This window comes from Pseudophryne corroboree, chromosome 6 (genome assembly GCF_028390025.1).
Source record: "Pseudophryne corroboree isolate aPseCor3 chromosome 6, aPseCor3.hap2, whole genome shotgun sequence".
NCBI classification, from domain to species: domain Eukaryota; kingdom Metazoa; phylum Chordata; class Amphibia; order Anura; family Myobatrachidae; genus Pseudophryne; species Pseudophryne corroboree.
Genome location: NC_086449.1, coordinates 44,295,068 through 44,359,909, shown reverse-complemented (window position 1 = coordinate 44,359,909; position 64,842 = coordinate 44,295,068). Strand labels below are relative to the sequence as shown.

General features: G+C 46.0%; 1 protein-coding gene across 1 annotated transcript; it reads right to left on the bottom strand.

Moving 5' to 3' along the window:
* Nucleotides 1-25,479: 25,479 nt before the first annotated feature.
* On the bottom strand, nt 25,480-43,091 carry VGF (VGF nerve growth factor inducible). Its single transcript, XM_063930937.1, has 2 exons — nt 42,983-43,091; nt 25,480-29,249 (listed from the first exon to the last, which is right to left on the bottom strand). The coding sequence occupies exon 2, from the start codon at nt 29,245-29,247 to the stop codon at nt 27,181-27,183; it is 2,067 nt and encodes a 688-aa protein (XP_063787007.1). The 5' UTR covers nt 29,248-29,249; nt 42,983-43,091; the 3' UTR covers nt 25,480-27,180.
* Nucleotides 43,092-64,842: the final 21,751 nt, after the last annotated feature.

Here is a 64,842-nt window from a genome sequence, read left to right as displayed (position 1 = left end):
GGGGTGCCTGTGCGCACCAGGCACCCCCCGTGCGCACGCCTATGACCCTCCTCAGTATCTGATGTGTCAGGATCAGTATCACTCTGCATGATTTGGGCCACAGTACGCTTTTGTGGGCAAATGGCGAGAGCTTGGGGTGCAGGCACGGGAGCTGAATCTCTATTTATCATGTCCTCCATAGACTGCCGCAAGAATTAACAGCTTAATTTAAATATTTGAAATCATCCCTTTAATGGAAGCCAACCATGGGGGTTCAGCCCCACTGGACCGGGAGTGAACACTATCCTGAGTACAGGGTAGTGAGTCCCCAGGGAATGAGAGCCATTCAGCTGTACAAGAAATACAGTCCCTGGATATGATTGTAAAGAGACACCTACACACACACACAATAGGTGAAAACACAGTATATGTAGGCAGGGTCTTAGAGAGACACAGAATTCAGAGCTAGCCACACAGCACCCCTTTAGCAGTAGTAAAACTAAGTTGGGTCATGATAACTAAGCACCGTAGTGCTTATAATATTAACACTGCTCCCCCCCCTCCCCCTAAGACCCCCTGGTACTGCTGAGGAGACTTGGGGTCCTGTAGGAGGAGCTGCGCGTCCCTGTGTAATGCTGCTTGTCTGAGTTGCAGAGGTAATTGGCGCCGGAGAGCCGCTGGATCCGCTCAGTGGTAAGCCCCGCCCCTTGTAATGGCGCGCTGATTCCCGCCTTATTTTATACTGGCCCTGAGGTAATTTTTATCTAACTAAGTGTAGAAACGCTTGTTAGCAGTGTTTGGCCAGTGTGGGTATCTTGGGTGGTGTAGCGCGCCCCTCATAGCGAGACCCGCCGCAGCATGTGTCCTTCTGAGCCTCCCTGGAGCGCAGCCTGCACTCAGAGCTGCACTCCCACCCCGTTGCCGCCATTCCCGCCTGTGACCCACTAACCGGGATGCCGACACTGTACTCACCACTCTTCTATCTTCTGGCTCTGTTAGGGGATGGCGGCGTGCTGCGGAAGGGTACGCTGCGCGTGGTGTGGCTGGCGAATAACTCCCTCAGGAGCTCAGTGTCGTGTCAGCAGAGAAACGGGACCATTAACTCTCAGGAAGTTGGGCCGTTCTCCCCCCTAAATCCCACGAAGCAGTTAGGCTGTTGACAATCAGACCTGCCTGAAAATAGCAAACATTGAAAATAAAAGTAGAAAACTCTTCAGGAGCTCTCCAAAGCGTGACCGGCTCCTCTGGGCACATTTTCTAAACTGAGTCTGGTAAGAGGGGCATAGAGGGAGGAGCCAGCCCACACTGTTGATTTCTTAACGTGCCCATGGCTCCTAGTGGACCCGTCTATACCCCGTGGTACTAATGTGGACCCCAGTATCCTCTAGGATGTAAGAGAAAAAAGCTTACTTGATTTGAAGCACTTCAATCTCCAGTGGTCGCCTAAAATATACCCGCTACAGTGGGATACGCAGATTGTTCTAAGTGACATGATTAGAATATCAACAACATGTTCCTGGTGGTCTAGCAGTGACTTACCTGGCACAGCCAGTCTTATGGCTCCAGTGGTGTCTTCCAGATCTGGTGGTCAGCTGGTGGTGACTTCCAACTCAAACTGTAGCACTTCTGGGGGTATCACTAACCCCATATCCTGACCTTTAGTGCTAACCCTTAATCTGCTCCTTCCATAACTGAACCCAACTCTCCTCCTAGTGTCTAACGCCAACCTTCCCCTACCATAGTTTAACCCTTACACTCACCAAGTGCCTCATTTGCCCCCCCCCCGTGGACTAATCCTAAACCTTCCACTAGTACCAAAATCTAACCTGCCCCTCCCATAGCCTAATCCTTACTCTCCCCATTAAGTGTCAAACCCTAAACTTAACCTCCCGTAACCTAACCCTTACCCTCGCCTAGTGCCTAATCTGCCCCTCCCGTGGACTAACCGCACCTCCTGTAGCCTAACTCTAACTCCCCCTAGTTCTTAACTGTAATGCCCCCTCCCATAGCCTCACACTTACCGCCTCTCTAGTGCCTAACCCTAACCTTACCCTCCTGTAGCCTAACCCTTACCCTCGCCTAGTGCCTAACCTTACCCTCCCATAGCCTAACCCTTACCCTCGCCTAGTGCCTAACCTTACCCTCCCATAGCCTAACCCTTACCCTTGCCTAGTGCCTAACCTTACCCTCCGGGGGTCATTTCGAGTTGTTCGCTCGTTGCCGATTTTCGCTATGCTGCGATTTGTTGCAAAATGCGCATGCGCAAAGCACACAGGGCGCATGCGCTTAGTTATTTAACTAAAAACATAGCAGTTTTGCTGTTATTCTTGCAGCGCTTTTCAGTCGCACTGCTGATCGGTGAGTGATTGACAGGAAAGGGGCGTTTCTGGGAGGTAACTGAGCGTTTTCCGGGAGTGTGCTAAAAAACGCAGGCGTGCCAGGTAAAAACGCAGGCGTGGCTGGAGAAACGGGGGAGTGGCTGGACGAACGCAGGGCGTGTTTGTGACATCAGACCAGGAACTAAATGGACTGAGCTGATCGCAATCTGTGAGTAGGTCTGGAGCTACTCAGAACTGCAAAGAATTATTTAGTAGTAGTTCTGCTAATCTTTCGTTCGCTATTCTGCTAAGCGAAGATACACTCCCAGAGGGCGGCGGCCTAGCGTGCGCAATGCTGCTAAAAGCAGCTAGCGAGCGAACAACTCGGAATGAGGGCCACAGTCACTTGCTTCCAAATCTGAAGCAGGCCCTATGAGTGCGTCCCAGTAGCAAGTGCCCTTCCCTGCTGTTCAATATGTTTGCTTCCTACTAATGTATCTACTACTACTGTACTATGGTCCTCATTTTACTACTGCGCCCCTTTAGCAGTAGTAAAACTAAGTTGGGTCATGATAACTAAGCACTGTAGTGCTTATAATATTAACACTGCTCCCCCCCCCCCTCCCCCTAAGACCCCCTGGTACTGCTGAGGAGACTTGGGGTCCTGTAGGAGAAGCTGTGCGTCCCTGTGTAATGCTGCTTGTCTGAGTTGCAGAGGTAACTGGCGCCGGAGAGCCGCTGGATCCGCTCAGTGGTAAGCCCCGCCCCTTGTAATGGCGCGCTGATTCCCGCCTTATTTTATACTGGCCCTGAGGTAATTTTTATCTAACTAAGTGTAGAAACGCTTGTTAGCAGTGTTTGGCCAGTGTGGGTATCTTGGGTGGCGTAGCGCGTCCCTCACAGCGCGACCCGCCGCAGCATGTGTCCTTCTGAGCCTCCCTGCACTCAGCTGCACTCCTACCCTGTTGCCGCCATTCCCACCTGTGACCCGCTAACCGGGATGCCGACACTGTACTCACCCCTCTTCAGTCTTCAAGCTCTGTTAGGGGATGGCGGCGTGCTGCGGGAGGGTACGCTGCTCCGTGGTGTGGCTTGCGAATGGCTCCCTCAGGAGCTCAGTGTCCTGACAGCAGAGAAACGGAACCATTAACTCTCAGGAAGTTAGGCCGTTCTCCCCCCTAAGTCCCACGAAGCAGGCAGGCTGTTGCCTAAAATAACAAACATTGAAAATAAAAGTAGAAAACTCTTCAGGAGCTCTCCAAAGCGTGACCGGCTCCTCTGGGCACATTTTCTAAACTGAGTCTGGTAAGGGGGGCATAGAGGGAGGAGCCAGCCCACACTGTTGATTTCTTAACGTGCCCATGGCTCCTAGTGGACCCGTCTATACTCCGTGGTACTAATGTGGACCCCAGTATCCTCTAGGATGTAAGAGAAAAAAGCTTACTTGATTTGAAGCACTTCAATCTCCAGTGGTCGCCTAAAATATACCCGCTACAGTGGGATACGCAGATTGTTCCTGGTGGTCTAGCAGTGACTTACCTGGCACAGCCAGTCTTGTGGCTCCAGTGGTGTCTAAAGGTGGGTACACACTAATAGATATATCTGCAGATCAATTGATCTGCAGATATATCTGTGGATGGATCGAGCAGTGTGCTGTGCATACACACTGCCCGATCCGTCGGAGACTGACGTCATGAACTGGGCGGCCGCGTACACACGCCCGCCCATTCTAGCTGTCAATCACCACCGGCCGCCGCAGCTTGTGTACAGGCGGTCGGCCGACCGCCGTACACACACAGCAACACGCCAATACTGTATATCGGTAGATATATTGGCCATCGGCTGTGCTGCGAGGCCGACGCGATATGTCTGTGAACGACGTAGTTCACAGACGTATCGGCCGTACACACTGGCCGACGGTCCCGCGATATATCGGCCGTTCAAGAGAACGGCCGATATATCGACCAGTGTGTACGGGCCTTTAGAGATCTGTTGGTCAGCTGGTGGTGACTTCCAACTCAAACTGTAGCACTTCTGGGGGTATCACTAACCCCATATCCTGACCTTTAGTGCTAATCCTTAATCTGCTCCTTCCATAACTTAACCCAGCTCTCCTCTAAGTGTCTAACTCTTACCTTCCCCTCCCATAGTTTAACCCTTACACTCACCAAGTGTCTAATTTGTCCCCCGTGGACTGAACCTAAACCTTCCGCTAGTGCCTAAATCTAACCTGCCCCTCCCATAGCCTAACCCTTACCCTCCCCATTTAGTGTCTAACCCTAAACTTAACCTCCCATAGCCTAACCCTTACCCTCGCCTAGTGCCTAACCCTACCCTTCCATAGCCTAGCACTTACCCCCATCTAGTGCCTAATCTGCCCCTCCCGTGCACTAACCGCACCTCCTGTAGCCTAACTCTAACTTCCCCTAGTTCTTAACTGTAATGCCCCCTCCCATAGCCTAACACTTACCGCCTCTCTAGTGCCTAACCCTAACCTTACCCTCCCGTAGCCTAACCCTTACCCTCGCCTAGTGCCTAACCTTACCCTCCCATAGCCTAACCCTTACCCTCGCCTAATGCCTAACCTTACCCTCCCATAGCTTAACCCTTACCCTCGCCTAGTGCCTAACCCTTACCCTCCCGTAGCTTAACCCTTACCCTCGCCTACTGCCTAACCTTACCCTCCCATAGCCTAACCCTTACCCTCGTCTAGTGCCTAATCTGCCCCTCCCATGGACTAACCCTCTGCATAGTGCCTAACCTGCCCCTCCCGTGGACTAACTCTAACTCTCCCCCTAGTGCCTAACTAACCTACCCTTCCCGTAACCTAACCCTAATTCTCCCGCTAGTTCCTAACCTTAATGCCCCCTCCCACAGCCTAACCCTCTCCCTATTGGCTATCGCTAACCCTCCATTGCCGCAGCCTAACCCTAACCATCTCATCCCTACAGAATGTTGTCACGTTCAATTTTAAATGTCAAAACTGTGGTGTCAACTTTGCAGATGTGGACATGATGGGCCGGATTTGGAAGCAAAGTAAAAAAGCAAGCAAAACCATGCTGCACTGCATATGGGGCAGATGTAACGTGCAGAGAGAGTTAGATTTGGGTGGGGTGTGTCCAAACTGAAATCTAAATTGCAGTGTAAAAAAAAAAAGATACTGTCTGACAGTTGTGGGCTACATACAAACGTAGCTAGTATTTACCCTGCACAGAAACAATATAAATGTATTTCCTCCCCTTGCATGGCAACATGGTTTGTTACCGACACAGTTATTTGCGTCCATATCTGAAGCAGGCCCTATGAGTGCGTCCCAATGGCAAGTGCCCTTCCCTGCTGTTCAATATGTTTGCTTCCTACTAATGCATCTACTACTACTGTACTTATATTTCTTACGATTTACGAAATATTAAATTACACAATTTGGAATCTATAGTATCAACATGGATAACTACTCTGTGCACATTATAGCAGGGGCGTAGCCAGACCTTTGTGGGCCCCATGCAGTGGCCACTGGCGTGCGCAGCACATTTTATTAGGGGGTGCACCGTCGGAGGGGTGTGTCTAGCATCGCCTTTTGGGCGTGTCTGGCACCATCTATTGATGGTCAACGCATATAAAATATCCTCCTTTGTAGTAATCCTAATAAAGCAGATACATTGTCAGATGTTGTGGTGTGCACCAAACAAACACCCCTGATGGCACTCACTGCAATGACAGTGCTCCTCCTCAGCCTGGTCTGGCTCCCCCTCTCTTTCCCCTGCAAGCTGCAGCAGCTTACTTACAAGTCAGTCACTCACTGACACTGACAGTCGCAGACTAGTACTGCTGCTGCTGGAAAAACGAGTGACGTGTCAAGAGACGCAGGAGGGACACAGGAGAGGCGCGCGCTGTGCCCTCCGTGTCCCTCCTTACAGCAGCGGGGAGTGGGGGGGAGCATATTTGGCACTTGGGGGGGCATATGTGGCACTGAGGGGGCATATGTGACACTGAGGGGGCATATGTGGCACACTCGGGGGTATATGTGTACCTGGCACTTGGGGGGGGGGGCATATCTGGCATTGAGGGCATGTGTGTACCTGGCACTGTGGGGGAATATCTGGCGCTGGGGGCATATGTGGCACTGGGAACACAGCCCTAGCAACAAGCATTACCCCCTAGCAACAGGCATGACACCATAGCAACGAGCATGACACCCAGTGCATGAAACCCCTGGCAACGAGCATGACACCCTGAGCATGAAAATCCCTGGCACCGTGCATGGAACCAAGAGCATGAAACCCCTGGCAACGAGCAGGTAATTTAAAAGTAATTAGAAGCCTTACTGTAGGACTTAATGTGTAATGGGCATTGCAGTGTGTGGCATAATGTCTCACGACATTGCGGTGTGTGGCATAATGTGTCACAGGCATTACGGTGTGTGGCATACTATATCACGGGCATTGTGGTATGTGGTATAATGTCTCAGGGGCATTGCAGTGTGTGGCATAATGTATAACGGACATTGCAGTGTGTGTCATAATGTGTCACAGACATTGTATGTGCTATAATGTATCAGGGGCATTGCAGTGTGTGGCATAATGTATAACGGACATTGCGATTCCTGTCATAATGTGTCACAGGCATTACGGTGTGTGCATTTTGTGTCATGTGCATTATTGTGTGTGGCATAATGTCTAAGGGCCATTGCAGTATGTGTCATAATGTATAATGGGCATTACTATAAGGAGGAAAAATGACAAATGATGTAAGGGGCATGAATTAGGATTATTTTTCTTTCCTGTGGTGGCCAACGTCTGGGCGTGCAGGGTGTAAAACTGGGGTTTAAGGTGGCCTTTTCCTGCAATGCCATGCCCCTTTTGTGAAGCCACACCCATTTCAACAAAGCCACTCCCCCTTTTTGCCGCGCGCGCAAGTTCATCCCTTTACTAGTGCCAATTATGGGGATGGAGAGGGGGGGGGGCGCTGGAAATTTTTTTGGCTTGGGGGGAGAAAAACTTCTAGTTACGCCACTGGCCCCACAGCAACATTTTGAAGGGGCCCCTGTCCAAATGCTTCTAAAGAATCACCTCTCCGCAGGAATTGTTAATTTAGGCCCTAAAAATATCGCCCTAGTTCATTTTCTGAACCATAGTAGAGCCTTAGTTAATGTTCTGCGCAATAGTAGTGCCTTACTTTATTTTATGAACCATCACAGTGCACCTAGATCATATTATGTAGGGCTGCCAGTACACATTATGCCACACAGTACCCCCAATTCACATTATGACATGCAGTGTCCCTAGTTTATATTATGCCACATTACAGTGCCCCACTACATATTATGTAATATTATAATGCATTCCACTTCATTTCATACCACATTACAAATAGCAGATCCAGGGGCATAACTAGATACAATCTAAGCACCAATATTAAAGTGCGTGAGGGCCCCTATGTATCACCCAATGCTGAAAAATGCATATGAAGTATGTAACTGTGACAGGGAAGGAGGGCCCCTCTCAGCTCTGGGCCCCATAGCAGCTGCACTCCCTTCACCTATGGTAGCTACACCCTATATATAACACATGTAACTGTGACAGGGAAGGTGGCCCCTCTCAGCTCTGGGCCCCATAGCAGCTGCACTGCCTGCACCTATGGTAGCTACACCCTGTATATAATACATGTAACTGTGACAGGGAAGGTGGCCCCTCTCAGCTCTGGGCCCCATAGCAGCTGCACTCCCTGCACCTATGGTAGCTACACCCTGTATATAACACATGTAACTGTGACAGGGAAGGCGGCCCCTCTCAGCTCTGGGCCCCATAGCAGCTGCACTCCCTTCACCTATGGTAGCTACACCCTGTATATAATACATGTAACTGTGACAGGGAAGGTGGCCCCTCTCAGCTCTGGGCCCCATAGCAGCTGCACTGCCTGCACCTATGGTAGCTACGCCCTGTATATAACACATGTAACTGTGACAGGGAAGGTGGTCCCTCTCAGCTCTGGGCCCCATAGCAGCTGCACTGCCTGCACCTATGGTAGCTACACCCTGTATATAATACATGTAACTGTGACAGGGAAGGTGGCCCCTCTCAGCTCTGGGCCCCATAGCAGCTGCACTCCCTGCACCTATGGTAGCTACACCCTGTATATAACACATGTAACTGTGACAGGGAAGGTGGCACCTCTCAGCTCTGGGCCCCATAGCAGCTGCACTCCCTGCACCTATGATAGCTACACCCTCTGTATATAACACATGTAACTGTGACAGGGAAGGTGGCACCTCTCAGCTCTGGGTCCCATAGCAGCTGCACTCCCTGCACCTATGGTAGCTACACCCTGTATATAACACATGTAACTGTGACAGGGAAGGAGGGCCCCTCTCAGCTCTGGGCCCCATAGCAGCTGCACTCCCTGCGCCTATGGTAGCTACGCCCCTGCATTATAGTAAACACCATCAAGAACAAGAAATTATACAGATCCCTATTAGACTTTACTCAACAGGCTTCCATCAATTATTAATTAACAAACACACTGTGTTATGTAATAAATAGGAATTGTGAACTTTTATTGCAGATAATAACAGCGGCGACACAGTAGGGCGACGTTGTAGATGAGCGATGTGTAAGATCGGGCACAGTTTGTCATCCCTGTATAAGGCGCCGTGTCCCACGACGGCTTCTAATGCTTATTAAGTCATTCATATTTTCTTTTTTACATAAATGCAGAAATGAGCATTAAAATTATAGTGGAACTGTCTTTCTTTATATTTCTCTGTATGTGCTGTGGAACACAACACTGCTCACTTTGACAGAATAATGGCCGTTCCTCCCAGGAGGCAACACCTGACATTACAGAACTGATGACATTAGTGAAGGCATGTAGAGGTATGTATAGATCTTAAATCACATGCAGAGTTTCTATATAATTAGTTTTGTGTGTGTATGTTTAGAATAACATTACAGTACTTAAAGGGAGATGTACAGTATTAAACCTTACAAAAGGACAAGCGGAGAAGTTGTCTACATCAATAAATCACCTTATACTGTAGCTCTTCTTTATCAAGTACATCCTATAGAGTGACAGTTGGAAGCTGATCAATGCTATGAGAAATCTCTCCTCCTGTCCTCTTTACAAGGTTTATACAGCTCCCCCTTAGTCATAAAACAGGGAACGTTGTATTATTTTTCATGCATTTCCCCTGTCACACAGGAATAGTGCATAGACATAAATGATGGGCACACATGGGTTGGTCATTCTGGATAATTGTTCAGTTTGGCCACTCTGGTAGCCGACCACATTGTGCGAGATACGGACACTCTGCCTTTTGTGCCAACCTACTATTAACTGCAGCATGACTGATGCACCCAAGTGGATAGTGGTCATCTTCCAACCACGTTTATCACCACTGTTGTATACAACAATGGTTTACCGGACACACATAGACAGAGGTATGATGGCCACTACAGCCTGGGCCACCAGCCTGGGAATGAGTAGGCATAGTACAGTGCCTACCTGTAGGACAGATAGTCTATTCTCCGCACAGCAGAACATTTTAGAGTAGACATCCTACTGTACGTGTCCAATTTTCTTCTGGATAGTCACCAAATTTCACTGAAAACCTTTAATTTGCAATAATAATAATAATTGTTATAATTGAATTCCATTTTTTTTAAAATGTGAATTTTAACCATTTATTAATGGTTTTTAATATACTGTAAACAAAAAAAAACGTTCAGGAACATTGAATAAAGACTATACAGTGTAAGCCTGGTGGTACAAAGATGAGCTTGCTACGTCTGTGGTCTTGGGTTGGGTCCTCATGCAGGCCCTATCAGTTTGGTGTTTTTATGTTCTCTTCATGTTTGCGTGGCTTTCCCCTGGGTGCTCCAGTTTCCTCCCACAAAGCAAAAATATACCATAATTGCCTTTTGGGAAAAAAAAAATATTTTAAGGTATATATGCGTCCGTGTTCATGTTTGAGGGACTATGGTTTACAAGTGCCACTAGGCAAGGGATGAGGTGAATGGCTAAATATTCTCTGCAAAGGTCTGCGTAAAATGTGGGTGCTATATATATATATATATATATATATATATATATATAAAATTAGCAAAAAAGGATAGTTGCTACTGAAAAAAAAACATCTATTGTCCACTCGGATTATCATATTTAAATATTTTGAGGGTCAACTCAATAATCTTTTCAGCAAATCACCGATACCAAGGTGTCTAGTGATTGCACATGGGTATCCTTTGAAATTAGAGAAAAGGAGTTACTGTACCCTCAGAAACTGTGTTTTGCAACTTTCTTCTTTCAAAAACATTACCAGCTTCTTGTTGAAGTCTTGCATCCACAAAAGGTCTTTTGGAAGCCACCAATAGCACAATTCCTTTACACATTTAAATTCCATTATGAGAGCAGCACCTGTTAGGTTGCAAAAGTTTTTACAGGCGTAAGGGAAGTTTTGAGCAGAACAAAAGTATTTTGGATAAGGCACCCCTTATTGGAAACAATTTTGTGGGCTGGAATAAATCAAGTTGAGGGAGATCTCCTGCTATGTAAGAGAGCCTGCAGCCTCTTCTTCCCCATAAAAGAATATGCCAGCTACTTTTGGTATGAAGGCCTAGATGTAATGAAGTCCGAGTTGGTCGGAGGTGCGTGTTCCCGGCTGAAATCTGACTTTTTGTAAAGCGGCAATCGTTTACAAGGAAAACCCATACTTTGTAAATGATTGCCACTTTAAAAAAACATCCGAGTACGGCCGGGATGCCGCACCTCTGGCCAACTTGGACTTCATTACATTTGAGCAGAAGTCTCATCCAATACTTATAATGGAATGACTTTTGCAGTTTCCAGATGCACTTATTTTGGGAATATTATCTTTGTGCACTTCAACCAATGTAATAATAAGTTTAAGATACACAAAGGTGACGTGTAGTTAAGACGGTGTTGATGACCCTTTACTGTCATAAATTAGCTAAACTACGCAGCATTTTAGAAGAAAATCAGGAACATGTACTGTTTATGAATAAAGCGGTACTCCTAACGTGGATGGAGGTCATATTTTGTACAGATGTTTTACTCAGTCTACTTGCACATTTCCTGGAGCATTCTCAAACCCATGAAACCAGGTGCATGCTGATTTTTAAAGATGTGTTCAAAGACTCAATTGCACGTGCATCTTGAAATCATACATGCTAAATTTTAAATGTGGTTCCAGATGGGGAGGTCCAGGTGGGAAGTATAGTGGGGTGGGGTGCAGAAAGTACATCATTATGATCTGCCTCTTCTCTTCAGCAATGAGATGACCAATAATGAGCAGTGGTGGAATTGGCCTCAATGGAATGATTTGCAGCCAATCACGTCATGGGGATGTGGTCATATCTGTTGATATCCCTGGAGTGCAGGAGAACTCTATAAAATTTGGGATTCTCCAAGCCATTTTGGGAGAGTAGACAATTATGCTCGAAATGCACTTGGAGAACACCTGCACTTGAAGCTTATTTCTCTGGCTGGGTCCACAGGACTATCCACAGGATAACATTGGGATATTGTCGAGCGACAGCGAAAATGGCACCAACACAGTCACGAGCTTTCTGGCCTCCCAGGATGCATTGGGGCCTTCCCCATAAAGTCCCGCCCACTGACTCAGTCAAATCAGTTTTTTGCTCAGTGCAGCAGGAAGCCGCATGGTCGCATGGGCTGCTGTGGAAGCAGCCTCAAGCTTTTTGTTACTTATTTTTAAAGACTTACTATATTGTTTTTTTGAGCAACTTCTCTTAACAGCGTCTTAAACGCATACTAGAGACAGAGTCGCTCCAACAACTCCCCACCGGGTCGCAACAGCGCTTACCTTCGGGTATTAGTGCTGTCTCGACGGGCATCTGTGTCGGATGTTCTAGCAGGTCCAGCAGACATAACCAGGCTGTGGCCGGAGCATGGGGAGACGGTGAGTCTATGGATTTCCTCTTACTAGAGGGGTCAGGACACAGCTACACTGATTTGGTGGAGACTACAAACAGTGTGTTGATGCGCCGAACATCTAGAGTGCGACAGCGCTACGCTCTGGGGATCATAGGCGCCAGGACTAGGTAGAGGCCGCGATCCTGGGAGTTTAAGTCAACAAGGGGATTCAGATGCTCTCCTGGCCGCCCCTCCTCCGAGTTCATGGCCAGTTCCCGCGTGTTTCTCGTTTCATGAACTGAATGACCTCACTTCCGGCTCAGACGCTACCACGAGGGTACTCGGTCGCAGCTTAGACGCTGCGGTTGTGTAAACTGGAGATAAACCCGCCCAAACCGAGCCGCAGGCCTTAGCGTCTGCATACAGGTGGAAGTCGCTCAGCGTCCGTGTCCGTTGGTGAGCGTCCGTGTCCGTTATCAGTTATCAAGAGCGGCAGTGTACACCAGTAGCGTCTGAATCCACTCAGCGTCTTCCGAGCGTAATTGCTTGGATATGGAAGTGTGTTGAGTCTCCCTGTATCCCGCTCTCCGGAGGCAGGGTATACAATACTAAAAATTCCTTCTACTTGTTAGTATGAATTGTTAATTTTTAGTACCTATTGCATATGAGACCTGTATATTACTGTGTTTTCTGCATGCTATGTTGAAAAAAGAACCAGTTTAAAACAGAAGTACAATTTTCCTACTTATGTATAAGTTGTTATGGAGGTTGTATTCTCATATGGCAATGTCTAATGCTTTAACATGTGACTGACTGCTAGTATGTGTGCTGACTTTTCTGTGTAATGTCAGTCCTGTTCTGACCCTCAAATCAGGTGCACTGTGGTCAGATTGATCTTACCTCTATATACTGACATATAGGGTGATTTTCAGTCACAAATTGTGTAGTCAATAACAGATTATTATCATGTCTGTGAGCGGCAAAAGTGACGAGGAGAATTTATCAAGCACTCCTACAGCCCTAACATGCTTATCTTGTAAGTCAGGGGTAATTGATATGAATCAATTGGTCACTTATGAGGGTTTGTGTGCGAACTGTTTCGCTTTTCAGCGGAGTAAAAAACAGGAGTTGGTTCAACCACCAACAGAGCCACCATGGAATATGTTCGCAAAGACTCTATCTTCAATAGCGGACAGGTTAACTCCGGTAGCACCACCTCAAGGGTTAGGTTACAATATGAACCCACTGTTAGGGTCTCCTGCCCTGTGCTGCCACGTCGTCATGGCAACCGGGAGACAAGTGCTAGCGGAGTGGCCTGAGCGCAGCTGATACTCCGGTTCGGGTCTTTTGCTGTGCAGTGGTTACAGGCTTTGTGCACGGCAGGGGATCCGGTGCTGGTTTTTGTGCTCACAGTCTGTGAGGTCTGAGTGGGGCGTGGACAGCATCTGCTATATAAGGCCTCTTCTCAGGTTAAGCAGATGCTGCTGAATCTTTGTTGGTTAGTCAGTTCCTGAAAGTTAGCCAGTACTGTGTAGCTTTGTATTTGTTGTTGCTTACTGCAAATAGGCCTTGGGGTTTGGTACTACACTCTGCCAATCCAGACCTAGCAGTAAAACTGGAGTCAGTCGTTTAACTTGCTGAGGTTCTTTTGCTACTCTGTGAACTTAGCAAGTTTGCGGCTGTATTCTCAGACTTGCCTGCCTAAATCCTTTCTCACTGTGCAATGTGTTCAGGTGTCAGTTTAGTGGCAGTAAGCTGAACCTGTGCACTGCAAGTGAGGATTTGGATTGTGGAGACTCTCCTTGTGTCTATCATTCCATCTCTGACCAAGGAGTTTACTGCCACACCCGTTGGTGACCCTTTAGGGTTTTGTTGTTGCCCTTAGCAACAGCATTTCGGGTTCTCTACGTATTATAACACAACATCTTGCTTTTTCCATCTGAGCATTCCTAATACTAGGGAGACACCCAGTTTCTTAGCCTCTGGGCTTCTCTGTTCACTTTGTGTTTATTTTGTTACCCTATCACCTTCTGGTATGTAATGTCATATTCCCCAGTCTGTCTGTGAGTTCATTTGTTTTGCATCCCTATCCGTTCAGACACCAGTACATTCCTGCAGGCACTGGTGTGCATAACAGTTCAGATACCAGTACATTCCTGCAGGCACTGGTGTGCATAACAGTTCAGACACCAGTACATTCCTGCAGGCACTGGTGTGCATAACACCCATACATGCAGCTCCCTTCCTATGGTTTGGTTCCAGTAGCCTCTACAAGCAACCAAGGGGCAATTAAGACTAAAGCATATACGTCTGTGTGGCAGACTACACAAGATGACACATCGGATGATGATACAATAGAGTCGAATACTCCGTATGATGATCAGTCGCAGAGCTTTAGTTCAGAAGATGTAGCTGAACTTATTAATGCTGTGAAGGCTGTTCTCTCATTGGAAGAGCCAGCCAAGACAGTGTTAAAAGCTAAAGCACCTGTATTTAAACGAACAAAATCAGTGAAAGCTGAATTCCCAGCGTCAGATGAGCTGACGGAAATGATGGATGAGTCTTGGGCAGCGCCCAGTAAAAAGTATAAGATTCCTTAGAGATAGGGATTCTTATTATCCATTTCCTGCTGTGGATTTTTTTGCACCAGCCCGTCTCGTATAGAGTCGAAGGCCAATGCCCTGCAAGAAGCAGTCCAAAAATTACTGCAGTCAGGTGTGATTGTCCCAATACCTCCATCACAAATGGGACAGGGGTTTTACTCCAATCTATTTCTAAGCCAGAAACCAAATGGGTCATATCGACCAATTCTAAATCTGAAAATGTTGAACAAATACATATGGATCCCGAAGTTCCGCATGGAGATGTTACGCTCCATAATGTTGGCTATGGAACCGGGAGATTACATGGTATCTCTGGATGTACGGGATGCTTACCTACATGTGCCTATAGCACTGTCACATCAGTGTTACCTCAGGTTTGCCATCCTCCAGGAACATTTCCAGTTCCAAGCTCTGCCCTTCGGGCTAGCTACAGCACCCAGGGTGTTTACCAAGATCATGGTGGTTATGGCAGCTTGTCTGCGCAAACAGGGGATAAGAATATTCCCATACCTGGATGACCTGTTAATCTTAGCACAGTCGCAAGATTTACTGTTGAGCCATCTTCAACAGACGATAGTTTGTTTACAGAGACACGGGTGGCTCATAAATTGGGAAAAGTCGTCCCTGAATCCGTCACAGCGGATGGTTCATTTGGGGGCCATATTGGATTCAGACCTATAGAAAGTTCTCCTACCAGAGAAAAAGATAGTCAAGGTGCAGGTCATGGCTCAGGAAGCGTTGCACGCCCAGACAATGTCAGTCCATGCAGCAATGCGACTGTTGGGTCTGATGGTATCAACCTTCGACATGGTGGAATATGCGCAATTCCATTCCAGACCATTGCAGCACCTTATTCTGACCAAATGGAACGGAAATCATCAGACGATAAAAAAGCAGATGATAAAGTTTCCAGTAAGTGTAAAAAGGTCTCTAGCGTGGTGGCTACAGACAGACCATTTAAACAAGGGGAGACCCTTTTGGATAAAAGCGTGGCAAGTCCTGACAACAGATGCCAGCCTGCAGGGCTGGGGGGCGGTACTCGGAAGCCTATGGTTCCAGGGAAAATGGACCGCAAGGGAAAGTCGCCTGCCAATAAATCTGTTAGAAATAAGGGCCATTTACTTGGCTCTAGTTCAGGCAAAGGACAGTCTGCAAGGTAGGCCAGTCCAGATTCGTTCAGACAATGCGATGGCAGTAGCATACCTCAATCATCAGGGAGGTACTCACAGCAAGAGACTGATGGAGGAAGTAACTCCCATTCTAAGATGGGCAGAACTCCATCTCCCGGCATTGTCAGCAGTATTTGTCCCTGGTGTACTAAACTGGGAAGCGGATTTTCTCAGTCGGCACACCATTCAGGAAACCGAATGGGCACTACACCCAGAAGTGTTTCAGACACTGGTGAACAGATGGGGTCTACCAGAGATAAACCTTATGATGTCTCATCTAAACAACAAAGTTCCAAGGTACGGATCGAGAACGAAGGATCCCGGAGCGGTCCTTGTAGACGCACTGTCAGTAGAATGGAGGTTTCAGCTGGCGTATCTGTTCCCTCCAATATCTCTGTTACCCAGAGTAGTGAGAAAGATAAAACAAGCAGAAGGAGCAATGATTCTAATAGGTCCAGCTTGGCCAAGAAGGCATTGGTACACAGATCTGTTGAGAATGTCCGTGGAAGCACTGATACTGCTCCCTCAACGTCCAGATCTACTAATGCAGGGTCCTTGTTGTCACAGTCATCTGGATCGCCTGTCTTTGACGGCGTGGCTGTTGAAACCTCTATCTTAGAGGCTAAAGGTTTTTCAAAACAAGTAATCCAAACTATGCTTATAGCAAGAAAGCCTTCTTCGGCCCATGTGTATCATAGAATATGGCAAGCCTATATTTATTGGTGTACTGGAAAAAAATTCAATCCGAGATCTTTCAAAGTGTCAAGGATTTTGGAGTCCTGCAAGCAGGATTGGATAAAGGTTTGAAAGTTGCTTCCTTGACGGTTCAAGTATCAGCGTTAACTGTATGGTTTCAGCAAAAAATTGCTGATTTACAGGTTGTACGTACGTTTTTCCAAGGAGTAGTACATATTCAACCTCCATTTGTTCCTCCTGCAGCTCCCTGGGATTTGAATTTAGTTCTTAAATTTCTCCAGGGTCCTCTGTTTGAACCACTTCGGAGAGCAGATCTTAACTGGTTAACGGCTAAAGTTATTTTTTTACTGGCAATGGCGTCAGCCAGAAGAGTGTGATTTAGGAGCATTATCGTGTAAGTCTCCTTTCCTAAGTTTTTTTCCAGACAGAGTAGTTCTCAGAACGAGATCTAGTTATCTTCCAAAGGTGGTATCAAAGTTTCACCTGAATGAAGAGATTGTAGTCCCAGCTTTTCAGGTATCGGGACTTTCTGCGGGAGAAGCGTCGCTGGACGTGGTCTGGTCTTTAAGAATCTACATAGATCGTACTAGTGCCATCAGGAAAACAGATCCTCTCTTCATCCTCTACGGATTCCAGAGAAGAGGCTGGCCTGCTAGTAAACAGACGCTGGCGAGATGGCTCCGAATGGTAATATCAGAAGATTATTCTCATGCAGATCTCCCTATTCCGGCTAATGTCTCTGCACACTCTACACGTAAGGTAGGTCCTTCTTGGGCAGCACAACAGGGTGCTTCAGCAGAACAGATATGTAGGGCAGCCACATGGTCTTCCATAAACACATCCATTAGACATTATGCCTTGGATACTTTTGCCTCTCATGACGCAGACTTCGGGCGAAAGGTCCTCCTGTGCAATCAGGAGCGTCCCCACCACTAAAATGGCTTTGGGAATCCCAATGTTATCCTGTGGATAATCCTGTTGACCCAGCCAGAGAAATGAACGTTATGGTAAGAACTTACCATTGATAACGTGATTTCTCTTATGTCCACAGGTATCCCACCCTGACGCATCTGATTTGAGGATCTAGACAATCACTAAAACCTCTTCCTTCTTGTATGGAAGGGTGTGCATGTGTGTTCTTATCGCCTAAACAGGTCTCTACCTGATGTTCCTGCCTAAAATCGCTGTGGAAAGAACTGATTTGACTGAGTCAGTGGGCGGGACTATATGGGAAAGGCCCCAATGCATCCTGGGAGGCCAGAAAGCTTGTGACCGTGTTGGTGCCATTTTAGCTGTCGCTCGACAATATCCCAATGTTATCCTGTGGATACCTGTGGACATAAGAGAAATCACGTTATCAACGGTAAGTTCTTACCATAACGTATATTTTGTAGTTCGACAATGACTCTTCTGCACAGAATCCAATCTGCTCTGAGAACATTTAGGGACTGTTGAAAGGGTCTCAAATTGGTAGCAGTAGATGCGTGGCTAAAGAGAGAGCACTGGGCCATCTATTCCATTCAACTTAATGGGCAGATGCCAATGGCCCCAGGAGTATAAGGGCTCTAGGTTGATAGATGAGGATCCTCTTTTTCCAGGGGTACCAGATATTTTAAAATCGGCCCTAAGAAATCGGAGATATCCGAATTCAAAGCAGTGGTCCCTATCCAAGCCTGTTAATTGCTCTTCCCAGCCAGACATCTTAGGTTCTGTCTAACTTTGAGTTTTACTGAGGGTATACTCCAAATACTGGGACTCTCCCCTTTTGGTGGACACTGATAGCTTGTCTCTACTATGCTCAGTACCAGAGGTATCAGCCTTCCATCAGCTGGTCCCTGCTCCAGCTCCACTCGGTTTTATATTTTTGATAGTGCATTGCTCTGGCTCCTGAACCTCGATCCCTAAGAACCTCACAAAATGTGGGACTCCCTAGTTTTTTATCCCATTAAAAGCTAATAAATCCACCACCAGGAACCGGGAATATCCGCGTTCAAGCAAGCTGCCTTCCCACTGGAAGAACATATTAAACACCCCCTACCACCCAGGAAGTCATGTACCTAGGCCCCTTGATTCAACCCAAAGCCCTTATTTTTAGTGTTCTTCCTCCTGCCCCATCTCACTAAACCCCACTCCCCCTCATACATGCAGTAAAGGAGTAATTAGCAGAAATTACCGGTTCGGCATGCTGAGCGGAAGATAGAACACCCCCTACCACCCACGGGACATCACAGTCACCACCAGTAGCACCCCGCACTGCTGGACGATGGGTAGGCCTCATCTCCACTAGACTACCCCCCTTGTGTGACGTTCTTAGGGCACTAATATGTGCCATGCCCCCATTATTTTGTTATGCTAGTAGTAACCCAGCACACCAGGAACTACTGTGCTGACCCTAGCCTCTCTCAGCACTAAACCGGCGATGCGGCATGCATTCACCGCCTGTGACCACTGCTCAGACACTGCGGCCTGCAGGTGGGACAGCGAGACGGTGCACGAGAAGCAGGACGGTCCCGCTGAAACTGATTGTGACATATGGATATTGGGCCTGATTCAGTTATGGACGCAGTGTCGATATTAATGCAGCGGAGATTATTATTGGCTGACTGTGCAAGCATCGTGATCGCACTATGAAGGTGCCAATGTACTCTTGCAAGGATGCTCATACTAAGGAATCCATCGCAAGAATGCAGGCGTGTCGTGGCCGTTTGTGGGGTGTCAGTACATTTCTTGGCAGCAACATTAGCATATCTTTGTACCTTAAACTACATATGGAATCGCAGCTGCATTACCATCCGCAGCAGGATCAGACCCATTGTGCTGCACAATAAGATGGACAAGTGCCCCATCTCCACTAGACGGCGGGACAATGTTACCACCACAGTCATTAATCACCAGCACTGAGACAGCACTGATCCTTCTGTCTGCGTCACTGCGTCACCCTGCAGGGGGAGGAACAGACTCATAGCTCCCTTCTGTCTGCGTCACTGCGTCACCCTGCAGGGGGAGGAACAGACTCATAGCTCCCTTCTGTCTGCGTCACTGCGTCACCCTGCAGGGGAAGGAACAGACTCATAGCTCCCTTCTGTCTGCGTCACTGCGTCACCCTGCAGGGGGAGGAACAGACTCATAGCTCCCTTCTGTCTGCGTCACTGCGTCACCCTGCAGGGGGAGGAACAGACTCATAGCTCCCTTCTGTCTGCGTCACTGCGTCACCCTGCAGGGGAAGGAACAGACTCATAGCTCCCTTCTGTCTGCGTCACCCTGCAGGGGAGGAATAGACTCATAGCTCCATTCTGTCTGCGTCACCCTGCAGAGGGACGGGCAGGCTCATAGCTCCCTTCTGTGTCACTGCGTCACCATGCAGGGGGAGGAACAGACTCATAGCTCCCTTCTGTCTGCGTCACTGCGTCACCCTGCAGGGGGAGGAACAGACTCATAGCTCCCTTCTGTCTGTGTCACTGCGTCACCCTGCAGGGGGACGGACAGGCTCATAGCTCCCTTCTGTCTATGTCACCCTGCAGGGGGAGGGACAGGCTCATAGCTCCCTTCTGTCTGTGTCACTGTGTCACCCTGCAGGGGGAGGAACAGACTCATAGCTCCCTTCTGTCTGCGTCAGTGCGTCACCCTGCAGGGGGAGGAACAGACTCATAGCTCCCTTCTGTCTGCGTCACTGCGACACCCTGCAGGGGGAGGAACAGACTCATAGCTCCCTTCTGTCTGCGTCACTGCGTCATCCTGCAGGGGGCGGAACAGACTCATAGCTCCCTTCTGTCTGTGTAAACCTGCAGGGGGACGGGCAGGCTCATAGCTCCCTTCTGTCTGTGTCACTGCATCACCCTGCAGGGGGAGGAACAGACTCATAGCTCCCTTCTGTCTGCGTCACTGCGTCACCCTGCAGGGGGAGGAACAGACTCATAGCTCCCTTCTGTCTGCGTCACTGCGTCACCATGTAGGGGGGACGGGCAGGCTCATAGCTCCCTTCTGTCTGTGTCACTGCGTCACCCTGCAGGGGGAGGAACAGACTCATAGCTCCCTTCTGTCTGTGTCACTGCGTCACCCTGCAGGGGGAGGAACAGACTCATAGCTCCCTTCTGTCTGCGTCACTGCGTCACCCTGCAGGGGGCGGAACAGACTCATAGCTCCCTTCTGTCTGCGTCACTGCGTCACCCTGCAGGGGGAGGAACAGACTCATAGCTCCCTTCTGTCTGCGTCACCCTGCAGGGGAGGAACAGACTCATAGCTCCCTTCTGTCTGCGTCACTGCGTCACCCTGCAGAGGGACGGGCAGGCTCATAGCTCCCTTCTGTGTCACTGCGTCACCCTGCAGGGGGAGGAACAGACTCATAGCTCCCTTCTGTCTGCGTCACTGCGTCACCCTGCAGGGGGAGGGACAGACTCATAGCTCCATTCTGTCTGCGTCACTGCGTCACCCTGCAGGGGGACGGGCAGGCTCATAGCTCCCTTCTGTCTATGTCACCCTGCAGGGGGAGGGACAGGCTCATAGCTCCCTTCTGTCTGTGTCACTGCGTCACCCTGCAGGGGGAGGAACAGACTCATAGCTCCCTTCTGTCTGCATCACTGCGTCACCCTCAGGGGGAGGAACAGACTCATAGCTCCCTTCTGTCTGCGTCACTGCGTCACCCTGCAGGGGGAGGAACAGACTCATAGCTCCCTTCTGTCTGCGTCACTGCTTCACCCTGCAGGGGGAGGAACAGACTTATAGCTCCCTTCTGTCTGCGTCACCCTGCAGGGGAGGAACAGACTCATAGCTCCCTTCTGTCTGTGTCACCCTGCAGGGGGATGGGCAGGCTCCCTTCTGTCTATGTCACTGTCTATGTCATAGCTCCCTTCTGTCTGCGTCACTGCGTCACCCTGCAGGGGGAGGGACAGACTCATAGCTCCATTCTGTCTGCGTCACTGCGTCACCCTGCAGGGGGACGGGCAGGCTCATAGCTCCCTTCTGTCTATGTCACCCTGCAGGGGACAGGCTCATAGCTCCCTTCTGTCTGTGTCACTGCGTCACCCTGCAGGGGGAGGAACAGACTCATAGCTCCCTTCTGTCTGCATCACTGCGTCACCCTCAGGGGGAGGAACAGACTCATGGTCTGTTGTCATAGCTCCCTTCTGTCTGCGTCACTGCGTCACCCTGCAGGGGGAGGGACAGACTCATAGCTCCATTCTGTCTGCGTCACTGCGTCACCCTGCAGGGGGACGGGCAGGCTCATAGCTCCCTTCTGTCTATGTCACCCTGCAGGGGACAGGCTCATAGCTCCCTTCTGTCTGTGTCACTGCGTCACCCTGCAGGGGGAGGAACAGACTCATAGCTCCCTTCTGTCTGCATCACTGCGTCACCCTCAGGGGGAGGAACAGACTCATAGCTCCCTTCTGTCTGCGTCACTGCGTCACCCTGCAGGGGGAGGAACAGACTCATAGCTCCCTTCTGTCTGCGTCACTGCTTCACCCTGCAGGGGGAGGAACAGACTTATAGCTCCCTTCTGTCTGCGTCACCCTGCAGGGGAGGAACAGACTCATAGCTCCCTTCTGTCTGTGTCACCCTGCAGGGGGATGGGCAGGCTCCCTTCTGTCTATGTCACTGTCTATGTCATAGCTCCCTTCTGTCTGCGTCACTGCGTCACCCTGCAGGGGGAGGGACAGACTCATAGCTCCATTCTGTCTGCGTCACTGCGTCACCCTGCAGGGGGACGGGCAGGCTCATAGCTCCCTTCTGTCTATGTCACCCTGCAGGGGGAGGGACAGGCTCATAGCTCCCTTCTGTCTGTGTCACTGCGTCACCCTGCAGGGGGAGGAACAGACTCATAGCTCCCTTCTGTCTGCATCACTGCGTCACCCTCAGGGGGAGGAACAGACTCATAGCTCCCTTCTGTCTGCGTCACTGCGTCACCCTGCAGGGGGAGGAACAGACTCATAGCTCCCTTCTGTCTGCGTCACTGCTTCACCCTGCAGGGGGAGGAACAGACTTATAGCTCCCTTCTGTCTGCGTCACCCTGCAGGGGAGGAACAGACTCATAGCTCCCTTCTGTCTGTGTCACCCTGCAGGGGGATGGGCATAGCTCCCTTCTGTCTGTGTCACTGCGTCACCCTGTAGGAACAGACTCATAGCTCCCTTCTGTCAGCGTCACTGCGTCACCCTGCAGGGGGAGGAACAGACTCATAGCTCCCTTCTGTCTGCGTCACTGCGTCACCCTGCAGGGGGACGGGCAGGCTCATAGCTCCCTTCTGTCTGTGTCACTGCGTCACCCTGCAGGGGGAGGAACAGACTCATAGCTCCCTTCTGTCTGCGTCACTGCGTCACCCTGCAGGGGGAGGAACAGACTCATAGCTCCCTTCTGTCTGCGTCACTGCGTCACCCTGCAGGGGGACGGGCAGGCTCATAGCTCCCTTCTGTCTGTGTCACTGCGTCACCCTGCAGGGGGAGGAACAGACTCATAGCTCCCTTCTGTCTGCATCACTGCGTCACTCTGCAGGGGGAGGAACAGACTCATAGCTCCCTTCTGTCTGCGTCACTGTGTCACCCTGCAGGGGGACGGGCAGGCTCATAGCTCCCTTCTGTCTATGTCACCCTGCAGGGGGAGGGACAGGCTCATAGCTCCCTTCTGTCTGTGTCACTGTGTCACCCTGCAGGGGGAGGAACAGACTCATAGCTCCCTTCTGTCTGCGTCACTGCGTCACCCTGCAGGGGGAGGAACAGACTCATAGCTCCCTTCTGTCTGCGTCACTGCGTCACCCTGCAGGGGGAGGAACAGACTCATAGCTCCCTTCTGTCTGCGTCACTGCTTCACCCTGCAGGGTGAGGAACAGACTTATAGCTCCCTTCTGTCTGTGTCACCCTGCAGGGGGAGGGACAGGCTCATAGCTCCCTTCTGTCTGTGTCACTGCGTCACCCTGCAGGGGGAGGAACAGACTCATAGCTCCCTTCTGTCTGCGTCACTGCATCACCCAGGGGAGGAACAGACTCATAGCTCCCTTCTGTCTGCGTCACTGCGTCACCCTGCAGGGGGACGGGCAGGCTCATAGCTCCCTTCTGTCTGTGTCACTGCGTCACCCTGCAGGGGGAGGAACAACCTCATAGCTCCCTTCTGTCTGCATCACTGCGTCACTCTGCAGGGGGAGGAACAGACTCATAGCTCCCTTCTGTCTGCGTCACTGCGTCACCCTGCAGGGGGACGGGCAGGCTCATAGCTCCCTTCTGTCTATGTCACCCTGCAGGGGGAGGGACAGGCTCATAGCTCCCTTCTGTCTGTGTCACTGTGTCACCCTGCAGGGGGAGGAACAGACTCATAGCTCCCTTCTGTCTGCGTCACTGCGTCACCCTGCAGGGGGAGGAACAGACTCATAGCTCCCTTCTGTCTGCGTCACCCTGCAGGGGGAGGAACAGACTCATAGCTCCCTTCTGTCTGCGTCACCCTGCAGGGGGAGGAACAGATTCATAGCTCTCTTCTGTCTGCGTCACTGCGTCACCCTGCAGGGGGAGGAACAGACTCATAGCTCCCTTCTGTCTGCGTCACTGCATCACCCTGCAGGGGGAGGAACAGACTCATAGCTCCCTTCTGTCTGCGTCACTGCGTCACCCTGCAGGGGGAGGGACAGGCTCATAGCTCCCTTCTGTCGGCGTCACTGCATCACCCTGCAGGGGGAGGGACAGGCTCCTAGCTCCCTTCTGTCTGTGTCACTGTGTCACCCTGCAGGGGGAGGGACAGACTCATAGCTCCCTTGTCTGCGTCACTGCGTCACCCTGCAGGGGGAGGGACAGGCTCCTAGCTCCCTTCTGTCTGTGTCACTGCGTCACCCTACTGGGGGAGGGACAGACTCATAACTCTCTTTTGTCTGTGTCACTGCATCACCCTGCAGGGGGAGGGACGGGCTCATAGCTCCCTTCTGTCTGTGTCATTGCGTCACCATGCAGGGGGAGGGGCAGATTCATAGCTTCTTCTGCCTCACTGTGTCACCCTGCAGGGGGAGAGACAGACTCATAGCTCCCTTCTCTCTCTGTGTTTCTGTATCACCCTGCTGGGGGAGGGACAAGCTCATAGCTCCTTTCTGTCTGCATCACTGCGTCACCCTGCTGGGGGAGGGACAAACTCATAGCTCCCTCCTGATTGCGTCACTGCGTCACCCTGCAGGGAGAGGGACAGACTCATAGCTCCCTCCTGATTGCATCACTGCATCACCCTACAGGGGGAGGGACAGACTCATAGCTCCCATCTGTCTTCTTCACCCTGCAGGGGGTGGGACGGGCTCATAGCTCCCTTCTGTCTGTGTCACTGTGTCACCCTACTGGGGGAGGGACACACTCATAACTCCCTTTTGTCTGTGTCATTGTGCTACCCTGCAGGTGGAGGGATGGGCTCATAGCTCCCTTCCGTCTGTGTCATTGCGTCACCATGCAGGGGGAGGGACGGGCTCATAGTTCCTTTCTGTCTGTGTCACTGTGTCACCCTGCAGGGGGAGGGGCAGGCTCATAGCTACTTTCTGTCTCTGTCACTGTGTCACCCTGCAGGGGGAGGGATGAGCTCATAGCTACTTTCTGTCTCTGTCACTGTGTCACCCTGCAGGGGGAGGGATTGGCTCATAGCTGCCTTCTGTCTGTGCCCCCTGTGTCACCCTGCAGGAGGAGGGGCAGGCTCATAGCTCCCTTCTGACTGTGTCACTGTGTCACCCTCTGGGTGATCAGACTCATATGTCTTTTATGTATTACCAGAGTTCATATTGTGAAAATGCTGATCTACCCCCTCTCTTGTTTTTTTCCTTTCCTTTGTGCTCCCAGGCCCCACGACCTCTGCATGGGCCAAATAACAAACATAACTCATAATAAAATAGTCAGCTTTATTTCCTTAGCAAAAGTATTCATATGATATGTACAAACAGGAGCAGAGGGAAAGCTCGTTTATTAGCAAGGAAACACCAACAGCATCACAGAACAGGCTACAGCAGCCAAGACACTGGATGGAGAGGGGTGGACGGGGTGGGGGACATGCAACTAGTTAGTCCAGAAGAAGAGGGTGAACTCAGGCAGGAACCCCAGGGCCATTTTAGCCCAAATATATTGTTATATTGTTTTTTGTTCTTTTTTTTCTCTGTGGTATGGGGAAATAGGACTACAAATATTGTGCTCACAACTGATAGAGGTACATTACCTCACAATTTCCATAGTATAATGTATATTTTACCCTAAGCTTAAAAACTAAGTTTTTTTTTTAGGTACAATGGTTGTCGCCTAGCAACACTGGAGGCAGCCATTTTGTGGACAGAACCAATATTCAGCAAACCTGTAGCAAACTACTGAATAGGAACTGGTGACATTATTCAGGCATGCTTTACGATGTGCCTATTGCCCCAGTGATGTCATTAGTGCCCAGGACCACCATTGGAAAGGTCAAGACCTGTAGCAAACGTGGTGTAGCCATGTGGCACTTTCAGAACTTTGGGCCATATCTGTTTATTTCATTGATGAGGCGTCTTGTCTACACCAAGTTCTGGGCTTAGCAACATTACTACAGCAGGCCCATCCCATCCGAGGTATGCCGAGGACACAGTGCTTTTTGCCACTTTCAGCACCCCTGCTAGATCCTTCTGAATTATAAGACCATGGCTGGGATGTAATGAAGTCCAAGTCTGGCAGGCTTGAGGGATGCCGGACGAACTTGGTCCTTTTTTTTAAAGGGACAGTCTTTACAAGGCATGGTTTAGTGGTGTAAATGACTGCCCTTTTAAAAACAAAAATGTCCGAGATCAGCTGGCATCCTGCAAGGCCTCCGAATTGGGACTTAATTTCATCCCAGCCCATTTGTTTACTTTACAAAATGGCTGCCTCTGCTGTTTCTAGGTGACAAACGTTGACCACTTCTCACCTGTTGCTCCTGTAAACCATCTTAACGGTTAAATTTACAGTATTTAAAAATCTTGGATATTTCACTGAACACCAAGAAAATGTAACCTACAGTATTTAGTGCAATTATTCATTTTTGCAGATTATGGAGTACGGTGCCCCAAATATGTGTTATTCAGGCTAGGGAAATCCCAGGTTTGATAAGGGGTTGGTGTGCTGAAATTATCCAAAGTATTGTACATCTTTAGTCCAAATCCTAAAGTTTAGTTGAACACTTCAATATCTCCAGTTTTCAGGACTATCTCTAATAGAATCACTGCTTTGTATACTAATGTTCTGAGCATTGTACAATAAAACTAGATTGTAGGGTCATCTTCAAGCAACGTAGTACACTAAGGTAATATTGGACCGTAAAGATGATACTGTGAATTCAGTTATTACACTGACACTAGTAGGCACTCAAATGTAGAGCTTGCTATATGCTTAAATACTCATTTTGTGTACAATTCACTTTAGATGGATAGAATGGGATTCAACTGAGTTGGGATCAGTTGAGGCAAATGAGGTGTTTGTCCATTAAGTTTCTCTGTTGAATTATGTTATATGGAACTGGACTGGATTCTCTTACTGGGTCAAGTTGTTAAATTGTTTTTGAATGGGGTTAAGACTGGGATTGTATCACTGGAAGACCTCAGGATGGGTCAGCAGGAGCCTTTCAATATAGTTCTCCATCTCCTCCTGCTTATTCTGGTCTTCATCGTAGTAATCGTCAATTTGTGGGACAGGAGGCTTATAGTAATATCGGGGAGGGCTCTGGAAAGCTCTAGGCCTGATATAGTTGGTGAAAGGAGCTGGACGTGCACGATATCTGCGTGGGAGAGGCTCCAGAACTTTATTCCAGTTTGAGCGCGACGCTTTATTCCAGCTGGGTTCTTGGACCTTATTCCAGGTCGTATCTGGTAGGTCATTCCAGCTTGGTTCAGGAAGCTTACTCCATGTTTGATCTGACTTCTTATCCCAGCTTGGTTCTGACATCTTATCCCATCTTTGTTCTGACACTTTATTCCAGTTTGGTTCTGACACTTTATTCCAGCTTGGTTGTGACACTTTCATCCAGCTTGGTTGTGACGCTTTATCCCAGCTGGACTGTGACGCTTTATTCCAGTTTGACTGTGACGCTTTATTCCAGCTTGGGTCTGACACTTTATTCCAGCTTGGTTCTGACACTTTATTCCAGCTTGACTGTGACACTTTATTCCAGCTTGGTTTTGAAACTTCATTCCAGCTTGGTTCTGACACGTCATTCCAGCTTGGTTGTGACACTTTATTCCAGCTTGGTTGTGACACTTTATTCCAGCTTGCTTTTGATGCTTTTTGCCAGCTTGGTTCTGATGCCTTATCCCAGTTGGAGCCTGACACTTTGTTCCAGTTGGACCCTGACACTTTGTTCCAGTTGGGCTCTGACACTTTATTCCAGGTGGTCCCTGATATTTTGTTTTTATTCCAGGAGGGTGATAACACTTTTTTCCATCTTGACTCTGGTACATTATTCCAGGTAGGCTGTTGCTCAAGTCTCCTTCTGGGATAGTAGGCAGATTTAGGATAATCTAACCATGATTGAGGGGGGGTCCTGGTTCTTTCTTTTCTTCCTATAAGATCATCTCTTGCCTTCTTCTTCTTCATCCTTCTCCTCTTCCTCTTTTCCACATCATTAATTATATCTACAACATCATCAGCAGGGAGATGTAAGCGGCTAGATAGCTCAATCAACTTATCAATAGTCTGTGGATCTACTTCATCTATATCATCATCCGCTGATCTCTTATCCTGGATGTTTCCCTCTTCTTCATCCTCAAAAAGTGGGCGTTGACCAACTGCAAATTCATCTCCTGTGTACTCCTGCCCATTCTCATTATCTTCCTCATCCTCTTCCTTTTCCTCTTCATTTTCCCCTCCACCCAATAAGTACTGAAGAAGAAGATCTTGAGCTACATTGGCAAGTTTCTCCCCCTCTTCATCTTCCTCTGCCTCTTCCTCCCACCTTCGGGGTGTAGGTGGTACAGGATTAAGTCGGCTTCTCTTCTCTTCTTCTGTTTGTTCCCCAAAACCAAGGAGTTCTCTTAGCTCTTGCAGATCGTCACTTTCTGGGCTGCTGTCTTGAGGGGCATCCTTCTCTCTTTTAGGAGGAGGTTCAAATTCCTCCAGTTCCTGCAGCAGTGATTTCACACTGTCCATGTCTCCTTCCTCACCATCCTTCTTGTCCTCTCTCAACTCTTCCTCTTTGTCAGAGCTTTGTGTTCTGCTTCTCACTCTTTCTATCAGTCCATCATCATCTTTATTGTCCGCCTGCTCTTTAATTGGTTCCTGACCTTCAGGGGACGTTGTTTGTGCTAGAGTGGAGGGAGAGGTCTCTCCTTCCTGTGTGTTCAGTGCCTGTAGGAGCACAGCGGCTAGAGCTTTGGGGCTAATGTCTTTAAAGAGCTCATCCTCATCATCAGAGCTGGATGGAGACTGAACCTCGGGGGTTGCTCTTTCTTGGATGACATCACTCTTACCATGCTGGCTTCGGGAAAGTGGTGGAGCTTCTTGATGTCCCTCTGCTTGGGGGGAGTTTACAGGATCGTTGTGTGTTGTTCGATGGATAGCCTGGTGCCTCTGTTCCTCGCTCACAGGAATAGCATGGAAAAATGGGGAGTGCACTAGGGTGAGGGTCAAGATGAGAAGGAAGGGGGGAGCGGGGAACATTTCTGTGTAAACAGAGGGAGAGCAGAAGTGAGAGAGGGGACAAAATAAATGTAAAAGAGAATGAGCGGTGGGAGAGGGGAGACAAAGTAATAAATACATAAATGCAAAAATGGTCGATATTAAATAAGGATTTATTTAGTTTAAAAAGAAGCAAAATAACGGAACAGGGAGTAAGCAGTGATTATGAAAATGAAGGGCAGAAGAAGAGAGAGAGAGAGAGAGAGAAAAGACAAAGTGTTTATTGGCTTCTGAAGTTATTACAGAATAACATAATTTATTTTATTTTTTGCTTACTGCTGAAAACAACCTCTGCCTGGAAATGAGAAGCATCGGTGATGCACCACAGGGGGAGGTGGGTGGTTTGGGGTGCTGCGGCGTGTTACAGCTGCGCAGACTGGGGAAGATAGATTGTGTCTGCGTGGGAGTGAGGCGGTGGGGAGAGACAGAGAGAGGGAGTCCCATTGTGGAAATCCTTTAGGTCTTTCCCAAACCCCCCCTTTATAGAATCATGCAGGTGTCTCCTTCTCCCCTCCCCTTGCAGGATTCTGCAGGTCTCTCCTACGTCTCACCCCTCCCTTCAAGAATACTGCAGGTCTCTGCAAATCGACTCCTTCATCCCTGTTTAGAACTAGGTCTCTCCTCATCCTTTTAGGTCTTTCCCAAAACCTTCCCCTATCTCATTACATGTCTGTCTGTATGTCTTGTCTTCTTCTCTCTTCTACCATCCTGCACGTCTACCTCCAGCTCCCTTTAACCTTCCACACTGTGAGGCACTTGCAAGTGAATAATGTTTTCCTTCACAGAATACCGAGCAACTAAGCTCTCCTAAGAACTGTAGAGGATTGTTCTGTTCTATCTCCTCAGCAGATAAATATGACAATACATTACACTGTGGATGGCGGTAATCTTTTTCTATTTTTATTTCTGTATCTGCAGCTGTTTCTGCTTCTGCTAATGATCTCTTGCAGAACCCTGTTCCTGATGGTTCTGGGTAATTGGCACCACCGTAATGTGTCCGGTTGTCTCTCCCACACTCATGTCTACACCGCACACTGCAGAGCTGAAGGAATGATTGGACTCTTGCCACTTGGCCCATTCTCTCTGCTAATATGATAACCGAAGTCTGTCCCAACGTCTTCCCTTTCCCTTACACTGAACCTGATGGTCTCCCTTATACATATCTCTCCTAGGCTACCGCGCTGTTCTCTACGAGCCCTGTTTCCTTACGTTGACAATCATGCCTCACCTACATAGCACATCTATTCTCCTACACTCCTCAACCAAATACACTTTTGGGGAAACCCTGCTTGAGATACATCATGTGAGCTGTTTATTCCCAGTCAGGGAGCAGCCGCTGTCTCTGGATCAGTGTCACGTAGTAAGCATTGTCTGACAATCTGGGATTCCCTGAAAGAATCTCTCCCCCCTCCCTTCCTTTCCATCCACTTAACACATCTACCCTTTCCTACAAGCGTGCCGCGCCTGTATACATGTACGTGGACAGGCCTAGCATTCCTGCGTATACATAGGTGCACGTGGGACTTCTCTTCTTCCTGAGAAGATGTTATATCTGCAAAAATGCTGTTTCTATAGGAACTCCATATGAAGATATTGTCATCCTCCCTTCCTTCCTTTCCATCCCCCATCCTCTGTGTACACAGGAATTCTGCATCAGGCACTGCAGAGAGATCAGTATGTGTGTGGGAGGTTGCTTTCCCCCACGCTCCCCATTCTCACCCACCTCTTGTAGGGAAGGATTCCCCCTACTACTCTCAGTGGGGATGCCCTGCTGCATTCACTACCTATAAGGGGAAGGGAGCTACGTAAATCACAGTTTAGTGGATGTTTAAGGACTTCATGTGGATCGCTATAAAGCTATGTCTGGGTTAACCTGTTATTCTTTATACCTGTAAATAAGACTTCCATGTCTCTCTCTCTCTACCTGGTACAGCTTTATACCTTCTGTCATCTCTCTTCTTCATCTTACGTCCCTTACAACCTCATTATACTCCATATGGCTGACTGTACCTGCCTAGCCTCACGTTTCCACACCCATCTATTCCCTTTCTGCTTTATATCTTTACTATGTCCTTATGTGCTCAATTTCCGGCTCCGTGTGCCTTATCTCTTGTTCTATACTAATAATGCTGTTCTCTATTTTCTGCTCTATGGTGGTCACTCCGAGTTGATCGCTAGCTGCATTCGGTCGCTGTGCAACGATGAGGCAAAAAAAACCAGCACTTCTGCGCATGCGTATGCGGCGCAATGCGCACGCGCAACGTACTTTCACAACGCCCGATGTAGTTTCACACAAGGTCTAGCGAAGCTTTTCAGTCACACCGCTGGCCGCAGAGTGATTGACATGAAGTGGGCGTTTCTGGGTGTCAACTGACCGTTTTCAGGGAGTGTCCGAAAAAACGCAGGCGTGCCAGGAAAAACACAGGCGTGGCTGGACGAACGCAGGGCGTGTTTGTGACGTCAAAACAGGAACTGAACAGTCTGAAGTCATCACAAGCGCTGAGTAGGTTTTGAGCTACTCTAAAACTGCACAAAAAAACTTTGCAGCCGCTCTGCGATCCTTTCGTTCGCACTTCTGCTAAGCTAAAATACACTCCCAGTGGGAGGCGGCATAGCGTTTGCACGGCTGCTAAAAACTGCTAGCGAGCGATCAACTCGGAATGACCACCTATATCTACAGTATCTCTGTGTTCTCTATATTCAGTTCTATATCTACAGTATCTCTGTGTTCTCTATATTCAGCTCTATAGCTACAGAATCTCTATTTTCTCCTTCTTCTGCTCTTTGGGGGTCATTCCGAGTTGATCACTCGTTACGGATGTTCGCAGCGCAGCGATTATGGCAGAATGGGGCTAATCTGCGCATGCGTATGCACCACAATGCACACACGCATCGTACGAGTACAAAGAGCTTTGTGGTTTTGCACAGGTTCTAGCGACGCTTCCATTTGCACTGGCGGCCGCAAAGAGAATGACAGGAAGTGGGAGTTTCTGGGTGGCAACTGATTCGCACTCCTGCAAAGCGAAAATACACTCCCCCGAGCGATCAACTCGGAATGAGGGCCCATATCTACAGCATCTCTGTGTTATCCATCTTCTGCTCTATATCTACAGTATCTCTGTGTTCTCTATATTCTGCTCTATATCTACAGCATCTCTGTGTTATCCGTCTTCTGCTCTATATCTACAGCATCTGTGTTCTCCATCTTCTGCTCTATATCTACAGTATCTCTGTGTTCTCCGTCTTCTGCTCTATATCTACAGTATCTCTGTGTTCTCCGTCTTCTGCTCTATATCTACAGTATCTCTGTGTTATCCATCTTCTGCTCTATATCTACAGTATCTCTGTGTTATCCATCTTCTGCTCTATATCTACAGTATCTGTGTTCTCCATCTTCTGCTCTATATCTACAGTATCTCTGTGTTCTCCATCTTCTGCTCTATATCTACAGTATCTCTGTGTTCTCTATATTCTGCTCTATATCTACAGTATCTCTGTGTTCTCTATATTCTGCTCTATATCTACAGTATCTCTGTGTTCTCTATATTCTGCTCTATATCTACAGTATCTCTCTGTTCTCCGTCTTCTGCTCTATATCTACAGCATCTCTGTGTTATCCATCTTCTGCTCTATATCTACAGTATCTCTGTGTTCTCCGTCTTCTGCTCTATATCTACAGTATCTCTGTGTTCTCCATCTTCTGCTCTATATCTACAGTATCTCTGTGTTCTCCGTCTTCTGCTCTATATCTACAGTATCTCTGTGTTCTCCATCTTCTGCTCTATATCTACAGTATCTCTGTGTTCTCCGTCTTCTGCTCTATATCTACAGTATCTCTGTGTTCTCCATCTTCTTCTCTATATCTACAGTATCTCTGTGTTCTTCATCTTCTGCTCTATATCTACAGCATCTCTGTGTTCTCTATATTCTGCTCTATATCTACAGTATTTCTGTGTTCTCTATATTCTGCTCTATATCTACAGTATCTCTGTGTTCTCCATCTTCTGCTCTATATCTACAGTATTTCTGTGTTCTCCATCTTCTGCTCTATATCTACAGTATCTCTGTGTTCTCCATCTTCTGCTCTATATCTACAGTATCTCTGTGTTCTCCGTCTTCTGCTCTATATCTACAGTATCTCTGTGTTCTCCATCTTCTGCTCTATATCTACAGTATCTCTGTGTTCTCCATCTTCTGCTCTATATCTACAGTATCTCTGTGTTCTTCATCTTCTGCTCTATATCTACAGTATTTCTGTGTTCTCTATATTCTGCTCTATATCTACAGTATCTCTGTGTTCTCCATCTTCTGCTCTATATCTACAGTATTTCTGTGTTCTCCATCTTCTGCTCTATATCTACAGTATCTCTGTGTTCTCTATATTCTGCTCTATATCTACAGTATCTGTGTTCTCCATCTTCTGCTCTATATCTACAGTATCTCTGTGTTCTCCATCTTCTGCTCTATATCTACAGTATCTCTGTGTTCTCCGTCTTCTGCTCTATATCTACAGTATCTCTGTGTTCTCCATCTTTTGCTCTATATCTACAGTATCTCTGTGTTCTCCGTCTTCTGCTCTATATCTACAGTATCTCTGTGTTCTCCATCTTCTGCTCTATATCTACAGTATCTCTGTGTTCTCCATCTTCTGCTCTATATCTACAGTATCTCTGTGTTCTCTATATTCTGCTCTATATCTACAGCATCTCTGTGTTCTCCATCTTCTGCTCTATATCTACAGTATTTCTGTGTTCTCCATCTTCTGCTCTATATCTACAGTATCTCTGTGTTCTCTATATTCTGCTCTATATCTACAGTATCTCTGTGTTCTCCATCTTCTGCTCTATATCTACAGTATCTCTGTGTTCTCCATCTTCTGGTCTATATCTACAGTATCTCTGTGTTCTCCGTCTTCTGCTCTATATCTACAGTATCTCTGTGTTCTCTATATTCTGCTCTATATCTACAGTATCTCTGTGTTCTCTATATTCTGCTCTATATCTACAGTATCTCTGTGTTCTCCATCTTCTGCTCTATATCTACAGTATCTCTGTGTTCTCAGTCTTCTGCTCTATATCTACAGTATCTCTGTGTTCTCTATATTCTGCTCTATATCTACAGTATCTCTGTGTTCTCCATCTTCTGCTCTATATCTACAGTATCTCTGTGTTCTCTATATTCTGCTCTATATCTACAGTATCTCTGTGTTCTCTATATTCTGCTCTATATCTACAGTATCTCTGTGTTCTCTATATTCTGCTCTATATCTATAGTATATCTGTGTTCTCCGTCTTCTGCTCTATATCTACAGTATCTCTGTGTTATCCGTCTTCTGCTATATAGCTACAGTATCTCTGTGTTCTCTACATTCTGCTCTATATCTACAGTATCTCTGTGTTCTCCGTCTTCTGCTCTGGGTGTGGTATGGAGGGTCGACCACACTTAGGTCGACAGTGTCTAGGTCGACCACTATTGGTCGACAGGAATTCTAGGTTTACAGGGTTTCTAGGTCGGCATGTTCTAGGCTGACATGTCAAAAGGTCGACATGAGTTTTTCAAAAAATGTTGGTGTCATTTTCTTCGTACAGTGACCAGGAACCCCAATTAGTGCACTGTGTCCCCTCACATCGTTCCCTTCAGGCAAGTTGCCTCGCTCCGCTGCACTCGGCACAGGTTACTATTCCCAATCGTAGTCCACGTGGATCGTTAAGTATGAAAAAGCTCAAACAAAGAATAAAATTGTGAAAAACTCATGTCGACCTTTTGATCTCTCGACCTAGGACATGTCGACCTAAAGACCCTGTTGACCTAGAAACCCTGTCGACCAATAGTGGTCGACCTAAGTGTGGTTGACCTAGAGACCGGATACCTTCTGCTCTATATCTACAGTATCTCTGTGTTCAACATCTTCTGCTCTATATCTACAGTATCTCTGTGTTCTCCATCTTCTGCTCTATATCTATAGTATCTCTGTGTTCTCCATCTTCTGCTCTATATCTACAGTATCTCTGTGTTCTCCATCTTCTGCTCTATATCTACAGTATCTCTGTGTTCTCTATATTCTGCTCTATATCTACAGTATCTCTGTGTTCTCCATCTTCTGCTCTATATCTACAGTATCTCTGTGTTCTCTATATTCTGCTCTATATCTACAGTATCTCTGTGTTCTCTACATTCTGCTCTATATCTACAGTATCTCTGTGTTCTCCATCTTCTGCTCTATATCTACAGTATCTCTCTGTTCTCCGTCTTCTGCTCTATATCTACAGTATCTCTGTGTTCTCCATCTTCTGCTCTATATCTACAGTATCTCTGTGTTCTCCATCTTCTGCTCTATATCTACAGTATCTCTGTGTTCTCCATCTTCTGCTCTATATCTACAGTATCTCTGTGTTCTCTATATTCTGCTCTATATCTACAGTATCTGTGTTCTCCATCTTCTGCTCTATATCTACAGTATCTCTGTGTTCTCCGTCTTCTGCTCTATATCTACAGTATCTCTGTGTTCTCCATCTTCTGCTCTATATCTACAGTATCTCTGTGTTCTTCATCTTCTGCTCTATATCTACAGTATTTCTGTGTTCTCTATATTCTGCTCTATATCTACAGTATATCTGTGTTCTCCGTCTTCTGCTCTATATCTACAGTATTTCTGTGTTCTCCATCTTCTGCTCTATATCTACAGTATCTCTGTGTTCTCCATCTTCTGCTCTATATCTACAGTATTTCTGTGTTCTCTATATTCTGCTCTATATCTACAGCATCTCTGTGTTCTTCATCTTCTGCTCTATATCTACAGTATTTCTGTGTTCTCTATATTCTGCTCTATATCTACAGTATTTCTGTGTTCTCTATATTCTGCTCTATATCTACAGTATCTCTGTGTTCTCCATCTTCTGCTCTATATCTACAGTATTTCTGTGTTCTCTATATTCTGCTCTATATCTACAGTATTTCTGTGTTCTCCATCTTCTGCTCTATATCTACAGTATCTCTGTGTTCTCCATCTTCTGCTCTATATCTACAGTATTTCTGTGTTCTCTATATTCTGCTCTATATCTACAGCATCTCTGTGTTCTCCATCTTCTGCTCTATATCTACAGTATCTCTGTGTTCTCCATCTTCTGCTCTATATCTACAGTATTTCTGTGTTCTCCATATTCTGCTCTATATCTACAGTATCTCTGTGTTCTCCATCTTCTGCTCTATATCTACAGTATCTCTGTGTTCTCTATATTCTGCTCTATATCTACAGTATCTGTGTTCTCCATCTTCTGCTCTATATCTACAGTATCTCTGTGTTCTCCGTCTTCTGCTCTATATCTACAGTATCTCTGTGTTCTCTACATTCTGCTCTATATCTACAGTATCTCTATGTTCTCCGTCTTCTGCTCTATATCTACAGTATCTCTGTGTTCTCCATCTTCTGCTCTATATCTACAGTATCTCTGTGTTCTCCATCTTCTGCTCTATATCTACAGTATCTCGGTGTTATCCGTCTTCTGCTCTATACTGTATCTACAGTATCTCTGTGTTCTCCATCTTCTGCTCTATATCTACAGTATCTCTGTGTTCTCCATCTTCTGCTCTATATCTACAGTATCTCTGTGTTCTCCATCTTCTGCTCTATGTCTGGGTTCTCAGATCTCTGTCATCTCGAAAGAGAGAAAACAGGAGATGGCGTAAAGCTGGTGTAGTGGTTAGCATTACTGCCTCTCGTTACCAAGGTCATGAGTTCAAATACTAATAATGACCTATGTATGTGGCGTTTTTCTGTCCTCCCAGTGTTTGAATGAGTTTTTTCTGGGTGCTCCGGTTTCCTCCTGTGTTTACAAAACTTACCGGTAGGTACAGTATATGTGTGTCAATTGTATAGTGAATAGAGTGTAAGCTACACTGGGGGCAGGGACTGATGTGATTTACTAAAATATTCTCTGTAAAGCTCTGCAGAGTATGTGTGAGCTAAATTTATATACAAATAATTATTATTAGAAAACAATAACAGGTGGCACTCACAGGCTTGTAAACTGATGAAAAAAACTTCACCCAGTGAAGTGTTTATTGAAACAATAATTATTATTACATATATATCTGTGTTCTCTGTCTCATTCTCCATGTGTTTCTTTTCTTCAAAATAGCTGGTCACACATAAATTTATCTTGCCGCTAATCTTCCTTATTAAGAGGATCATTTCTAATTTGGCCATTAACATAGGTTTCATTAATTTGCAAACACCTTAGCAGCTTATTGTGTGAATAGAATATCTACACACACACACACACACACACACACACACACACACACACACACACACACACACACGTTTTACAGCCCTATGTCTTCTGTCTCCTACTCTGTGACCAGCGCTGTTTCCTCTATTACCTGTTTTACATCTATATCTACATCTCTTTCTGCTCTATGACTAGCCCGTACGTCTTCTATCTCCTGCTCTATGACTATCCCGTGTCCTCTATCACCTGTTCTACATCTTTCCTCATGTCCACTATCTCCTGCTCTATGACTATCCCGTGTCCTCTATCACCTGTTCTACATCTTTCCTCATGTCCACTATCTCCTGCTCTATGACTATCCCGTGTCCTCTATCACCTGTTCTACATCTTTCCCTACGTCTTCTATCTCCTGCTCTATGACTATCCCCGTGTCCTCTATCACCTGTGCTACATCTTTCCCTACGTCTTCTATCTCCTGCTCTATGACTATCCCGTGTCCTCTATCACCTGTTCTACATCTTTCCCTACGTCTTCTATCTCCTGCTCTATGACTATCCCGTGTCCTCTATCACCTGTTCTACATCTTTCCTCATGTCCACTATCTCCTGCTCTATGACTATCCCGTGTCCTCTATCACCTGTTCTACATCTTTCCCTACGTCTTCTATCTCCTGCTCTATGACTATCCCGTGTCCTCTATCACCTGTGCTACATCTTTCCCTATGTCCTCTATCTCCTGCTCTATGACTATCCCGTGTCCTCTATCACCTGTGCTACATCTTTCCGTACGTTCTCTATCTCCTGCTCTATGACTATCCCGTGTCCTCTATCACCTGTGCTACATCTTTCCCTACGTCTTCTATCTCCTGCTCTATGACTATCCCGTGTCCTCTATCACCTGTTCTACATCTTTCCCTACATCTTCTATCTCCTGCTCTATGACTATCCCGTGTCCTCTATCACCTGTTCTACATCTTTTCCTATGTCCTCTATCTCCTGCTCTATGACTATCCCGTGTCCTCTATCACCTGTGCTACATCTTTCCCTACGTCTTCTATCTCCTGCTCTATGACTATCCCCGTGTCCTCTATCACCTGTTCTACATCTTTCCCTACATCTTCTTTCTCCTGCTCTATGACTATCCGGTGTCCTCTATCACCTGTTCTACATCTTTCCCTACGTCTTCTATCTCCTGCTCTATGACTATCCCGTGTCCTCTATCTCCTGTTCTACATCTTTCCCTACGTCTTCTATCTCCTGCTCTATGACTATCCCGTGTCCTCTATCTCCTGTTCTACATCTTTCCCTACGTCTTCTATCTCCTGCTCTATGACTATCCCGTGTCCTCTATCTCCTGTTCTACATCTTTCCCTACGTCTTCTATCTCCTGCTCTATGACTATCCCGTGTCCTCTATCTCCTGTTCTACATCTTTCCCTACGTCTTCTATCTCCTGCTCTATGACTATCCCGTGTCCTCTATCTCCTGTTCTACATCTTTCCCTACGTCTTCTATCTCCTGCTCTATGACTATCCGGTGTCCTCTGTCACCTGTTCTACATCTTTCCCTACGTCTTCTATCTCCTGCTCTATGACTATCCCGTGTCCTCTATCACCTGTTCTACATCTTTCCCTACGTCTTCTATCTCCTGCTCTATGACTATCCCGTGTCCTCTATCACCTGTTCTACATCTTTCCCTATGTCCTCTATCTCCTGCTCTATGACTATCCCGTGTCCTCTATCACCTGTTCTACATCTTTCCCTACGTCGTCTATCTCCTGCTCTATGACTATCCCGTGTCCTCTATCACCTGTGCTACATCTTTCCGTACGTCTTCTATCTCCTGCTCTATGACTATCCCGTGTCCTCTATCACCTGTTCTACATCTTTCCCTACGTCGTCTATCTCCTGCTCTATGACTATCCCGTGTCCTCTATCACCTGTTCTACATCTTTCCCTACGTCGTCTATCTCCTGCTCTATGACTATCCCGTGTCCTCTATCACCTGTTCTACATCTTTCCCTACATCTTCTTTCTCCTGCTCTATGACTATCCCGTGTCCTCTATCACCTGTGCTACATCTTTACGTACGTTCTCTATCTCCTGCTCTATGACTATCCCGTGTCCTCTATCACCTGTTCTACATCTTTCCCTACGTCTTCTATCTCCTGCTCTATGACTATCCCGTGTCCTCTATAACCTGTTCTACATCTTTCCCTACGTCTTCTATCTCCTGCTCTATGACTATCCCCGTGTCCTCTATCACCTGTTCTACATCTTTCCCTACGTCTTCTATCTCCTGCTCTATGACTATCCCGTGTCCTCTATCACCTGTTCTACATCTTTCCCTACGTCTTCTATCTCCTGCTCTATGACTATCCCGTGTCCTCTATCACCTGTTCTACATCTTTCCCTACGTCTTCTATCTCCTGCTCTATGACTATCCCGTGTCCTCTATCACCTGTTCTACATCTTTCCCTATGTCTTCTATCTCCTGCTCTATGACTATCCCGTGTCCTCTATCACCTGTTCTACATCTTTCCCTACGTCTTCTATCTCCTGCTCTATGACTATCCCCGTGTCCTCTATCACCTGTGCTACATCTTTCCTTACGTTCTCTATCTCCTGCTCTATGACTATCCCGTGTCCTCTATCACCTGTTCTACATCTTTCCCTACGTCTTCTATCTCCTGCTCTATGACTATCCCGTGTCCTCTATCACCTGTTCTACATCTTTCCCTACGTCTTCTATCTCCTGCTCTATGACTATCCCGTGTCCTCTATCACCTGTTCTACATCTTTCCGTACGTTCTCTATCTCCTGCTCTATGACTATCCCGTGTCCTCTATCACCTGTTCTACATCTTTCCCTACGTCTTCTATCTCCTGCTCTATGACTATCCCGTGTCCTCTATCACCTGTTCTACATCTTTCCCTACGTCTTCTATCTCCTGCTCTATGACTATCCCGTGTCCTCTATCACCTGTGCGACATCTTTCCGTACGTTCTCTATCTCCTGCTCTATGACTATCCCGTGTCCTCTATCACCTGTTCTACATCTTTCCCTACGTCTTCTATCTCCTGCTCTATGACTATCCCGTGTCCTCTATCACCTGTGCTACATCTTTACGTATGTTCTCTATCTCCTGCTCTATGACTATCCCGTGTCCTCTTTCACCTGTGCTACATCTTACCGTACGTTCTCTATCTCCTGCTCTATGACTATCCCGTGTCCTCTATCACCTGTTCTACATCTTTCCCTACGTCTTCTATCTCCTGCTCTATGACTATCCCGTGTCCTCTATCACCTGTGCTACATCTTTCCCTACGTCTTCTATCTCCTGCTCTATGACTATCCCGTGTCCTCTATCACCTGTGCTACATCTTTCCCTACGTCTTCTATCTCCTGCTCTATGACTATCCCGTGTCCTCTATCACCTGTGCTACATCTTTCCCTACGTCTTCTATCTCCTGCTCTATGACTATCCCGTGTCCTCTATCACCTGTGCTACATCTTTCCCTACGTTCTCTATCTCCTGCTCTATGACTATCCCGTGTCCTCTATCACCTGTGCTACATCTTTCCGTACGTTCTCTATCTCCTGCTCTATGACTATCCCGTGTCCTCTTTCACCTGTGCTACATCTTTACGTACGTTCTCTATCTCCTGCTCTATGACTATCCCGTGTCCTCTATCACCTGTTCTACATCTTTCCCTACGTCTTCTATCTCCTGCTCTATGACTATCCCGTGTCCTTTCACCTGTGCTACATCTTTACGTACGTTCTCTATCTCCTGCTTTATGACTAGCTCCATGTCAATCACTATGAAATGTTTCTGTTTATATGTTAACTATTATTTGCTTTACAGAGTAATTAAAATGCTGTTTTATTGCTCCACATACTCTTTACGTCTTGCTAGTTTGTGCCTGTGTTCTCATTAGGTCACATCAAGTTCTCTATAATCTTACGTCTACCTCTTCTTCTCCTCTCCAATCCTCTATACACCTCTGTTGTTACATTTTCCCATAATAATCTGTATTATATTATATTACATTTGAGTACCTTATTTTCCATAGCAACCCATTTTTATGCCTCCTCTATATGTTCCTCTTAATTCTAATCTACGGCACCTCATCCTGTATGAATCCATAGCTACGGGTTTCGTCTTGCACCGTAATTTATACAGACAATTGCAGACGGAGAGTATTATAATGGCTTTTGTTAACGATATCATAATTATTGCTGAAATAAACTAAAGCATAGCAAGGGAGTTTGCTGAAGTGAACAACAGGTGGGATACACATGCCGAATGTGTTCATGCCATCACAGCTAATGCCTATGTTCCAGTAGCTATAAATGTCTGTATACATCAGGAGCAGGGAGGTGAGAGGTGATGAGATGTGTCAGTTCATGCGTCATTGCATCCCCCCTCCTCTCCCTCATTCATTAGTAGCATTAAAACCTTTCTTGTCTGATTACGGTTCCCACGTCACTTCTATCGAAAAACAAATGCCAATCTGATTTGATGCTGACAGAGACTGAATATTAATTCAGGGTCTGGTGCCGGAACCTGCCCCCATTTCCTGCAATTGTCCGGCACCAGATAACAGACCACTTTCTTTGAAATTCACAAAATTCTCTATCTCTAAAATAAAATATATATTTTTTATTTACTCTTTTATTTCTTTTTTTTTCCATGTCTACTGTAACTCTCTTCTTTCTTTTTTCCCCATGTCTACTGCAACTCTCTTCTTTCTTTATTTTTCCATGTCTACTGCAACTCTCTTCTTTCTTTTTTCCCCCATGTCTACTGCAACTCTCTTCTTTCTTTATTTTTCCATGTCTACTGCAACTCTCTTCTTCTTTTTTCATGTCTACTGCAACTCTCTTCTTTCCCACAAGTTGCCCAGTGAAAGGTTTTGTAATGAGAATCTCATTATTTATTAATTCAGTGGAACTCACGGAGAGCTATAGCAGTGCCCATACAGTACTGTACATTGCTTGGCTACACAACGGAGCTATTCCTAAGTACAGCATATGCATTTCATCCTGCAGCAACAACACACCCAAACATACAGTATATACAATATTTAAATTAATAAAAATGTCCACCGGGCATATACATTTGCATTGCATGATGATCATTCTGAGGGATGGAGTAAATGTCTCTCCTAGTGTCTCTGGGTTAAGACTGCAAGCTCTTCAGCACAGTCACAAACTTTAACTGCGATGGTGGTCTATTGCACTAATAAATGTACACACACTACAACCTACACATACTGTATTCAGATGGAAAGCCCTGACAGATGCAATGCACATGCCATGCAGCACATGTGTCAAGCACACATATAGACACATCCAACACACTTCCACCAACACGCAACCACCATGAGGAATACACTTTGTTTCAGTTGTTGCCTGACAAAGTAACACAAAGGGTGACATGTAACAAAGACACACAGGCAATGGGCACAAAGGCATGTCTCACTTGTTCTCAGCAGTCTCAGAGTGCTCTCTCCCTCTCTGTCTCTCTGTGCAGTGAGTCTGTCTCTCCAGCCTGCGCTCCGTCTCCTCAGAGCAGTTTCAGCACCAGGGACAGCGGCTGCAGCTTTAAATACCCAGCGCTCCTCGTCACGTGCCCCCCCCCCCCCCCCCCCACAGCCCAGGATCCAACTCCCCCCCCCTCCCTCCTTTGCCCCGCCCCCCCGCCGCCTGACGTCAATGTTCATTCATAAGATTCCTCTGCCCTGCCTGGAGCTTGACTGAGCATGCTCGGAGCTGTGGGTACTGTTGAGTGAATGGGTTGGTGGGGGGAAGGGGTGGGGGGGAAGGAAGGAGGGGTAAATGAGAGGGGAAAGCATGAATGAGTCAATGAAGAGAGAGAGAGAAAATCATGAATGAACCTTCCAGATTTACTCCAGGCTGCAGGAATGTGCTGATTGGCTGCTGGTGATCCAGACACATATGTGAGGTGTGCATACTGCATTGCACTGACATGGAGTGTATGCAAGACCCGTGCTCCCAGCTCTGCACTTACATGTTCCCATACATGCATAGAAAGGCTGGTGGTCTGTGCTCTCCTGTGTGGTCTCTGTCTGAGCCTTCTGCGGTTCTTTCTCTGGGTGCAGCACCCTGACTCTCCTCTCCCCCCCCCAACTATTAGCTCTGCAGCCTCACCCCATACTGTGCCAGCGCTCTGTCTAGCCACTCTTCCCCTCTCTGTCTCTCCCTGTCTGTCTGTCTGTCCTCCTCTGCCTGGCAGATCTTTGACTTTGATTTGTATTTCACTCGTAACCCTTTGATGTCTCTTCATAGTGCCTTTTCCCCCCATGTCCATATTATCTGCTGCATAGTGTATTTAGGATCCATAGAGGAAGAGGCATAGGAGTATATATAGAGAATAAATAAAGTTAGATGCTGGAGATAGATGGAAGAAAGAAAGAAAGAAAGAAAGAAAGAAAGAAAGAAAGAAAGAAAGAAAGAAAGAAAGAAAGGTGGATAGATAGATAGATAGATAGATAGATAGATAGATAGATAGATAGATTAGATAGGTACTATTTAAAAAAAGATATACATAGATAGATAGATAGATAGATAGATAGATAGATAGATATGAGATGTACAAAGATCTGAGATAGATAGATAGATAGATAGATAGATAGATAGATAGATAGATAGATAGATAGATAGATAGAATGGTTATGAGATACATATATATGAGATAAATAGATAGATAGATAGATAGATAGATAGATAGAATGGTTATGAGATACATATATATGAAATAGATAGATAGATAGATAGATAGATAGTAGAATGGTTATGAGATACAGTACATATATATATATATATGAGATAGATAGATAGATAGATAGTACAATGGTTATGTGATACATATATATGAGATAGATAGATAGATAGATAGATATGAGATGGATGAGTGCACAGACATAATGACTATCATAGAGGAACATGTAAACACACAGGACACATATATATACACATTTTAGGGAGCAGAAGGATGAATCACTAATCTCTCCCCTCCTCCCCCCTCCCTCTCTCCCTCTCTCATTGTCATTTGCAGATGAGGGGAAGAAAGCTGGCCAGTGACGTCGGGATTGCGTCTGTCTCCAGTTGTGAAGCAGGCCTGGGAGTGACAGATAGAATAAGGGGTGAGAGCTGAGGGCAAGGACACATACCTGCTCAGCCTGCAGGGGGTGGGGGTGCGTGGGGGTGGGAAGAGAAGGGGGGGGGGTCAACTATGTACACAAAGCAGAACATACTGTATATTCATGTATATAGAGTGGTACTGAGTATGTCCCATTGAGCAGTCTGTTTCTCACATCTAAACTCTCCACTCACTGTCTTTCATCATCTCCCACCATCAAGGCTCTCTCCTCCCCTGTTGAGTCTCCTCTGGATGAGTCACATATTTCATCTCTACAGACTGCAGATTTCCCTCCATGCCCTGTGAAACCACTTTTGTATATTCTTTCCTCTCCCCTTTTCCTCTTCTCTCCTCTTTCTCTCTTGGTTCCTCTAACACTGTCTTTCTCTGTCCATTGCCTCAGTCCTTATCTCTGTCTCATCCTTGTGTTGCCCTCAGTACTTCTCTCCATGCACTCCTATCTCAACATTGCTTTGTTTTATGTCCTTTGCAGAACTTTTGGTGCCATGTCTTCCTGTGGCTGCTCTGCATTGCTGGTGTCTGTTCCCCTCACAGGTCTCCTTTTCTCTTTTCCCTCTCCTCACATAGTGCCTGATCCTTGTCCTGTGCTACTACCTCCAGTTCCAGAATCTCAGAGTTTTGGTAAGTTCTTCAGTTTTACTAATGATGACATTAATTAGTGCAGGTGTGAGGGAGTCATTATGTTCACTCTGTGCTCTGTATCTCTTATTTCCTTCTCTTCCCTTTCCTGCTAAACACCTGTAGAGCTTGTGTCTCCTATTCCACGGATGTGCCATGTGCACCTTGTCATACTCAGCTGGATTACAGCTCAAGGATCTCTGTCGCCCTTCTCTCATCATATCATACAATCACTCAGTATTTATTACCACCAGGAAAGAAAAGAAAATCCCTGCCACCACTGTGTCTTCCTGAGAAGGAATGCACCCTGGCAGGGAGCTGTAAGTGGCTGTGCCCTGCGCTGCTGCTGCCTGCCTGCCTGCCTGCTGCAGTATGTAGCAGACGTGGCTTCTCACACCAACGATTAGCAGTTTTCCATGTCAAGATCTGCAGAGCATTACTCCTGCCTAACATCTGCAGAGCATCACTCACTTCATTACCTTTCAGATGTACTTATTTGCAAAGCCACATTCCTTTAGTGCCTTATAACTAAGATTTTCAGAGCCTTATAGTCTTTGTACATTTCTTATGTTCAGCTTGCAGAGCATCATCTGTTAGTAACAGTCCATACTGAGGTCTGCAGAGTATCATTCCCTAGCTGTTTCTAGTTCATATCTACAAAGCGTGATTTTCAATGTTCTTTTCAAATCCCAATATCTGATGAGAGTAATTACCCTAGTAGTAACCCTCCATTCTTACCAGTGAAGTGCATCATTCCTTTGGTACAGTATCTAAGACCTTTCCATGTTTACCTCTGCAGACTATCATCACCCTCTCTATGCAAACATTCACAGAGCTTCATTACACTAGGATTTTTCCACCCTAACCTCTGCAGACCATCTTTCCTTAGAAAAGTATTCTTAACAGGCTTGCAGAGCTATGCATAGATTTATTTTTTAAACCTGCCCATTGTGATTTTTTGATTCCCTACCCCACCATGGACCTGCAGAGCATCACTTCCTACTTTAGATATCAATCTGCACACTATCGCACCACTGGCACAAAAATTGCAAACTAGAGTTTTTCTTAACCCTTTTTTATCCAATCAGTTTGCAGACACATAAGGTGTGTTTTACATGTCTCGCACCGTTTCCTGCAGACTATTGCTGGCTATCTAAAATGTGTCGCCTGGCAGACCCTCTGTAATAAGAACAGATTTTTTTCCTTCCTCACCTCACGACCTTGACAGCCGCACATCATTGATCTTCATTGTTCCGGATGACTGCAGAGCATTGCTTTATTAATCTTTCCTAGATGGAAGTCCACAGAGCATTGCTCCATTTTAACCCCTCTGCTGCCATGTCATTTTTAATAGGTGTTCGGTTTTAACCAGATCAGTCCCTCACACCATATATGTATTGTTCCCAAAATGTTTCCACATTATTGCAGTTTTATTGGAAACATAACAACAATAACAGATCTAGCCGAAGGCTGCAGACTATTACTCTATGACCCTTTAAAGAACAAGAAAACAGGAACATCGTACAGTCCGTTGTTCTGAATGTCATTTAGTTTTGTACATTTGTTTTATCCTAAATTCTGCAAAGCATTGCCCAATCTACATGTCTCCTGTCACTCTCCCCTCAGACTATTTAACCCGTCACACTGCCCTCAGACTGTTTAACCCTTTCACTGCCACCACTCTCCTGTAACCTGTGCAGTACTCAGCCAGGATCAATCCTAATGATAGTTCATTGATTTACAGATTGTTCGTGAATCTGATAACTCCCTTATATCACCCTTGATGGTCTGGCAGAGCATTGCTCCTTCACACTGTTTCCTGTGAGTGCCTTGCAGATCATTGCACAGATTTGTCCTTTTGGGGGATTTTGTTGAAAACAGCTCATTTACCTCTTTCGTCTCATTTTTACCTGTTTCTCTTGTAACCACAATGGAGTGGGCTAGTTGTGACTCGCATGTATGCATCATTGTTTGTCGCAGTGCGGCAGAATTGCCGCAGAGTGTGTGGGCATGTTACCGTAGTTTGTATGTGTGGGAGGTGGTTTCACTACACGTCTATGTTACATGTGTGTCTGTGTGTGCCCTTGCAGTTTGTGTCTTAGTCAGAATGAGCTCTGAGTCTTACCTGCAGAATTTAGTGGGCATCAGATCTGTTGGCATTGTTTATGGAACTTTGTGGGCATCTGTGCACTTGAGCAGTACAGGTATCAGTCATACAGGTGTGTGCCGATTTGTCATTAACCAGACTCGGGATTGTGTACTGGTACATGGTCTTAGTGTGTGTGTAGTGATACGGGGGGTGTGCTTTCCGTCTGTGCACCTGGCGCAGTGTCCACGTGAGTGTCAATTAGCATTGTATAACGCTGGGGTAACTAGCGTGTAATGAGAAGGTGAAGTGTGTCATCCTTACGCAATCGGTGCAGCGCGCTGTGAAATTATGTTCGGTATCTGTGGGAAACAGACTCTACGCAGTGAATATTTCTCCTCTGTGATAAGCTAACTTCACACTCTGTGTGCACCAACCGTATTTATCAAGGGGGCAGCTACATCAACGGTGCCCAGATTCCTCTGGAGAACAGAGGAGGAAATGTTCTAAGATGTTATTTAAACGTCACTTATGTATAAACCGGCCCCTGCTAATAATCAGAATCTGCAAAGCCGCTGTTATTAAATGCATGGATAGGCGCAATATAAATATAAGCTCAGTTTATCCTGACACTGTCTTTAATTCTATACATTTGTGTGAAAATAAGGGACACTTTTCCCGAATCCTATAACGGCATCAATTGCTCAGGGTTTGGCAGCCTCTCCGGCTGTGTAACTACAAGTGATGGATCCTGAAAAGTAAATGGTGATGATTGTTCCCAAGATAATTCCCTCTAGATCAGTTGTGGGCATCGTTACATACTGGGATAGGGTTACTTGATCCCTGGGGTGCAGTTTGGCACATTTACAAAGCAGAAATAGAGTCCTGCAGAGCACTTAATGATGCATCTATGTACCCACTCGTGTGTTCCTCCTGCTGACCGCTGATCGGGGGGGCCGTATACAGACCAGGCCGCCGCTGCGTCCCGCAACGCAGTTTGCCTGCGACAGCGTTGCGCCTGCACAGCCTCAATCATTGCGGCTGCACTCCGGAAGGATGCGGCCGCAGTGTGATTGACAGGGGCAAGCATTTGCGTGGCGGCAATGTGGCATTTGGGGGGGAGGGGGGTACGTGGCGGGCCAAACGGAGGGGTGGCAGGAGCATTTTTGGGGTGGCTGTGTGACATAACACACAGCCGCTTCAATTTAAAAAATGGTGGTGGACGCGAAGTGTCAACCTTAGTTTGACGCTTCTGCACATGCTGAACGGCCTTGCAATGCAATGTTGGACGGCCGTGCAATGTGGTGGGTGGCCCCCAGCATGTGAGGAGATGGACGCAGATCTTGTGTATGCAGCAATCTGCATCCATCTCTGAATAAGGTACTAGTTGTGGTCCAGACAGACAAGAAATGGCCTGATAATGTGCTGCTACGGGGGGAGGGTGGGGGGGGGGGGGGGCAAGTGGTGAGAGACCCAGTAGGAGTATGTTTTGGGGGGATAAGTTCCTACAAGTGAGAAGATTAGGATGAGTTGCCATGAGCGGGGAGAAGACAGCGTGCGCACCTACAGGAAAGGGAGAGTGTTACATGGGAGGGTGGAATAATGTGTTGCACACTTTTGGCCCCATGGGGCGTTTCAACCAATGTTAAGATGTATGGCATGACTGAGGAATGTAGACGTGAGAGCAGCACCTGCTTAAGCTGTCCTGATGAAAGGACCATTCATTGGCCTAGCATTTCCTCATGTGTTTAGTAAATAGGCCCATTCATCATTAGAGACCCAATGGGCAAACTCGGAAACCTGAAAGTTTTCAGAGTTTGCCTGTGGAAACAAACGCCATCTGCAGATGGTGATGGTTCCCGGAGACCCGCTCTTTTCCATGGAATGGAGCAACTAGGAGCGAAGAGGGATCCTACGGTGGTGATAATGCCTGTACTCAGGGCTTCATGTGCAGTTGACCAGATCACAGGTGTAGGTAACGCTGCTACTTCAGTTAGGAATCTTGGAGACACTGAATTGCTCCGCTAGGAAAGTACACACCATCACAACTCGGGGCGAGTTGGATACTTAATTATAATAAAGTATAGTCCCCTAATACTTGGAAGTTCTTAGTGTTGCCCAACTAATAAATGTGGGGTGGCATAACAGAGATGAGGTTCCTCTTTACCTATGGCAAATTTATTTTCCATATGCAATTGTGTCTTCATAAGAACATCCATTCCTGCCACCATCCCACCTAATTGTACTGTGTAGGATTCCAGCTCATTTGCATAAGCACGCGTCAAGCGAAATCATGCAAGATAGCGTTCACTGTGTTTGAAATTGTGAGAGGCATTGTATGGGATGAGCATTTGGAAGGCATGCTGGTTCCTGTAGTGCTACTTGGAGATCCCAGGGGTGGCTCCCAGGTAAGCTAGCCCTCAATTTGAATGCATTTCTGTATGTGCCTTTATCATGAGGACTTACAAAAGACAATGAGATGGCCCTGAGTGGGTACTGTTATCATACCGTGTAAGGACTACCAGTAGTCAGAGAAGCCGTGAAGGGGCCCGGCAGCTTACTATGTATTTGCAAATGCATGCAACAAATATCTCTGAGGTTTTTTTTACCATAGAGTTTTCAAGTACTGTTGCAAGTACTATTTAGTGTGCTGGGAGACACCTGGGGGTGGAAAGAGCACCCCCCCCCACTCTTTTTTGTTTTCTGTTTGCTGTGACCCCTCCCTTTCATGCACCTGATAAGTGTTGCCAGATTGATTGAGCAGCTTTCACTGTGTTTTAACATATGTTATACAGCCTGGCCTAGTACTCACTCCCGGCGGTGGGATCATTCACTAACAATGCATTCAGGTGCAAAATAGGAACTGAACCACAGCGACCAATCAAAAATGAGATTTTATCTTTTGCAGCGCAAGACGGACAGTGAAAGCAGGTGAACTGTGACTGCAAAATGAAATATTAATAGATGAGACTGAATCGAACATGTTAATATTTGATTCACCGGCAGACGTGCTGTAATTTGTTCCTTGAGGGAGTTGATTATAAATGTGTTACTAATATAGATGATTAATTTAGTACGTTGTCAGTAGAATTTTTATGTCTGGAATGTATTCACATCCAAGGATACAGGCTGAGGAAAATATTGTGACCTGTTGCATGCTGGCCGTGGTGCTGAAAGTTAGTGGTACACCGTAAAATATACATATTATTAATTATGGAACAGCCAATTTGCTTCGTAGCGAGGACAACACTATACAGAATTATATCTATATAACAATGCCGGATGTCAACATTGAGTAGAATTCCACAGGGTAGTAAATATAGAGGACTGCAGTATATTTTCTACTCCCCAACTTCACTGTACTGTATTTGCTCTACCTTTCATGGTTCTTTTAGACATCTTCACTGACAACCGCTGGATTTCTTCCATTTGCTTTAGGTAGGTGTTACAAATTAATTAGTCTTTATAGGTTATAGTTTCACCTTTCCTTTTGTTTTTTTATTTTCTCTCAGCGTAACTCTACCCTCTTTTCATGTCTCGCTTCACTCTGCTCTTTATCAAGTCAACCACATTCACAAAATGGCCACCACACCAATCCCATTGGAGGCCATCACTCCGTGAGGCTGATTGTTTTGAACTTGGCTATTAGCATTTGTCCCTAAACAGATCTAGGGGGAGATGTATCAGATCTTGGAGAGAGCTAGAGATACCAACCAATCAGCTCCTAACTGTCATTTTTCAAACACAGGCTGTAAAGTGACCATTAGACGATGATTGGTTGATACTTCATCTCTCTCCACTTTATCTCTTTCTTAGGTTTGATACATCCCCCGCCCTCATGGTCACCATACAATGTGATGGCTCCCCTTGTGTTGTCATGTTGACATGTGGTGGCCCTATGTCACCATGAAAAACTGAGCACGTGGTAATAGTAACGTGTATTCTTTCTGCTGGCCTTGCTCATTTTATTCTCCAAGTTACTGTCCACCACTGCTTTTCTCTTATACTCAAAAATACTGTATAACACAAAAACAATCACTATATAAACAAAAATATAACACAAAAACAATCAGGAAAAACTCAAAAATATAACACAAAAACAATCACTATATAAACAAAAATATAACACAAAAACAATCAGGAAAAACACAAAAACAATCACTAAGCGCAATACAACATAGGCGAGAGAGCACTGTATTCCAAAAGGATATCAGAAAGGATCAATGTAAAACCTCTGTACTGGGGGTCATATTTCAAAAACCACACAGAACACAAGATAAATGTTACCACCAAAAGGTCCTCTCATAGACAATGTCTGTCCTTCATAGTCCCGGTCCCTTAATGTATGCTCCTGAAAAAAACTAATTCTACCTTCCAAACGATATTCCTGGAATTGCTCATCGTACCGTACATCAGATATCCATATGCAATGGAAGAAAAGAGAGAAAAGGATCTGCAAATAGTGAAATACTGTATTTTTAACCACAGGTGGTTACAGTAACAATTAAAATACATATATAGCATAAAATGATGAAATCCACCATTAATAGGCAATGGAAGCGTACCGGAAGGAGTGGGTGTAAGGAAATATACCTATACTCGCATGTCAGAAATCCACATTTTCTGGATCCAGGAATCAGCAGCACTGTTTATAGCATAGGCAAATAGCCCTTAGTATTCCCCCAACCTAAAGTTGGTAGCCTCCTGTCCTTGTCACCAACGCGTTTCAACTCAAATACTGGAGTCTTTGTCAAGGTGTAATAGTATGTTGGACGGGGTACTGTAAGTATAAATACCCCCATATCATGAAGTGATCCCTTTGATATAAATACACACAATCCTCTGTCTACCTGTTTGATTCCCATAATGCTTTTATCCAATTTTGAAGCCAGTTATCCCTGATCATCCTAAATTTGTGTACAGAAAGGCACCAAATCTTAAAAATAAAATTGTAAAAAGTGGGAACAGCGCCAAAAAGAGCTGGGAGGATTAAAACCAAGGGTCTCCGCAGAAACTGCGTTTATCATAGCGAATGTAGTTGTGGCCTACAATATGTGGGTCAAACATCTAGACCACTTGAAGAAAGATGGGCCGAACATCTAAGAAATATCAAAAAAGGTTTTTGAAAAAGATTCTCTGTCAATAGATTTTAGAGATCATCACAAGAATTCTTGTAACTCATTACAAAGCATTATGGGGGGCAAACAGGTAGAAAGCCACTGGAGGAAGAGAGATCTTGACGCTAGTCTGGCACGAACAGAGATGAAATTTATATATGACCTCAAGACCCTAATGTCCAGGGGCCTTAATGGGTACTTTAAACTCAAATGATTTCTTTAAACTTTTGATATACATTTTATACTGTTTATATTTTGTATTCACCTTTTTTCATTCGGCAGATAGCTGAGTTGCGGATATACCATATCGGATTTGTATACCGAGGTGGTATGATTTACATTTATTAAGTGCCAGACCCAGATGGATGTATATATATATACAGTGGGGATCGAAAGTTTGGGCACCCTAGGCAAAAATTCATTTTAATGTGCAAAAAGAAGCCAAGGAAAGATGGAAAAATCTCCAAAAGGCATCAAATTACAGATTAGACATTCTTATAACATGTCAAAAAAAGTTTGATTTTATTTCCATCATTTACACTTTCAAAAGAACAGAAAACAAAAAATGGCGTCTGCAAAAGTTTGGCCACCCTGCAGAGTTAATACCTTGTACTGCCCCCTTTGGACAGCTGAGACCTGGCAGTGTCATGGATTGTTCTCAATCATCGTCTGGAAAGACCAGGTGATGTCAATCTCAAAGGTTATAAAAGCCCAGACTCATCTGACCTTGCTCCAACAATCAGCACCATGGGTGCCTCTAAGCAGTTGTGTAGAACACTGAAACTGAGAATAGTTGACGCTCACAAAGCAGGAGAAGGCTATAAGAAGATAGCAAAGCGTTTTCAGATGCCCATATCCTCTGTTCGGAATGTAATTAAGAAATGGCAGTCATCAGGAACAGTGGAAGTTAAAGCAAGATCTGGAAGACCAAGAAAAATATCAGACAGAACAGCTCGCAGGATTGTGAGAAAAGCAAGTCAAAATCCACGTTTGACTGCACGATCCCTCCAGGAAGATCTGGCAGACACTGGAGTTGTGGTACACTATTCCACTATAAAGAGATACTTGTACAAATATGGTCTTCATGGAAGAGTCATCAGAAGAAAACCTCTTCTAAGTCCTCACACAAAAATCAGCGTTTGAAGTTTGCAAATGAACATATAGACAAGCCTGACGCATTTTAGAGTAAAGTTCTGTGGACCGATGAGGTTAAAATAGAACTTTTTGGCCAGAATGAGCAAAGGTACGTTTGGAGAAGGAAGGGCACAGAATTTAATGAAAAGAACCTCTGTCCAACTGTTAAGCATGGGGGTGGATCAATCATGCTTTGGGGTTGTATTGCAGCCAGTGGCACAGGGAACATTTCACGAGTAGAAGGAAAAATGGATTTAATAAGATTCCAGCAAATTTTGGACGTTAACTTGATGCCATCTGTGAAAAAGCTGAAGTTAAAGAGAGGCTGGCTTCTACAAATGGATAATGATCCTAAACACACCTCAAAATCCACGGTGGATTACATCAAGAGGCGTAAACTGAAGGTTTTGCCATGGCCTTCACAATCTCCTGACCTCAACATAATTGAAAATCTATAGATAGACCTTAAAAGAGCAGTGCGTCACAGACAGCCCAGGAATCTCAAACAACTGGAAGACTTTTGTAAGGAAGAATGGGCGAAGATACCTCAAAGAAGAATTGAAAGACTCTTGGCTGGCTACAAAAAGCGTTTACAAGCTGTGATACTTGCCAAAGGGGGCAGTACAAGGTATTAACTCTGCAGGGTATCCAAACTTTTGCATACGCCATTTTTTGTTTTCTGTTTTTTTGAAAGTGTAAATGATGGAAATAAAATCAAACTTTTTTTTGACATGTTATAAGAATGTCTAATCTGTAATTTGATGCCTTTTGGAGATTTTTCCATCTTTCCTTGGCTTCTTTTTGCACATTAAAATGAATTTTTGCCTGGGGTGCCCAAACTTTCGATCCCCACTGTATATATATGAAAAAACATATTTTCATATAAATCCGCTATTTGCCCAATGGAAAAAAAATACATTATATGACAGTAATGAGTCTGGATGACAAATTATATATATATATATATTTATTTATAGTTGGAGTTATGGTATATGTAGTTTATGAAGCCCTGGGGGAACTGGGAGGCGTGGTCTCAGTTGTATTATATGTATTTTCTCTTTTTTGATAGACATTTCACAGTATGAATCAACTACTGTATGTTGAATCCACTTTCGTGTTATCATCTGAGTTGTGGGAGTTAACAGTACGCCAGTCTTGATAAAGATTCCTTAACGGGATCGAAAACATCGACAGCGATGGCATTACAAAGAAATTTGTGAATAAAATTAACTAAATTTTTTTGTCTCTATGTTGAAGAAGTTTATTAGCGAGTGCCCCCTTCCACCTTTGTGGATACGGCCACTCGCTAATAAACTTATATATATATATATATATACACTGCTCAAAAAAATAAAGGGAACACTTAAACAACACAATGTAACTCCAAGTCAGTCACACTTCTGTGAAATCAAACTGTCCGCTTAGGAAGCAACACTGATTGACAATCAATTTCACATGCTGTTGTGCAGATGGAATAGACAATAGATGGAAATTATAGGAAATTAGCAAGACACCCCCAATAAAGGAGTTGTTCTGCAGGTGGTGACTACAGACCACTTCTCAGCTCCTATGCTTTCTGGCTGATGTTTTGGTCACTTTTGAAAGCTGGCGGTGCTTTCACTCTAGTGGTAGCATGAGACGGAGTCTACAACCCACACAAGTGGCTCAGGTAGTGCAGCTCATCCAGGATGGCACATCAATGCGAGCTGTGGCAAGAAGGTTTGCTGTGTCTGTCAGCGTAGTGTCCAGAGCATGGAGGCGCTACCAGGAGACAGGCCAGTACATCAGGAGACGTGGAGGAGGCCGTAGGAGGGCAACAACCCAGCAGCAGGACCGCTACCTCCGCCTTTGTGCAAGGAGGAACAGGAGGAGCACTGCCAGAGCCCTGCAAAATGACCTCCAGCAAGCCCCAAATGTGCATGTGTCTACTCAAACGATCAGAAACAGACTCCATGAGGGTGGTATGAGGGCCCGACGTCCACAGGTGGGGGTTGTGCTTACAGCCCAACACCGTGCAGGACGTTTGGCATTTGCCAGAGAACACCAAGATTGGCAAATTCGCCACTGGCGCCCTGTGCTCTTCACAGATGAAAGCAGGTTCTCACTGAGCACATGTGACAGACGTGACAGAGTCTGGAGACGCCAAGGAGAACGTTCTGCTGCCTGCAACATCCCCCAGCATGAACGGTTTGGCAGTGGGTCAGTAATGGTGTGGGGTGGTTTTTTTGGGTGGGGCCGCACAGCCCTCCATGTGCTCGCCAGAGGTAACCTGACTGCCATTAGGTACCGAGATGAGATCCTCAGACCCCTTGTGAGACCATATGCTAGTGCGGTTGGCCCTGGGTTCCTCCTAATGCAAGACAATGCTAGACCTCATGTGGCTGGAGTGTGTCAGCAATTCCTGCAAGACGAAGGCATTGATGCTATGGACTGGCCCGCCCGTTCCCCAGACCTGAATCCAATTGAGCCCATCTGGGACATCATGTCTCGCTCCATCCACCAACGCCACGTTGCACCACAGACTGTCCAGGAGTTGGCGGATGCTTTAGTCCAGGTCTGGGAGGAGATCCCTCAGGAGACCATCCGCCACCTCATCAGGAGCATGCCCAGGCGTTGTAGGGAGGTCATACAGGCACGAGGAGGCCACACACACTACTGAGCCTCATTTTGATTTGTTTTAAGGATATTACATCAAAGTTGGATCAGCCTGTAGTGTGTTTTTCCACTTTCATTTTGAGGGTGACTCCAAATCCAGACCTCCATGGGTTAATAAATTTGATTTCCATTGATAATTTCTGTGTGATTTTGTTGTCAGTACATTCAACTATGTAAAGAACAAAGTATTTAATAAGAATATTTCATTCATTCAGATCTAGGATGTGTTATTTTAGTGTTCCCTTTATTTTTTTGAGCAGTATATATTATATACGTATAATTTGTCATCCAGAATTATCACTGTCGTATAATATATTTATACATCTCGCATAATGAACAATTATTTCCCCTATTGTACAAAGTGTCTCCAATGTGGCTGTGTATTCCAGCTAGTGTAACACAGACTTGGGGATTAGACAGATGTACTTCCGATCATTTCCACTTCTGGACGCTATCTTAAGGGAATTCTTCCACTCATGTAATTTCAGAAACACTTGGTAACTCTCCTACTTACATTTCCACTGATTTTTAGTTTATTTGTGTATAACGGGACACATTCTGCCACTGACTGGGATCGGAAGTAGTGCTGTGTGTTCCATTTCAGTGTTTGTGCATTTTTAAGATGTTTTTAAGAGGAGATTGTCAGGGGATCACTTAATTAGTGACAGTCTATACGTTACTATTGATGAAACTTTGTTAATGTGGATGTCTGACATGCGAGTATAGGTGTATTTCCTTACATCCACTCCTTCCGGTACGCATCCATTGCTTATTAATGATCCTCTTCTCTCTGTTCTTCCATTGCATATGGATATCTGATGTTTGGGAGGATAAGAAATTCTAGGGATATCGTTTGGGAGGTGGAATTTTTTTTTTTCAGGAGCATACATTAAGGGACCGGGACTATGAAGGACAGACATTGTCTATGAGAGGACCTTTTGGTGGTAACATTTATCTTGTGTTCTGTGTGGTTTTTGAACTATGACCCCCAGTACGGAGGTTTCACATTGATCCTTCTCTTTATCCTTTTCAAAGACAGTGCTCTCTCGCCTATGTTGTATTGCGCTTAGTGATTGTTTTTGTGTTTTTATTCAGGGTTTTTTGGGGTAATTGAGGGGGCTACCCATATTATCACCACATAGGTGCATTCAAGTGAAGCGCGGGATCCCATACCACATACCTGTATATCAAAAATGACCAGCCTCATGATAAGGGGTTTATGTGGGTGCAGAAATTTCTAGACGTTAGGTAGTTAGGAACCAAGTATTTATCCAAAGGTGTTGATCTCCATGGAAGGAGGACATCTTGAACTGGGATTAAGCCGGTAGTAGAAAGTTAAAAGGACAGTTTTTGGGTTCAGAGTAGAGGGATTGGTTTAATTCAGTGAGGGGAGGTTCCAAGTAACTCTAGTAGGGTTTTATGTGATTAAACAAGGTGAGGCTACTTAGTTAGGTATGACTGATTAACATTCCCCACCTTCTATCCACTTGTATTGGCCTGGCGTTGGATTAATTATCTCCTGTAGTTGTATGTTACAGTAAGGTATCAGATCATCTGGTATGGGGGCCGGGTGTCTCTGGAAAATGAGCCCCAAAGGCAGGATCCTACAGGCTGAGATGTGCATGGTCCTCCAAAACCTTTGAGTCAGCCATTTTGCAATGGTCGGACAACTGATGGTATGGATTATTGAGCTTTGGCACCTCCATGTTGCCCTTAAGTAAGGGGCTTTGTATTTGATGGTTATTTCATCTTAGTGCAACAAATTCAATTTATGATGGAATTAAATCTGTAGTACAAAGCCATGCCTGTGGTGCAGGTATGGTCAGTGAGTGATGAAGTAGCATAGTCAGCGATGATCTGTCATGAGTGCTTACGGTTGACAGAGTTATGGGCAGGAAATTGTGGGGCCCGACCCTGTCAGAATAGGTAGGACCCCCCACCTACCACTACCCCTGCAGCTCCCACAGCTTACTGTTCCAGGGTGTCTGTTGCCGGCCCTCAGAGAAGGCTGCAGGACATCAGGTGGCGCCCCAGGCGCGACCACGGAGTGCCAGGACCACAGCAGTGGTCCTGGAAGGAGTCCGGAGTATGCACCAGCAGCATTTCAAATTTCTAGCCGGTGGCTAGTCAGTCGGAGCTTGCGGATCGGCAGCCAATCCACACCACTGCCATCTGGGGCCCACTCGTGGTCCGGGCCCAGGACTCCAGTCCCGGCAGTCCCCCCCATGGTGGTGGCCCTGGTTATGGGTAGAATATTGTTTTCTCTATCTGTGTCACAGTTTCCGGGAAGCAGAGAAAATAGTGCATTTCAAACGACCTAATGACAAATGTGAGATGGGTCCAACCGTTTGAGTTTATTTTTTTCTTAATGTAGTGTACTCCTGTATTACACGCAAGCTTGCTCTCCGTGAAAGTCATTATACTCCATCTCTTAGGGGTCTATTTATTAAGCCTTGGATGGAGATAAAGCAGACGTAGATAAAGTACCAGCTAATCAGCTCCTAACTGTCATTTTTCAAAACCCAGCCTGTAACATGGCAGTTAGGAGCTGATTGGCTGGAACTTTATCCCCGTCTACTTTATCTCCATTCAATAGCAAAAACTAATAAAGGGTAACAAATATTAATGCACTGTAAACTAAGGGATGGGAACCTGATACGTTATTCACCCAGTCAATGCCTGACACAAAAGCGAATACATGAATGCTGGCTTCAGTAGGTATATTAATAATAGTTACATGTTTGCTGTGAAGTATGCACCTGGAGATTTGTGTGAAGATTTGCAAGCTGTGTTTCCGGAAATACGCTGAAAATCGACTCAGGGAAGGATATCAAAGACGGAGCATTATCTAAATAGCAAAAGATGTCAAGAAAACCTTTAAAACATTTCTGTTTTTCCAGCTCCGTGATAAAATGCAACTGTGAAGACAGATACACACCTAGATAATGTGGGTCGGTGAATACAAAGTATTCATTATGCCGTACCGTATATCTCTCCCTCTCTCTCCGATGTGCTTAGTTTTATTGAGATGTTCGGCTCAGCGGAGAAAGGGAAAGAGGGAGATGATGTTGCAGAATCTTAAGTAAAAATGACTGCGAAGCCGAAACTGCCTGTACAGTATATATCTTTTTGCCATATTAGCCAACGTGCATCTACGTGGGACCTGTGACCATTTCTCGGGCCAGCCAGAATAGAGGTCTGTTCTGAAGCAACCCGAGCGGGCTTACTTTGCCCACTGCGAGGCATAGGGATTCCCTTCTTACTGTCAGTAACTCACTGTGACTGACTCCTCCTACTGCGTCTTAACAGCCAGATTCAATTAGCCTTGGAGATTCAATTAGCAATTGAATACGTCCCTAAGCGGCTAAGTCACTGCCACCACGAGTCTACTCTACTGGCCCCTGGAAAGACTCAGCAGTACCTCCCGGATGGTGCCCGCTAGCTCCCCACCAGCTGATTACTGCTGTCCAAGTTTGCTTTGGTGAAGAGCAGAGGGAGAGCTCTGGGTTCTAACTCAGGAGAGACAGAGAAGACAGTAGCATTTGGCACTTATCTGGTAGGCACAGACTACAAGCAGATGCGGACGTCTTAGCAGCAAGTAGATGTTTGGTCACAGAACGAGTCCTGCACCTGCGCAGACACACAAACATCAGATTCGGTTACTGGGCCTGATTCGGATTTGTACCCGGTTTGTGATGTGCCCGTGCTGCTGCGTTTCGGGAACAGAGTGCAGCCGGGTCTGTTTTTGCAGGCGTGCCGTCCCGGTGTCTGCAACGCCAGATGCAGACTTCCTGGACCCGGTCGTCCGGATCCAACGGCCAGCCCGAGTAAGCGTTGGCTTAAGCAGACTAACCGAGGTCTGATAATATTGCAGGTCGCGACTGATGGTCACGTTGGTGATCCGAGGCTATGTCCTCAGACCCATCACTCGGATCTCGCAGATGCGCGCAGAAGCGTTTCTATCTCCTACAGATGCCTCCCGTTTCCCTGCAGTTGTACGTACCTTACAGATCATCGTCCGATTCAGGGCCTTGGTCTCTGTAAGGTTATCCAAATTGATTATGACATTTGAAAATGTAATCAAATGAATACAAGTAATTACTATTTATTATCCATGCGACTGCATATACGTAGATTGGTCTGTTTATACTTAAGATGAAGAAGTACTTCATGCCACGGTCCCTCTTATCTTTCTCATGAGTTATTCAGTATTACTTTAGCTAAGCATTTGTCTATGTAGGAAGATAATGAAGATGATTTCATCTTCAGTAGGCTGCGTCGTACATCATCCACCCTTCCAATACATTACTTTCCTGGTATAGTGTTATTTATTAACATCCCCCAAAATGTGTAATTATAGCATTCGGTGCAATCACAAAGCAAAACGGTTTCTACATCATGTGCCTTGTTGTTTGTCTGGTGAATTCAGCTTGTTGTTGTTGCGTTCCGTTCCGGTCTCAGAATTTCAGGGTGACCTGTAGTACCGTTAACGACTGAGGGAACTAGGACTACGCCAGGACTGATTTTTCATTTTCACATAGTATATTTGGGGGGGGGGGGGGGGGGGGGGGGCAGTTTGAGAATGTCTCAGCTGCCCTCGTCCCTGCCCGTGAACGTCAGAGCCTGATCTCTCCTTGTTACGGACAGAAGCCGGTGACGCAAGGCGCAGCCAGCTGGAGGACTCGGAGAGTGAGCGGGAGCGCAGTGAGTAAACACTCACTCACAGCAAACACTCGCACTGGGCACACAAACAGCCACACATTCCTGTCATCTCCCCTTCTCTCTCTCCGTGATTAAACTCTCCTCGGACTTACAATGACTCATTCTGCACTGCAGAGAGACGGCCCTGCGTCACCAGGAGGCAGGTGGGGGCTGTGGGGGAACACAAACAAAGGCAGAAGGTGACACCCATTTATATACATATGTAACTATGCAGATGTTTTTGTTTTTTTTACCATAGACACCCAAAGCCCACCGATCCCTCAGTGCCTGGCCATTATAGCAATGCATTCAATGTTTCATACTTCACAAATATGACTATTTGGATAAATATGGTGAAAGTGTAGCGCTTACCCCCCCCCCCCAAAAAAAAAAACAACAACAAAAAACAAAAACAAATAATGAATGCATGCGACTTTTGTGCTTTGGGGGGCGCTCGTGCGTGACAAGGGCACCTGGTTTGGAGAGCTTATGCATTACAGAGTACGTGTGGTGTGAGGAGATGGGAGATGGAGGTTACCTGCGGGGTAATGACGAAATAACGGAGAGTTATCTGGAAAACATGGACAATAGCAGGCAGGCGTATGAGATTTTTGGATGGTAGGAGTCTTGTACACGTGACCGGCAGAGCTTACAGATGTGTCCTCAAGTCGCCGCAAATAGGCCCTCTCGGCCCGCCATTTCCCACGCGCCGAGCGTCTTTCTTGCTCAAAATGTGCCTCTAATTCACATAAATAAAAAGCTGGAAGCGAAAAAAGTACTTTGCTAGATTGTGAAGAATAAGATGGCGCCGTACTTCTCTCAGAGAGTCTCAGGAATGGTGGCCATATCACAGCGTATGGCGCATAGGTGCCAGAGGTATTGTATGAGGACACATCTGAAAATGAGGGAAGAGGAAAGATAAAGGAGGGCTGCCTGGTAATAGTGACAGGTCCGAAAACACCTCCCTATATGTCTTCTCCTTTTCTACTAATTTGTCTTCACGTTTTTTCCTGCCATCTTCGTTGGCATGAAGACACCTGAGCTGTGTGGGCCGCCTGTGGCTGGGCACCACAAGCCGCTTTAGTCTTGTTTGTGCCAATGTTTGGTGTTCATAGAGCATTAGCAACTCATTCCACGTGTCATGCCTAACATGATAGGGGTATATGTGTAACACTGACATACTGTACATGTGATAGGGGTATATGTGTAACGCTGACATACTGTACATGTGATAGGGGTATATGTGTAACACTGACATACTGTACATGTGATAGGGGTATATGTGTAACACTGACATACTGTACATGTGATAGGGGTATATGTGTAACACTGACATACTGTACATGTGATAGGGGTATATGTGTAACACTGACATACTGTACATGTGAAAGGGGTAGATGTGTAACACTGACATACTGTACATGTGATAGGGGTATATGTGTAACACTGACATACTGTACATGTGATAGGGGTATATGTGTAACACTGACATACTGTACATGTGATAGGGGTATATGTGTAACACTGACATACTGTACATGTGATAGGGGTATATGTGTAACACTGATATACTGTACATGTGATAGGGGTATATGTGTAACACTGACATACTGTACATGTGATAGGGGTATATGTATAGCACTGACATACTGTACATGTGATAGGGGTAGATGTGTAACACTGACATACTGTACATGTGATAGGGGTAGATGTGTAACACTGACATACTGTACATGTGATAGGGGTATATGTGTAACACTGACATACTGTACATGTGATAGGGGTAGATGTGTAACACTGACATACTGTACATGTGATAGGGGTATATGTGTAACACTGACATACTGTACATGTGATAGGGGTATATGTGTAGCACTGACATACTGTACATGTGATAGGGGTAGATGTGTAACACTGACATACTGTACATGTGATAGGGGTAGATGTGTAACACTGACATACTGTACATGTGATAGGGGTATATGTGTAACACTGACCTACTGTACATGTGATAGGGGTAGATGTGTAACACTGACATACTGTACATGTGATAGGGGTATATGTGTAACACTGACATACTGTACATGTGATAGGGGTATATGTGTAGCACTGACATACTGTACATGTGATAGGGGTAGATGTGTAACACTGACATACTGTACATGTGATAGGGGTATATGTGTAACACTGACATACTGTACATGTGATAGGGGTATATGTGTAGCACTGACATACTGTACATGTGATAGGGGTAGATGTGTAACACTGACATACTGTACATGTGATAGGGGTAGATGTGTAACACTGACATACTGTACATGTGATAGGGGTAGATGTGTAACACTGACATACTGTACATGTGATAGGGGTATATGTGTAACACTGACATACTGTACATGTGATAGGGGTATATGTGTAACACTGACATACTGTACATGTGATAGGGGTATATGTGTAACACTGACATACTGTACATGTGATAGGGGTATATGTGTAACACTGACATACTGTACATGTGATAGGGGTAGATGTGTAACACTGACATACTGTACATGTGATAGGGGTAGATGTGTAACACTGACATACTGTACATGTGATAGGGGTATATGTGTAATACTGTACATGTGATAGGGGTAGATGTGTAACACTGACATACTGTACATGTGATAGGGGTATATGTGTAACACTGACATACTGTACATGTGATAGGGGTAGATGTGTAACACTGACATACTGTACATGTGATAGGGGTATATGTGTAACACTGACATACTGTACATGTGATAGGGGTATATGTGTAACACTGACATACTGTACATGTGATAGGGGGTAGATGTGTAACACTGACATACTGTACATGTGATAGGGTAGATGTGTAACACTGACATACTGTACATGTGATAGGGGTAGATGTGTAATACTGTACATGTGATAGGGGTAGATGTGTAACACTGATATACTGTACATGTGATAGGGGTATATGTGTAACACTGACATACTGTACATGTGATAGGGGTATATGTGTAATACTGTACATGTGATAGGGGTAGATGTGTAACACTGACATACTGTACATGTGATAGGGGTAGATGTGTAACACTGACATACTGTACATGTGATAGGGGTAGATGTGTAACACTGACATACTGTACATGTGATAGGGGTAGATGTGTAACACTGACATACTGTACATGTGATAGGGGTATATGTGTAACACTGATATACTGTACATGTGATAGGGGTAGATGTGTAACACTGACATACTGTACATGTGATAGGGGTAGATGTGTAACACTGACATACTGTACATGTGATAGGGGTAGATGTGTAACACTGATATACTGTACAGATTTAGCCTTGCTGGTAGCTACCACCAGGATCCTACCTAACTCACTGGAATGATGGCACCGCTGGAGAGCATAGTGTTGGGTGAGGTGTGAGGCACCTGTGATAGCTAAGCACTGATATCACTGGAATGATGGCACCGCCGGAGAGCATAGTGAGGTGTGAGGCACCTGTGATAGATACACCACTGAGTCAGTGATATCACTGGAATGATGGCGCCACCGGAAAGCATAGTGAGGTGTGAGGCACCTGTGATAAATACACCACTGATGTCACTGGAATGATGACACTGCTGGAGAGCATAGTGCAGTATGAGGCACCTGTGATAGATACACCACTGACGTCACTGGAATGATAGCACTGCTGGAGATCATAGTGAGGTGTGAGGCACCTGTAATAGATACACCACTGATGTCACTGGAATGATGGCACTGCTGGAGATCATAGTGAGGTTTGAGGCACCTGTGATAGATGAGTCACTAATATCACTGGAATGATGGTGT

What these genes read in the sequence shown, in the direction of transcription:
- VGF (XM_063930937.1), bottom strand. Translation starts at nt 29,247, where the DNA reads ATGTTCCCCGCTCCCCCCTTCCTTCTCATCTTGACCCTCACCCTAGTG.